This window comes from Alosa pseudoharengus, unplaced genomic scaffold (assembly GCF_046254945.1).
Source record: "Alosa pseudoharengus isolate Yale_2024_CS ecotype anadromous, Long Island Sound unplaced genomic scaffold, YU_APseudo_1.1 YU_APseudo_1.1_scf_2, whole genome shotgun sequence".
NCBI lineage: Eukaryota > Metazoa > Chordata > Actinopteri > Clupeiformes > Clupeidae > Alosa > Alosa pseudoharengus.
The window spans coordinates 40,660,883-40,732,971 of NW_027468663.1; the positions used below are offsets into that span (position 1 = coordinate 40,660,883).

At 43.5% G+C, this 72,089-nt stretch overlaps 1 protein-coding gene and 1 long non-coding RNA gene across 3 annotated transcripts; one reads left to right on the plus strand and one right to left on the minus strand.

Annotated features, from left to right (window-relative positions):
- Positions 1 to 8,842: 8,842 nt before the first annotated feature.
- mtnr1aa (melatonin receptor 1A a) lies at positions 8,843 to 57,004 on the minus strand. Its single transcript, XM_076295006.1, has 2 exons — positions 56,723 to 57,004; positions 8,843 to 9,829 (listed from the first exon to the last, which is right to left on the minus strand). Exons 1-2 carry the CDS (start codon positions 56,904 to 56,906, stop codon positions 8,961 to 8,963), a joined length of 1,053 nt encoding a protein of 350 aa, XP_076151121.1. The 5' UTR covers positions 56,907 to 57,004; the 3' UTR covers positions 8,843 to 8,960.
- Positions 33,190 to 35,015, plus strand: LOC143134546 (uncharacterized). 2 transcript variants are annotated; one of them, XR_012988681.1, is made up of 4 exons: positions 33,190 to 33,547; positions 34,188 to 34,255; positions 34,500 to 34,610; positions 34,741 to 35,015. It is a non-coding gene; the product is annotated as an uncharacterized LOC143134546 (long non-coding RNA). The 2 variants fall into 2 exon arrangements; XR_012988682.1 differs by having other exon boundaries at positions 34,188 to 34,220.
- Positions 57,005 to 72,089: the final 15,085 nt, after the last annotated feature.

The following is a 72,089-nucleotide window of genomic DNA, read 5'->3' on the forward strand; positions in this document are numbered from 1 at the left end:
GAGGGCAGTTTTTGTGTGTGTGTGTGTGTGTGTGTGTGGGGGGGGGGGGGGGGGGCTGCAACCATGATGTAGGAGGGCAAAGTTGATCATGATGGTAGTCATTAAAAGTTCAGCCATCATCACAGCGCTGGGCCGTGGGATCATCCCCAAGCGGAAGCGGCGTTCTGACAGCGTGTGAGTCACACACCGCCCCGGCCACCCTGCCCACCCCCCCCCCCCCCCAACCAAACTATTTGTGGTCAAACCCGAACGTAATGGAAGATTAAATAATTGTGTAATGCCAATGATTACTGTTCAGAAAAGATGTGCGAGATAAGGGGAAAAATACCCCCATTATGAATCTGTCCACAAAAATCTCTCTTCTACTTTGAGGTTTCTCTCACTTACAAATGAATACACCATTAACAGAGTCTAGACTACCCATATAAATGGAGAGGTATTGGCTTAATGGCTCAGCAGTGTCACTCCACTCTCATAATAAGTGGCCATATTGAATCATTAGACTGTGCTAGCAAGGCTTCTGTCATATTATCCAACCTCTGTCTATTTGCCATGTGTGACGTTCAGAAGTACTGTGTAAGTTATATTACCAAGTCAAGGGATAGTCTTAGATGATAGTAATGACATGGAGGATTTGCACATTATGCACATAATCAGTATCCTGTCCTTCACAGACAGTGTAAAGCTGTCATGTGATGTTACTGTAATGTGTTGCTGATAGAACTTCCTCACAATGAAATAACATGCTGTCTGATAGCAGTAGCAGATAGATTTGTCTGTGTTCCCATGATCCTTTGCTCTCGTGCTCTTTTTCCCTCTCTCATTGCTGAACAGATGGAGAGATTTCCAGTCAGGGTGATGTCAGGAACCTGCCCCCCCAGGGGAAGATGCATTATCTCATGCAGCAGCTCGCTTTCACGCTCCTGCACGATGCCCCTGAAGCCTGAAATGACTCACTGTGGCTTTTGGTCCAGTACAAGCCGTCATGTGGAACGTATAGAATGGGGTACATGTGGTGTCTTGGTGTGTTTTCTTTGTGTGTCTGCAATCAGTACTGTTATTCCATAATTGGAATGTGTATGTAATAGAGTTGAATCTGTGTGGCAGCCTGCCTACAGACTGTGTGTGTGTGTGTGTGTGTGTGTGTATGTGTGTGTCTTTCTGTGTGTTTGTGTATGTGTGTGTGTGTGCGTGTGCGTGCGTGTGTGTGTGTGTTTGGTGTTTGTGTGTGTGTGTGTGTGTTTGTGTGTGTGTTGGGGATTGAATACCACCCCACAATTGCTTACAGTACGTGTTTGGAGGAAACAATGAGAAACATAAGCAGACTAATCTGTACTGCATGTAGACACAGGAAGAGAGGAAAAGGGTGATGGCAGCCTACTGGTGCTGGTGATGCTGAAGGAGGGGTGAGTGTGAGAGAGAGGTGAGGGGGGTGGGGGGGGGGGATTAGGAAAAATGAATTACCTGAATGGCCATTTTCCCAAGCGTTTTCAGCGCGCACCTGGAGTGCGGCTGCAAGAAGATTGCCTGGCGTCTGCGGTGGATTGAAAGCTTACGCATGCAGGTAGATTGCGTCTTCAAGGTCAAGGTGATTGCAAGGACTCTCTCACTGTCTCGGTGAGCCTGCCGGTAGCCTGCCGGTGGTGTCTGATGCACAAGTGGCCACTCACAAGCCTGTGTTTGAGTAGTGTAGCATAGAGAGGTGCTTTAGTGTTTCAGTGTGTGTAAGTACGCATTTTAGACGTTTTAAACCGAACACACATGCCGGCAGCCATAACAACAACAGTAAATAGAATATAGGTCAATCACCCATACCATATATGGCCATACATCACCAGGCCCACCATGCATTCCATCACTTGATCTCATGTTATTTTTGTCCTCTCTGTCAGCCTCCACCCCACTCCCTCCATCAATTCCCTTCTAGATATATTTGTAATATTTGATTAATGGGGCTACATGCATTCCCGAGGATTAATATCCCCTACACCCAAGATTCTCTAATCCTAATCTATATGCAGGACGTTATGTCTGCTGGCACCCTCATTTGATTTCCACCCCATGATGGATGATCCACTGTCCTGCACAGTGTTATTTATGGCAGTCAAATAGCCTGTGTGTGTGTGTGTGTGGTGGTGGTGGTGGTGATGGAGGGAGGGGGGGGGGTGTTTAGGGGTTAAACCTGAAAACGGAAGAACTCAAGGGATGAGTTTCCATTATTCATGTCTCTTCCCATGTTGCATTTCAAGTGTGCCCTGGGCATTAATCCCTGCCCTGTGCCCTGTCCAACTTTTGAGTTGACCGTGGCGTTGACTGGGGTGGCTGAAATATTTATTCAGATGCAAATGTTTGTTTAGAAGTCTGCATTTCAGGGCCCAGACTCGGACGTGTCTGCTGCACTGGTCCTCACGAGATGGCTCTCTTTTTGCTTTTTGCGACTGCGGAGGCCTAACGTAATCTCACTGCAGATCGTGGCCACGGACGGAAGAGCCCCTCTGCAGTCCACTGGGCTTATCCTGCATGTCTATATGCATTTGGGAGGTGGGGAGGGTTTTGTGTATGAGTAAATGTTTGGATTTGTGTTTGAAGTGATTTTAAGGAGTGATAGATATGTTTGTGTGTGTGTGTGTGTGTGTGTGTGTGTGTGTGTGTGTGTGTGTTAAATATGTATGTTCATATAGTACTAGTGGGAATACAATGTTGTGTGTGTGTGTGTGTTTGAGTGTTTTTATGTATATGTACATGTTTCTATGATGCATAGTGGGTTGTGTGTGTGTGTGTGTGTGTGTAAGAAAGAGACAGAAGGCACAGAAGAAATGGAAAAAGTTTGAATGTCAAAGCGAACACCTTAATTATGCTGCCAAGTCGCTTAACTTGACAGGAACGGTGAAGGTAGGCTGAGATTGCTCCTAGAGACACCTTAAAAGCATTTTTTTTTTCCCAAAAAGAAAATCTCACAAATGGATCTTTGTGTGAGAAACCTGTTCTCCAGGCTTTTATCTGTAAGCCAGGGAATATCACTGGATACCTTACGCATTTCATATACATTAATCATTTGTTTCTGTTTCTGTGTAGGAGGATATCTTTTTTGGTTTCTCTTTCCCTCTGTGAGTGTGTGTGTGTGTGTGTGTGTGTGTGTGTGTGTGTGTGTGTGTGTGTGCATGCCCATGAGTTCAGGTGTGTGTTTGGACATGATAAGGGTTGGGCAGTAGCTCTTGTCTCCTGTGAATGCATGAACACGTTCCATGCCAACTGGTGCCGTTTGGGAAAAGATAAGAGGACCAATACACAGGTCAGGACAGCATGAGTGACCACAGCCCAACCATGCAGTTTTATCAGAGGTGACCCATGCACAAACACCTGGACATACATACACACACATACACACACACACACGCACTCACACACACACACACACACACACACACACACACACACACACACACACACACACACACACACACACACACACACACACACACACACACACACACACACACACATACACACACATACACACCCACACACACACACACCACCCATCAGACTGTTGTTCATCCTCTCCTCACTGTATTCTATTCCCCCTCTCCCTCTCTCCTCCAGTCTGATTTGGATTGGTCTTCCTCCCGTTAGCATAGCCTAGTGTGTGTGCAAACCTGTGAGCATCTGCTCCCAGAGGGGGAAAGAAAGGGAATTACAGCCATCTTTGTGTCCTGGCGTCTCTGACACGGGGGCATGAAGAGGCTGTAGAGGAGGAGAATGCAAGGATAGAAAATGAAACGGTTGAAAGGAAACATTGCTCTTAGCGTCAATAGTGTCAGCTACTGTAGATAAATCGCCAGTTGGCAACTTGTGGCTCCCCCTCCTGTATGATTCTCTCTCTCTTTTTGAGTTTTGCACTTTCGTGTAGTTATATAGATATATAGATATATAGACTTTATTTTTGCACTGTTGCACTGTTTGACTGTTTGACTTACTCATTTGCACCATCACCATGACACTCATTCACACAGAGCACCTTACCTTACCTTACCTTACCTTATGCACAGAGAATCACAGGCTCAGTTCCTGCCTCAGTCATTGCAAGCGCATCTTGATTGATTAATCACCCACTATGTGGATACTGTTTTTTTTAGAATTGATTTAGATTAAGTGTTATTTAGTATAATTTGTATTTTAGTATATTTATAGTATTTAGTATATATTTATCTTCTACTGTCCTTATTGCTTAGTTATGTTTTTTTTTATATTATATACTTTTAATTACTTTCTGCTTTTAGTGAATGTGTGTGTGTGTTGTCTGTATGCTACTGTGACCTTGAATTTCCCCTGGGGATCAATAAAGTATCTATCTATCTATCTATCTATCTATCTATCTATCTATCTATCTCTCTCGCTCTCTCTCTCTCTCTCATGGGCTTTGGTGATTTGGCAATGGGGGCACTCACATGACTGGGGTGGACAGGAGGCTGTGGATCAGGACCCAGCCCTGGACCAAAGGACTGTACATGTCATAAGTGCTGCTGGGATGCGGGTGAAGCGCTGCATCCGAAATCTTGAAATCCGCTGCCTTGGTGAACACACACACATAAGAGAAGGGCTGGTCCTGATCAGATATAGTTGAGTTGGGAAATGTTGAGCAACCGGCAACAGATATTTGCCTAAAACTGTATTGTCGCAGCAGATGTGTCTCACATTAATGACTGACAAAGCGGCAAGCTGATGGAAGCAGAGTGCTGTTTTTTTCTGGGTGAGTGCTTCCATAGCAAGCCTTTTACTGTCATTTCTCTGTGGACTCCTGAAGCTAATGCAATTTGAACAGGACAACACACACAGACAAAAATCACAGAATATGCAAAAACACTCCACATCTCTCTTTCTCTCTCCCTCTCTCTCTCCCTCTCTCTCTCTTACTCTCTTTCACACACTCATATATACATGTTAATTTTTCATGTATGAACAAAATGGAATGGAATTCACCAGTGAAGGTAGTTCCTACGCATACAGAGCCATAGCTTTGTCCCATAGGGATATATACACATACATACACACACACACACACAAACATACACACATACATACACACGCACGCATGAACGCACACTCACACTCACACACACACACACACACACACACACACACACACACACACACACAGAGAGAGAGAGAGAGAGAGAGAGAGAGATAGATAGAGAGACCAGCAGTAACTGTGGTCTGGCTTACCCTTCCTGGGGTCAGCCTAGGGCTGGCATGAGCAGTGGTGTCCTGGCAGGCTGCGCCATGCTGCCGTCCCTGGGGGTGCGGGAGGCTGGCGTTTGTTCTGTGCCCAGGTGCCTCGTGGTTGGCAGGCCCACTGCGGCTCAGCCCTGTGGGCTCCATTCTGCTCACGCTGGCCAGCTTCAGCAACGCCTCACGCTCCGGTCAGGATGGTCCGAGCAAACAGCCATTGTCCTTCCTGTCATGCAATGCAGAGGTGTATGTGTGCGTGCGTGCATGCAGGCGTGCGTTCACGGGTGCATGTGTGCGTGCGTGCCTGTGTGTGTTTGTGTGTGTATATGTGTGCACCCAAGTGGATGAAGACTGGAATGGGCAGTGGGGTGTGTGCCAAAACGAAAGGGTCAGAGGATGCTGCCAAAGTCCCTTGCATGCCTGCTTGGTGCTTGCCAAAGCTCACGCTAGCTGTCTCTAACTCTGTGTCCTAATCCGTTCACAAGCCCATGTGTCCATCATCACATAACTGTACACAGCCGCATGCACAAACGCATGCACACACACACGCACACACGCACACACGCACACACACACATTCATATGTGTATCTCTCACCAGTGTTTGAAAGTTTTACAACACACAACTGTCTTTGAAGTTTTATGGTGGACATTCTGAGACATTCTGCAGCAGTATGTTAAACTCTTGACCTAGGGTCAGATCGATATTTAGACCAGATGAGGTTACAAAAATGGAACAGGCAGCCATATGCAGTGGTTCTATAAAGCATTTCAAAGGCATTGTGCACACACAGCACCTGTGTGTGAGTGTGTGTGTGTGTGTGTGTGTGTGTTTCCTCTCTGATGTGCAGGTGTAAATTAACCTTATCTGCTTACATGAGACAAACACATAAACAGCACCCTTTATGGCATGTTATAAAGCTAGTGGGTGTTTTTTCGTGATTGTGTGAGTTGTGTGTGTATTCAGATGTGTGTGTGTAAGTGGATGTTTGTGTGTGATGAGAGCAAGAGAGCCTCGGCGAGGAACAGATTAGCACATAATTCTGTTTGAGGACTGTGTAAATCCTGTGCTGTTTTTTTATATGTGTCCCTCCGCCGGGGACCACACCCTCTCTTTCACCGTGGGCAGATTAAAAAGAGGACGAGAAGGGGTGGGATGACATGGGCGAAAAGAAAAGCTCTTGACCATTCATTCACTCTTTTCTCTCTCTCTCTCTCTCTCTCTCTCTCTCTGCTGAGCCCTTTCAGTGAGGCGGTGGGTGATCTGTGTTGCGTAAACACTTGAGTTGCTAAAAACACCCACTTACTCCCACTCATACGCATGCGCGCACACATACACACACACACACACACACTTTCATAATAACACACACACACACACACACACACACACAACCCCCACTGTGAGGAGTTAGCCTTTGTCTGTGCCACTAACCCTGTTGTCCAGCAGAGTTAGGTAATGACAGGCCATGCACTGAAGCTTGCACACTATCAGCCAGCAATGCGTTCCTCTGAGGAATAAACCTCTTCATGGTTTTATATTGTGCATGTGTGTGTGTGTGTGCATCACAGCATGTATGTGACTGTAGGTCTGTGTGTGTCTCCCTATGTGTTTGTGTTGTGTCCACGTTTGTCATACTGGCCCATCACTCATCCAGTATATGGATATGGTGAATCGTTTAGGACAGGGACTCAAAACATGTGGAAGACAAATGAGGAGAGTCATTTTCATGGAGTGAGCATTTATTTAACCCCACCGTGCAGCTGGCTAAAATGCCATCACAGATCTCAGCCCACCTTTAGTCGGGAGGACAGGGCTTCTAAATCACAGATCTCAGTCCACCCTTAGCCCAATGGACAGGGCTTCTAAATCACAGATCTCAGTCCACCCTTAGCCCAATGGACAGAGCTTCTGAATCACAGATCTCAGTCCACCCTTAGCCCAATGGACAGGGCTTCTAAATCACAGATCTCAGTCCACCCTTAGCCCAATGGACAGAGCTTCTGAATCACAGATCTCAGCCCACCTTTAGTCGGGAGGACAGGGCTTCTAAATCACAGATCTCAGTCCACCCTTAGCCTAATGGACAGGGAGAGGGCTTCAGGGTCTGGGTACCTTTCAACCATGCTGCCTCGGAGGTAGAGGAACTAATCTCAGCTAGAGTGAGCACCGGCCAAGAGCTGAGGGCATAAATCAGCAGCTCGTGTCGATAGCTAAGCCCACACTCAGGGGGCTGTTGACTTGAGAATGAACTCTCACAACCAGTATCTTAAAAGGTGTGTTTGCCAGTCACAGTGAATGTCAAAATTTTTTCATTTTTTGCAGCCATGATTAACACTGACAACATCATGGGAAGCGGGTGGACAGAGTGAAAGTGATCATTACGTAGAATATTGTGTGTGTGTTCATCACATGTGTGGATGTACAGGAAGTCCATAAAATGTGGTAAAAAAGTGGCAATCTTTGTGCAAGTTTTTTTATGAGATCTTTTTTGTATGCCTATGTGTTTTTTTGTATGTGTGTGTGTCTGGGCAGAGAGCGTGAACCTGTTTGTGTTTGCATGTGCATGTGTGCAAGTACATGTATGTATGTATGTATGTATGTATGTTCAGATATGCGTGTCTAGTCTGCACTGTCACCTTGTGCTTTGTCAGTATGAAATGCAGTAAGTTGCAGTGCACACACTGCTCTGTCTAGTCTGCAAACAGGTTTCCTTTTTATTTCATCTTTTATTTTGCATATGAACGAGTCGTCAGTTCCATGCACATGAGACGCTGAAAAACTGATGAGGTGGAGAGAGAGAGAAAAAGGTGACAGAGGAGGGGTGGGAGAGGATGGGGGAAGAAAAATGAAAGAAACAAGACGAGAGAGATAGAGAAAGAGAGAGAGAAAGAGAGAGAGAGATAGAGAGAGAGGAGAGACATTTCCTGTATAGGCAGACGTGTCTTCCACAGTGTTGGGGACAGTTTTTGCAGGGTGTGGACAGGGTAGAGACTTGGACGTATTGCTTCCTCCGTGGGCAGTGGCAGTGTCCACCGCTTGAGGTTGTTTCTTCGAAACTGTTTACAGCTTCAGAGCAAATCTCTTTTGGTTATATGGTATATGGTTCTGACCAGGCATTTGTAGAAAGTAGCTGGGTTTTTTCATGGCATTGGACTAATAAAGGTTTTTCATCTTCACCCTCCATTGAATAGTCACAGCAAGTGAAATTACATTTTTCTTTTCATAGATATATATCATATTTATATATTCTTATGTTGATCTATACATACTTAATATAAAATAAATACATAATACCACTTACATAGACTTTATATATATATATATATATATATACATATATATAATCACTGTAAACACTGAAGCAAAAAATACATCATACAACTTAATGAAAACTAAAAATTAATATATATATATTATATATATATATATATTTATAAGCAACAGACAAAATGAAAGTGCTTGGTAAATGATGTGATTCATTCCCCCTGTTTTATCATTGATTGTATAGAGGCATAGAGAGCACAGTAAGAGTGGAAGCTGCTTGTTTTCTGTCAGTTTGTTCAGTTTTGTGTGTATTTGGTATGCATCATCTACATCCTTTGCTTGTTTGTTTGCTCAGGTCTATTTTTTCTTGTTTCTTGATGAACCATCTTTTGTCCGTACTGCACTTTTGTTTCTCTTAACTCTCCCCACCCCGTTGTCCATTTTGTTTTCCTCGTTTAGTTCCCTCAGACCGAGTCCACTTTGACCTGGTTGTTGTTGGTCATGAGGGGTGAGGGTTTGCTCTTGAGCCTCTCGGCCGCGTCGTTGGAACTGTCCTGGAAGAAGATGCGCGCCGTGCACACCGATACCACGATGCGCTTGTACTCGCGTCGGAAATTCTGGTTGAGCACGCCGTAGACAATGGCGTTAAGGCAGCTGTTGAAGTAGGCCATGAAGTAGCTGGCAACGAAGAGCCACTCGGGAATAAGCGGCACCACAGTGACCGGGTCGATGGCCACCGCCAGGCCGATGAAGTTGAGCGGTGCCCAGCAGACAGCGAACAGTACAAACACCACAAACATGGTGATGAAGTTACGCACGTCATGCGGCGTCAGCTTGGGCCGGTTGTCAGGCTTGACGCGCCGCCGCACCTGAATGACCAGGATCCAGATCCGCAGGTAGCAGTAGGACACGATCATGATGGGCAGGATGAAGTGGAAGAAGACCACGGCGATGGTGTACGCCGAGCTGGCCGACTGCTCGAAGGTGCATGAGTAGACGCGCGGGTCGTACTGCAGCGAGCCCACAAACAGGTTGGGCACGATGGCCACCACCGTCAGTGCCCAGATGAGCAGCACGTAGCACACAGAGTTCTTGTCGCTGTACAGCTTGTCGTACTTGAGGCTGTGGCAGATGTAGCAGTAGCGGTTGATGGCGATGCCGGTGATGTTGAAGATGGAGCCGATGACGCTCACGCCCATCAGGAAGCCACTGATCTGGCAGTGCATGTAGCCCAGGTTCCATCCGTTGTGGAAGATAGACGTCAGCACCAGTGGGTAGGGGTAGATGGCCACCACAAGGTCTGCCACTGCCAGGCTCACCACAAAGATGTTACCTGAGAGAGAGAACAGGGGGAAAAGACAGAGGGCAAAGAAAGAGGAAAAAAGATACAGTATTACTGCATTGTGTTATTATCGAGAGCTCTACTGGGCCTTAGTTATTGCATCTGGAAACATGGGACATGACTCAGGCTATGTGTGTGTGTGTGTGTGTGTGTGTGTGTCTGTGCGGCGCATTAATAGTATTAGCAGCATGTGGGATTGCCTTAACCCTCCTGTTATCCTTGGGGTCAATTTGACCCCAAGCAACGTTTAACATCATAAAATATATGGTTCACTTTTTTTTTTTTGCTTCATGTTTCATGACTTTTCCTCAATTGACAACAGAGTTAGCATGAAATTTTCCTCAATTGACAACAGAGTTAGCATGAAATTTGTTCAATAATATGTTTTCAATGTCCTGTACAAATATTTTGTACATTGATGTTCCTTGGGGTCAGTTTGACCCCAGCTGTATGAAACATAAGATACATGAATATTTGACACATTATGGATATTATTATTTGAATAGTATGGAAACATATTGTTATTATCATTATTACATACACAAGTACTTATTACATATAAGTCATTTTGGCAGGACTGTAAAAGTCAAAAGGGGAAGCAACAGCAAGCCTTTGGGCTGCTGACACTGGATGGGCAATATTGCCAGCCAGGGTTCCAAGGTTCATAAAGGGGTGTGGGGGGATGGGATTGTTTTGTAGGGCTTTTGATGGTGGTTATCACACTCTTGTTAAGTACCTGTCACAAAAAAACTGGGTAACAATATGAATTATAATCATTTTCTGAGGGTTTATTTAGCTGGGGTCAAATTGACCCCAACGATAAAGAGTGTCGGTAAGATTTGAGGATAACACAAGGGTTAAGCCAATTGCCAAAGCCTTTAACCTATGCAGATCTAAGCTGATGTGGGAAAGACAATACCCATGTGTGAGTTTGTGACTGCATGTGGGGGAATATCCGTGTGTGTGTGTGTGTGTGTGTGTGTGTGTGTGTGTGTGTGTGTGTGTGTGTGTGTGTGTGTGTGTGTGTGCGCGTGCGTATGCATCTCTACATGTGCATTTTTCATGTATACATTTGATTATGTTAATGTGGGCTTCTGCATGTATTAGGAAAGCACCCCTGGGTCAGTGCTGTATGTGGTGCTTCAGCCCAGGACTGCTGACAGAGGATTAGGTGGAAAATGGGTCTAGGTCCTGATTTAATTAATGTGCATTTATAATTGGCAATGAGGTGAAGGACTGGTCATTGGACATTGTGAACAGAGCCAAGTGATTATCTAACACTCTAATTAAGGCTAAATGCCATTGTGGCAAGCGCTAGACTCTACTCTCAGCTGAGCTGAGCCATGTCAAAGCTGAGGTGACGTGTGATTCCGCCCTATGTCACCTTGCTGAAAGTGTGCACCCGTGCACACGTACACATTCACGTTCACACACACATTCACACTCTCTCGCAAAGGCATTGTCAAAAGTGACACGCTCAGAGTTTCACATAGTAACAGATTCCCAGATTCTCTCTCAGAGCCTGTACTTGACAAACATGCAAACTCACCAAACTTGCTTACACAGCTATTTGGGGAAAGAAATTGTTCGCACATTTTGTTTGGAGGACACATTCTACAGCACATAGCTCTTCCCAGGAACCAGGCAATCAGTGATGCCACGAGTCTTGTCTCATTACCGCACGCCACACCAGGTCCATTGATGGGGGACTTGGCATACGTTTTGCTTCCCTGTGCAGTCAAGACAATGATGAGGAGGAATTCTCATGAGAGAGGGAGAAAGGGAGGAGAAAGATAGAGAGAGCAGCAGCACTTGAGGCAAACACACTTCTGTGGCGGTGATAAGAAGGTGGCATAATGCCATCCCATTTCTCAACAAGCCAGAGTTTGTCCCCCCCCCACTAGTGTAAATGTCGCAGCACTGCTGTATACCAGCAAATAGGGAGAGAATTTAGGGAGGAAGGACCGGTAAAAATATCAGCCATGCAGCGCTGCCTGGACCGAGCGCTGAGGCGCCCGCGGCTACTCTGCCAATCAGAGCAACGCCACTGCCAGTGGCATGGAATCCAACTCAGCAGCTCGGCGCTTCTGTGCCGCTCCTGTCCTTCTTCTCCTTCTTCTTCTCACTGAGTGCCAGGCACTCTTTGGGGGGGAAGGGGACCTTGAAGGTTATTAATTAAGAGGGGGCCTCGGGGTATCTGTCAGTGCCCGCGTCCCTGAAAGCAGAGGAGGGATAAAGAGCACCTGCGATCGTGGTGAGGGAAGCCTGTGCCCGCGCTCCCCCGGCACCAGCAACACCCTAGAACGATGCCACGCTGTCCCCTCGGTTGCCCTGCCGTGGCATTTGTGGCAGTGCTCAACAGAGCTGATGTGAGGTGACGGCAGGATCAGCGAGGTCATTTCCTATTCCCCACGGTGACAAGGCCTCTGCGGGTGTCTGACAAGAAGTGTGGGGGTGGGGGGTGTGCGCCGGGAGACTGGGAGGGCTGACCGTTAGTCTGTGAGCCCTATGAGAAACCTCAGCCCTGGCCCTGCCAATGGATTAATTCTCTGACCACATACACACACATACATACACACACACACACAAACTGCAGGGGCAGGCATGCAGGCCACCTTTATAAGAGTTATTTTTCCCATGCGGTTGCAATAGCTAATAGCTTGTCCCTCAATGACCTCATCTGGATTATGGTGAGATAAGGACTTTAGGCCGGATGTGTTTTCCTGATCTTTTTCCCCCGTTCTCTGCATTTTGTTGCATAGCACAGGGAGAAAAGCCTAGGAGCGCCCTGAAGTCACTAATGTATAACGTTTCTCTGGCCCAGTTTGATGTAACCTAAAGCACATAGACTTGACCTCCAAACTGCACCTGATGAACTATCCATGACAAGTCCTTCCAGGAACAAATGAAGCGTGAGGTGCTTCTGCAGAGGCACGCAAGCGAACGTGAGTGCATCTCACATGACCCAATGTGCCGGCGGCTCCCTGTGAGCTTGGCATGACAAAGGTGACCGGTGTGAGAAAGGTCAGTTTAAACCGAAGTATGACTTCTTTTGTGCAGTTTAGTATGATGATAATGATAAGCACATCACATGAAGTTTATTCTTGCCTTAAACACCATACGATTTTCAAGCGATTTCACATTCAGAGACTAAATTTCCAAAAGTCGCAATCAAATCATAAGAGCTTTACTGGAGTCGCGGTGTGCTTCCATTATCTAGATTATTTAATGTTAGGTGGCAATCCTAGTTTTTTTAAGTCAGTCTGAGTCAGTCTATTTCTCGTCTTGACGTTACGACAATATCAAAAGTGTTTGATATTATTGCAGGTCTTTCAGTCTTTAGTCTATGTAAATAGTGACATGAACTATATAGACCCTTTCAACAATAAAAACAAAAACAATGCTTGAACGTTCTATTTGCTTCCCAATCTACTTCCTCTGCATTAAGATAACATATGGAATGTTAAAACGGAAGCCTTGTGGGGCTACTATGATGCTGATAATGGAACTTTCTTGAAAGGGTCTATAAAAACCAATAGTGAGCTTTCTCCAGCACCTAACAGGAATGGGCGAAGTGGATAGGTTATAGCCATAGCCTATATGATTATTTGTTATTTCGTTTTTTATAAATTATTAGTATTCCACGTGACGGAAACAACTCTACAGCCCAACGTCCTGCCCGAAAACACTTCACCTACACTGATGCTGATCTAAACACTGCATATGGAAATGTAACATGATCTAATTTGATGCTGTTATATATGCATAACACTGCAGGTTGTTGATGTCACACATGAAACAATGCTGCAGAAAATATGACTTTGAGTAGGCTTTATGGGTCATTTATACAAGCCTCGTTGATTTCCTGTTAATATCTAGTGTATGATAATTAAATAATTAAAAGGAATCTAGTTGCAGTTTTGTAAATAGTGACCCTGAAAGTCCCTCCTAGTCATTGCAAAATCATACTCTGTGACTATAAATGAAGAACTAACTCAAGAACTAACTAAAGAACTAACTGAAGAACTGAAATACTGTCTATCTGACACTGTGATCAGCAGCACCGGAGCGCCACAGGGAACTGTGCTCTCTCCAGTCCTGTTCACCTTGTACACATCTGACTTCCGCTACAACACTGAGTCATGCCACATGCAGAAGTTTTCTGACGACACTGCAATTGTGGGGTGTATCAGGAACGGGCAGGAGGAGGAGTATAGGAGCCTGGTGGAGGACTTTGTGCAAGTGTGCAAACTCAATCATCTCCAACTCAACACTTCAAAGACCAAGGAGATGGTGGTGGATTTCAGCAGATCTAAGCCCACTCTGCTACCAGTCTCTATTGATGGGGTCAATGTCGAGGTGGTAAGCACCTACAAGTACCTGGGTCTCCACCTGGACAATAAACTGGACTGGTCAGCCAACACTGACACACTCTACAAGAAAGGGCAGAGCAGGCTGTACTTCCTGAGGAGGCTGCGCTCCTTCAATGTGTGCAGCAAGCTCCTCAGGATGTTCTACCAGTCTGTTGTTGCCAGCGTCCTCTTCTATGCAGTGGTATGTTGGGGAGGAAGCACAAAGAAGAAGGATGCGGGGCGACTTGACAGGCTGGTAAGGAAAGCTGGCTCTGTATTGGGAGCTGAACTGGAGTGCATCACTTAAATATCTGACAAAAGGACCCTGAACAAACTGATCAACATCTTGGACAATGACTGTCATCCACTCCACAGAACTATTGTTAAGCAGAAGAGCCTGATCAGCTGGAGACTTCGCTCACTGCCTTGCACAACAGACAGACTTAGGAAGTCATTCATCCCCAGGGCCATTGAACTGTTCAATGCATCACTTAAGGGAAGAGGAGAAATAGACTTCTCCGCATAGTCTGTCTAGCTCTTCACCACCTCCAATGTCTTGAACTGTCTGTCCACTAGTCACTTTACATTTGTCTTCTGCCTCACTGTTGGCGTGCTGTATTAGCACATATGCACAACCCCTCCCTCCATGCCACATACCTTTCTTAATATAGTTATTTATATATAGATATATAGACTTTATTCTTGCACTGTTGCACTGTTTGACTTACTCATTTGCACCATCACCATGACACTCATTCACACAGAGCACCTTACCTTACCTTATGCACTGAGAACCACAGGCTCAGTCCCTTCTTCAGTCATTGCAAGCGCACCTAATTGATTATTCACCCACTATGTGGATACTGTTTTTTAGAATTGATTTTGATTAAGTTTTATTTAGTATAATTTGTATTTTGTATATTTAGTATATTCTTTATCTTCTACAGTCCTTATTGCTTAGTTGTGTTTTTTATATTATATACTTTTAATTACTTTTTCTGCTGTTATTGAATGTGTGTGTGTGTTGTCTGTATGCTACTGTGACCTTGAATTTCCCCTAGGGATCAATAAAGTATATATATCTATAAAACCTGTGACTTATCTCCAGGCGTGAGTGGGTGTGAGACTGTGGTCTTTAAAAAATCTTTTCAAAGCCTTCTAATGTATGGGTTACATAACTTAATAATAAAGTTCCTAGGACAGCAATCATAATGATAACTTCTTCATTCAGTGGTCAAAGTGTGTAGGCCTATAGCAAGTAAAAAGAGCCGAGAGGACAAAATAGGGTGAGCCCTGGTGTGTGTATGTTTGTGTGTGGAAATCCAGGTTGAACACGGAGTGGCAGCCAAGGTAGATAATTATCCCCAGGCAAGGTCACAGTGCAGAATAAGGTCATTTGTAAAGAGAGAAAAGTCAGAAAGGTCACATGAGGCCTCACTGCAGTCACCCCCGCACCCTGACCCCCTCTGGGCCCCTGGATTATGCATAACCTTCGCCATAATGTATGTTAATGTATGGTAAATGCCACAGGGATGTGAACTCATTTCAATATGTCAAGACACGTGCTGCTCCCTGACACGCAAAAGCAGGGCTGGAGGGGCCGGTAGAGGGACCTGAGGAGGGTTATACTGTAATTGCACATTTTTCTCTTTCTGCCTTTCTCTCTCTTTCTCTGCATTCTCTCAATCCTTCTTTCATTCCGCATCTCACTCTCACGCCTTTTCCTGACACTACAGTGTAGGCAATTAGCTTTCTACGCGCCCCCCCCCCCCCCCCCCAATGATGATTTATGTATTTGTCCCTCATGCTTGTACATTTGCATAAGTGTCAATAATTCAGCTCATTCAGCTCATCTGTGATCGAGAGGACAGGGGTGCCAGGAGAGGCCGACGGGCCGAGCTGCCGTGTGGGCTCTCAAACGGGCAGGCAGGCAGGCGCCATCCGGCACCAGTGGGCAAACCCTGCTCTTTTACACTGACTCATCTGCATGCGAGCTGCAGGGTGTGCCCACTGGCGACAGGCTCAGGAAAATGGAGAATGAAAATAATCTGTGTTTTCCCCATAAATACCCCTAACACACACACACACACACACTCACGCGCCCGCACACACGCACGCACACACGCACACACACACACACACACACACACACACACACACACACACACACACTCATACTCACACTCACATACACACACTCACATACACATACTCACACACGCACACATCCCAACTGGTGGAAACAAAAAACCTCTCACATTAAGCCCAAAGGATATTTGATTGACACCACAGATTATGTGAAAGTGCATGTTTGTGTGTGTACTGTTTGCAAGCGAGAGTTATGTCTTCAGGCGAGTATGTGATCTGCGTTTGTGAGAGAACATTTTTAAATATGTTTCTGTGTACTGCACAGAGTTGACAGAGGTTGGTGCATAATTTAGAAACCTTTGATAGAGGCATACCAGGCAGTGAGGCAGCGTCATTAGGTTTTATTGGATTTATACATTTGCTTGTGAATGAAACTAAAGCAGTCCTTGCAGGAGATAGAAGGCTGCTGTTGAGAAACTCTTCTATGTATATACAGTATCTCCTTCTCCTTCTTTCTCTTTCATATTGCTCATTTTCTCTACTCAACTCTCCCTCTGCATGTCTATTTCTCTTCTGTCTTTGAGCATCTTTCTCTTTAGGGAAACTTCCTCTCCACCTTGTCAACATCTCTCTCTCTCTCTCTCTCATTCTCTGGGTCTCTTTCTATCTTTCTCTTACTCTGACAGGCCATTTCCAGAAGCTCACCAGAATAATAATGAATACACACACACACACACACACACAAACAGAGAAGCATATGCAGCAGATAAATATGGGCAAAAATAAAATATGCCTGCTTGTGCTGGAGATGGAGATGGTGCCAGCCAAGTTTATTTCTGCGTTCGGCAGAGAATCAAGCAGAGGACCAAATTTTTGCCAAAAAATAACTATTAGGCCAAAAGAAAGACAAAACTAGATGTACCTCAAAGCGGTACAAAATATGACAGCCCCTCAGTCCTGTGCATTCTCTCTGCAAAAATAAATCACACTTGTCAATTTGTCTCCATCTCCTACTCCATCCCCTACTCTTGCAACTTTTGTGTATGTAAATGAGTGTGTGCATGTGTGCGTTTGCTTTTGTATATATGTGTGATTCCGAGTGTGTTCGCGTGTGAGTGTTTATGTGGGGGTAATGGTGTGTGTGCATGTGTATGGCTGTGTTTGTGCCTACTTGCCAGCATGTATGTTTTTTATGTGTGTGTGTGTATTTATCTGTGTGTGTGTGTGTGTTTATGTGTGTGTGTTTGCATGCACGTGCATGTGTGTGTTTATGTGTGTGCGTACCTGTGTGTGTGTGTGCGTGTGCACATGTACTGTGTGTGTGTGCCTGTGTCTCGTGTGTGTGTGTGTGTGTGTGCGTGCCTGTGTGTAAGTGTGTGTGTGTGTAGCTGTTATGGCCCCCCATGAATGGAATTCCACGAAACTTGGCATGCATTCAGAGGGTGTCAATGATCCTACACTTCAAATTTTGTGCAGTTTTGAACCTGTCAGCCAGAGATACCTGCAGAGATATTCACAGAAAACTGTATCCGGCCTACCCTCCTTTCAGGGAGCCCAGCTAAAAACAATGGTTCCGTGTCATCCTTGTGGGGCAACATGCCCACCAAGTTTCGTGCTATCCGGCCTTTCAGTGTCCCGGGAATCATTGACCCAAAATTAATGAAGAAAAAAAAAAAAGAAATCCGGAAGAAAAAAAAAAGACTAAACTTGCATGACTGCTACGCTAGCGGTGATCATAATAAAGATAAATGTAGTCTACCACAGAGCAGAACATACTATTACTGCAGCTGGATATTGCCACTTATTATGCCGTGGGCTAGCCGTGGCCTAGTGGGGCAGCCGTGGCCTACTGGTTAGCACTTCGGACCTGTTACCGGAGGGTTGCCGGTTCGAACCCCAACCAGTAGGCACGGCTGAAGTGCTATCCAGGTGGCGCAGATACAGAGTCAGATTCTGTAGCTGTGTAGTAGTGGTTTTGAAAGTTTTTCTCTCACCAGAAAACATCATCCTCATCTGAACTTGGCAGGCAAATACACGGTGGGAGAAAGGAATCATCAGCCCTCACTTTATTCATGATAACTAAACAACAGAAAACACAAATCAAATTATTTACGGACTCTTCGGGAAGCTTCCTGGGATCTGACTTTGTTCTCCATGGTGCATTCTCTCCTTGTTTCACAAAACAAATATATTTCTCCTGGAGGTTTCTGCCTCAGGCAAGCAACAGGCAAGTGATGGATTTGTTTTTTGTCGTCTTTCTCTCTCCCTGCTATTCACACTGAACCTTTTTACAAAAAACGCATTGATGCCTTTCTCTCTTCTCTTCCCATATTCCTGCTTTCTGTTAAAAGTCCTTGTGAGATGTTGCTGTGGGTCAGAAAAGCCACACACACACACAAAAACAAACATGTAATGGAAATGGGGGGGGGGGGGGGGGGGGGGAGTCTGAGAGGCGCCGTGCTTCTCTCACATGCACCACTCCTTCCTAGGCACCAGGCCCTGAGCTCCAGGAATCAATAGATGAGAAGAGGAAAACAAGCTCTGATTATATTCTCCGCACTCCAGCTTGAACGAAAAAAAAGAAAAGTTGAACTAAAAACAAACAAAGCGTCAATGGGTCTCCATCAAGGCGAGGTAACAGATGAGACCAGCACTAGCATTCGGATGGCCCAGGTCAGGCCCAGTTGTGCTGCCTACTCGGCTGTGATGTGATGTGGGATGTGAGGGGCTGCGGTGGCATTTACCCCCCATTTGGGCCTGGTGTGGAGACGCCTGTCAGCCCCGCTCAGCGTCTCTCTGGAGGGATCCGACCTGACAATGTGCCACAGGTGCCATTACACTCTGCATCTGGCCAGGTTTCTGTGAGTGAAGCTTTGTGTGTTTGACAATGAGTTAGTGTGTGTGTGTGTGTGTGTGTGTGTGTGTGTGTGTGTGTGTGTGTGTGTATGTGAGTGAGTAGGTGTGCGTGTGTTTGTTTCTTTCTGTGTAGCTGACGGAGGAGGTGAAGCTTACTGACAGCCTCCTGAGCCAGAGGCCAGCTGCCAACATGTCCACTGTCTCGATGAAAGAACTCCTGATCAAGCCGAGTCCCAAGCCACCCACCCGTCCCCACCTGAGAGTGTCTGTCCCCTGCCTTCCAAACCGGTCTGTCTGCTCCTCAATCCACAGCACTACCTGTCTGATGTTTTGACATCCAGTTTCAGCAAGAGTCACTTATTCTATGCCCAACTACAAGCAACCAAGACATTTGTCTATTGAGTGCCATTCAAAGTGTGCAAACAAATAGCAATCCCCGTATCATTAAACAAAATAACAAAACAAAATCACCAAATAGATGCAAAACAAGTCCTTGTAATGGCGGTGAGTGGCATGAGTGGATGACCTTGCAGCTGTGTCCCCTTTAGGAGCTCCATGGTAATGGCACAGCTGGGGGTAGTTCCACAGCTGGAGAAGCAGACTGTCAACTATTAGCCGACCTCACTCAGCTTATGTTGAACAAGTGAGCGACTGGATATGTATGTGTGTGTTTGAGGGGGTGGAGGCGGGGGAGGAAGCCTGTGTACAGTGTGTGTGTGTGCATGTGTGTGAGTGTATTAATATCAGGCTGAGTTTGTGTACAGTGTGTATGCATCAGTGAATGTTTTACTATGCATGCATGTGTGTGCGTGTGTGTGTGTGTATGTGTGTGTTTACTCGAGTGTATACTGGGGCAGATAGAGAACTGTACTCTCAGGCCCTAGGCACAAATCCCTGAATTGAATATAACTATGAATATGGCCGCATTCCCAACTGCACACACACACACACTCACACAGATCCCTCCAGCGGTACAGCACTTTACCTCAGCTGCTTTACAGGACCTCCTCTCTCACACATGGGGTTCTGACTCTCTTCCATGGGTGCACACACACACACACTCACACTCACACACACACACGTACGCAAACACACACACACACCAACGCACTCACTGATGTTTTTAGGTCTGAGTGGCCCTAATCAGGAAGAGTGTGAGCTGTTCCCGCAGCAGTGGACCCAGCGGACAGAGAGCTCCCCTTCAGCTGCGTTCCGCCTAATCAGGACATTTGCATGTGTGTGCCGTCACCGTGCGGACTGTAACAAACTGCCCATTCTGGCCCCTTAACTAATCACAATGGTAGCGTCTCACTGTGACCCATCTTAACGCTCTCCAGAGACTGACCATGATGCAGGGCCGCATTGCAGAGGCCTTCTGCCTCCTCTTCCACTCCTCCTCCTAGCTGGACAGAGCTGGCTAAAGGACGCCACTGTAGAGTTTGAAGAGGGCTTATGTCAGCCGATGTTAATGAGAGCGAAAGGTGAGTTGTCAGGCCCAGGGTCTCAAATGAGACTCCTTGGCCAAATAGACCCCCCTTTCCGAGAGTGATGCTCAAGACTGGGCAGAAATTGAGGTAGACAAGGAGAGCAAGAGAGAAGTGAAAGAGAGAGAGGTGGCTAAGGGGGTAGGGGAGTGGGACTGAACAGAACTGAAGGACGCAAACGAGGTGTGGAAGCCTGGCCAAGCTAGAGAGGAAGAGAGAGAAGGGATGTGGTGGATAGGGAAAAAAAGGGGATATGGTCTCGGTAAGACCGTTCCAAATCATGTCTATTTTAGGGTCTGGGATTGAATGGCGTCCATGTTGCAGCGAGTGCGTCAGAGGTCCGCATGCGGCTAGAAACTGAATGAGCGAGGGAGCGTGAGGGATTTTTTTGGCGTGCCGCCGCTCTGATAACCGACAGGGCGGACGCAGGCCAGAGCTCAGTGGGGGCCTGGCACACCGAACCAGCACAAGAGACAGCCCAAGAGTTCAGCCAAAACACGAGTGTGTGTGTGTGTGGGGGGGGGGGGGGAGTGGAGGAGAGAAGTGAGGGATGAGAAGTGAAGGATGAGATGAGAAGAGGGGATTAGAAAAGAGAAACACAGAACAGGGGGGGGGGTGAGGGGCAGACACTGTGCAATGATGAACTTTCAGCCCACTAGCCCCTGTGTAACCTCTCCCTCAGTTTGGATGGAAGGGGCAGCCCACCGACAAGCTCAATATGGCTCCAACGTGTCTGCTCCAAACGTGACCGCTGTGCAATGCTTAGTTTTGTTTCCACTGGAGTTAGATGACACAATGGCAACTACTGGAGTTAGATGACACAATGGCAACTACTGGAGTTAGATGACACAATGGGAACTACTGGAGTTAGATGACACAATGGCAACTACTGGTGCTATCTCTGTTCATGCCACTGGCCCTCAAAGGGATGTAGAAGGAGTCTCAGGAAGCTTTAGAAGTCCTCGAGCTAGAATTAAAACATCACTGAAAGTGTAATAAACATTGCCTATTATTCCCCGTACATACATACAGTATTCAGAATGAACATCCTTAGTATACGGATCATTTTCGACCTGTTGGGCACTGCCAGCAATCGACACCAAAGAATGAGTTTGTTAAAGAATCATTTCATCAACAGGTGGGTGACAACTGTGAGTTACATAGTGAGTCATGAATGGTTTAATTAAGCACTCCAAAAATATATCACCAGAACAAATACATTCTCCTGAAACTCCATCTCTCTCTCTCTCAAATTCAAATTCAAAAAGAGCTTTATTGGCATGACCATGTGGTATAGTGTTGCCAAAGCAGACACACAAACAAAAACAACACCAACTAAGAAAAGTAAACTTATGACTGCTAAACTTCAACAATAAGACTTCATTTTTTTGTCCTTTCTTTCTTTTTTTCACAGAGGAAGGAAGTTTATCTATAAACATATTTTTTTTAAATTAATAAATAAATTCATACATAAAATGAAACTATTCACCATATTTTTGGTAATATCAAAATGAAAAGGAAATATAAATTGTTATTTTAGAATTGAGCTCTCTCTCTCTCTGGCATAGAACATGGGGACTCTTGTCACAGGACGAGTGGATGGGCCTTAGGTCTCAGCCTGGAACCTGGGGAAAGGTGGTGCCTTAGGGTGCCACAGCATAAGACTGGCTTCCATGAAGAGAACCTTTTGAGCCTGGCACAGTATAAAACACAACCCACTACCCTTGTGACCAGAGAAATACTATTTATATTTTCTGAGACAAAATGACAAATGATAATGGAGATGCCTTGGTAATATGTGGATGCAAATTCATTTTTGTTTGATAAATACAGTGTGTTATCTAAATATGTTTCAAAGACAACCTGAAGTCAAGACGGTGGGGATGAAGTAAAGGCTTTCATCAAAGCACAGGAGCCTAGCCTATGGTTATGAACATAGGAGACATGCAGTTTGCCCAGAGGATAAATCCGATTACATAAATGCCCGTAAAGGGCACTGATGGATAGAAAGAGCCTTTGTCTGCAGTTCCGATGGAAATCCCACAGTGGTTTGAGCATTGCTACCAACGTCACAACGCTGAGGTCTTCACCCAGATGTGTTGTGGCATGGACCTTTGGGGACGAGAGCAGCTCTGTCTGCTGGTTCTGGTACGATGGGTCCCAGTGCACTTGCTCCACATAGTGCCGATGGGAGATGGGTTTTCAGTACAACTGGCAATCCTGTTGTTTTCGGTTGTTAGGTGGATGGTTTTCCCATTGGTAGCAATCAAATCCCATTACTGTAGCCATGCACTCACAATGAGTAATACATACACAGACACACACACACGCACACGCACGCACACAAACACACACATACACACACACACACTTGGACAAGAAACAGGGCTCTTTAATGTAAATGAAAAAGAGGATTTTCTTCCCACCCCTTTTACAGCGCACAAAACCAATTACGGAAAACTTGGCTTCCAGTTTGCAATTACCAGTGGAATTAATGCAGGATAAAGATTGAATTGATCTCGTTTATGTTGTTTAGCTTTCAAGCTATCCATATAGCAAGTGCTTCATAAAGAACCACTCACAGTCCTTTAGAAATGACTTCATGCAGTGCAGCAGCAATCCCCTTTAATGGAGGGAAATGTTTTTTACATTTCTGTCACATTTGGCAACGGCTAAACTCATTAAGGCTGCGCTGAAAGAGCTCGAAGCCAGCCGGACACGTTTTTTTACGAATCAGAAACGGATGGTTAGAGGCGCAAAGTTTATAGACATTAAAGGCGTGGCCAGTCCACAATCACTAATTTAATGGCGTGATTTTGTGATGAAACGCTAGGCGCAAAAGGGTTGTTCTTATGTTTCTTAATCAGTAATGGGTGTGTTTTGGGGCATAACATCCTTTAAACCGAAAGAATGACATCTGTCATTCCCTTTAACTTCAGTATTTTGATAGTCAGCGGCGCATTTGAAGGAATCTGCTTGCACGTGAGACCTTATGGAACAAGGATTCCACTAAACCTTGCTTTACTAAAACCTGTTTGTGACTAGCAGAGTATAGCCTATATGCACTCGCCTATTTTTTTTAACTCATAGGCAAAGGGATTTTGCAAAATTTCTTCAGCTATGAGGTTAATTAATACACGGGGGCAGTTAATATGGTATTAATATTGTTTTGTTTCCTTTAACTTGCATAAAACACTGTCCTGCGGCTTACTGTATACACAATGCGGCTAATACACAGGAAATTACTGTAGTCAACGACAAAACAGCTCTACACAGTTAATTACTTTCACTATTGACTGAGGGGTTACCATCGAAAACAGAGCCTGAAAAAACCAACACTTAACCCAATAATGTTCGAATGACTGAATACAAATGCTAATGTTCGAATGACTGAATACAAATGCTAAGGATATTTATCCTGCAGAGGAGTTGCTGCTGCATCTCGTGACAGTGCATCTTAAGCTGTTCTTAATATGCGCCTTTGGCTATAGATCACTTTTTTCTTGGTCAGAGGCATAATGATTTTTAGAGGGGGTAAGATTTTTGGATCATGTGCCAGACCACACTTTATGTCATTAATTGCCACACCCCCTGGGCCCAAGGTTTAATAAAAGTGGAGCGCATGGAGAAAAGTTCCTCACTTTATTGAGTGTAAGATAAGAATAAGCCTTGTGTCACACTTTGCGCCACCTTGTGTCGGGTGCACGAAAGGGCCCTAAGCCATTGATAAAGCAGGTGCAGAGCAGCTAGACTGAAAAAATGAACTAAGTAGGAGGGAAACTCTGAGAGTGTACCAGGAGCTGCAGGAAGAGCTGATGAACTTAGTCATTAAAACACACATACTCCAAAAAGACAGAGAGAGGCAGAGAGAGGTGTACTGTTGCAGTGAGAAAATCTGCTATGTTATGTGCAGAGCCAACAGCAGTTGTTATAAATAGCTTGAGGGGAGGACTAAATAGGCCTGCAGTTGGATTCAACTGTGTGGCCTTTTAATCTCCTAGAAAATGATCCACATTTGGCAACGGCTAAACTCATTAAGGCTGCGCTGAAAGAGCTCGAAGCCAGCCGGACACGTTTATTTACGAATCGCTGCCACTGTCAGGGTTACAATATCTCGAGAAATCGTCAAGAGAGGCAAGAGAGAAAGCGAACCTCGCTGCTTTTCGTTTCATTTGCCCTTCCACCCTCCCCTCTGTTTTTCGCTAAATCTCCAGCGCTTGTTTGAACTCCATCCTACTTAAGCGAACTTTAGCACCGCAGCATGTCAGCTTACGAGATGCGGGTCTCAGACCAATCCTCAGGCAGACCCAGTGGGTCAGGAGACAGTCAGAGGTCTATACGTGGGGTTTAGTGTCTGCATTGTGCTTCCCCAATTTTTGGTCAAAGTGATGGTTTTCCGGAATCTTTTTTTGTTGCCGCTCCCCTCCCCTAAAGCAGATGCTCGCGTCCCGGGTGACCCTGCAAGCTCTGATTAATCTGCTTAGGGCTGAAAATGTGTTGCATAAAAGTCACTCACACTTACATTATTTATTTACTCTATTTATTTATTTATTTATCAACATTCTGAAACAAATACTTTCAGTATAACTATTTGTGAGTATTTCCCCTCTGATGAATGATGAAAGATTTGACTTCTTGAACTTTTGGATGTCCTTTTCATTTCATTTGTGGGTTAGAGTTAGATAACAAGCAAGACACACCTGCCTGCCCAATCCCACCCCTAATCACCCCCCAACCCCCCCCCCCCACACACACACACACACACACACACAGACACACACATCCCAGTTTATGCAAAGCGTCACTGTAATCGGAAGCAGGACTGTGGGGTTCTGGTGTTGTCACTTTTTCCATTAATCTCCATATTAAAAAGCCCACTCCCATCAACTTTCCTATCAGCCAAAATGAATCCTATTTTCCACAACAGTAGCCCGAATTAACCTCCTACCCAACACCCCCACCTCCAGCCAAACCAATGGCAGACACACAGACACATACTTCTAATTCCGTTCAGTGACCTCCTCTAATGACACTCCTCACTAAGCATGCCAGCTCCCTAAAACGCACACACATGTACGACACCACATGCCAAAAGTCACATAAAAAACGCACACACATGCACACTTCATGCTGGGTTGATTCAACATTGGTGCTATTACAGGGGTCATTTCCCCCCAGTCTGACAACACTAGCGAGATGAGCCGAGGAGAGGAGAGGAGAAGACAGGAGAAGAGAGGAGAGAGGGAAATGAAAGGAAAGGAGAAGAGAGGACAGGAGAGGAGAGGAGAGAGGGGAAAATGAGAAGAGAGGACAGGAGAGGAGAATGGGGGAATGATCAGAGGAGAGGAGAGAATGAGCAGAGGAGAGGAGAGCAGAGGAGATGAGAGGAGATGGGAGGAGAGGAGAAGAGAGGAGAGCAGAGAAGAGGAGATGGGATGAGAGGAGAAGAGAGGAGAGCAGAGAAGAGGAGATGAGGAGAGCAGAGAACAGGAGATGGGATGAGAGGAGAAGAGAGGAGATGAGAAGAGAGGAGAGCAGAGAAGAGGAGATGAGAGGAGAGCAGCTAAGAGGAGATGAGATGAGAGGAGATGAGAGGAGAGAAAGTGCTAATGCTGCACTGTGAACCGTCAAATTTTGTCATTATTCTATAGGGTCTTGTGTGTCGGTGTCCAAGTCTTAGGGCCAATCTCAATTCTCTGTTTTACCCCTTCCCCTTCCCCTATCCCTTCATCTTACTCCTAGTCCTTGTCCCTCGAAACCGAGTGGCAAGACATAGGGGTGAAGAATATTCCCCTTGGAAATGAGATACCACTAGCCAACCATAAGGGAGAGCTGGATGATTGAAACACTTGAATTAACGTAATTTACAGAGATCGTACCACACTGAAAGCTAATATTTTGTCACTAGCAACCTGTCTTCTGTAAAATAGGCTATCATTGCATTTTCAGCTCGGAATAGTTTTTCGGAATATGAATAATATTTCAGCTGCGGTCCTTCAATGTGTGCAGTAAGCTCCTCAGGATGTTCTACCAGTCTGTTGTGGCCAGCGTCCTCTTCTATGCAGTGGTATGCTGGGGAGGAAGCACAAAGAAGAAGGATGCTGGGCGACTTGACAGGCTGGTAAGGAAGGCTGGCTCTGTAGTGGGAGCTGAACTGGAGTGCATCACTTCAATATCTGACAAATGGACCCTGAACAAACTGACATCAACATCTTGGACAATGAATGTCATCCACTCTACAGCACTATTAAAAAGCAAAAGAGCTTGATCAGAGATAGAGACTTCGCTCACTGCCATGCACAACTGAAAGGCTGAGGAAGTAATTTGTCCCCAGGGCCATTGAACTGTTCAATGCCTCACTAAAGGGAAGAGGAGAGATAGACTTCTCTGCTTAGTCTGTCTGTCTCTCCACCCTCTCCATGTTTGAGTACTGACTGCCCACTACTGCTTTACTACTGTTTTACTAATGTCCACAGCCTAATGTTTTCACTACTGTTTTACTGCTACACTGTTTTTCATGCTATATTAGCACACATGATCAATGGCTGCGGTCAGGCTTCTGCTACAATGCTGAATGGCTACAACCCTATTACCTCAACCTGTTCTTGCACTGACATAGTTTTTTATATTACCTTGTCTACATTATACTTTACTCTCCTATTTGTCCATATTATTTATGCTGGTCTCTAGACCTTATTCTTGCACTGTTGCACTGTTGGACTAATCAGACCTCTCAAGTCTCACGCATTGAGCGTGACACACGCATTTCAATGACTTCACACGCCACACATGGCATTTCTCACTCCGAGAAATTATTAACTTGCCCGCACAGAAATTTCTAAGGGCTATATTTTACAAATGTGTCACACAACGTTGCTGTCTGTGCGCTCTTTCAGCTCAGAGAGCTGCTGTTCAGTTACTAACCTATCGGCCAATCAGAAAATAGGATTTCTCAACCAATCAGGAAATAGTTTTGTTTTGATGTGGGTCCGCAACGTGGAGACTGCTGGTCCGCGGAGTCGTGGAGTGAAATTAGGCCCGGTGCTTCGTCTGATAATTTGCTGCGCAGTTGATCAAGATACCGCGGACCGACAAAAAAAGAAAACAAACGTTTCTGCTATCGATGTCATTAAACATGGAGCCATACAATAAAGTGGTGGTATGAGCGTTCATTCAATGCAGGCGTCTGCGCGAGAGAAACTGAAACTAATCGATAACGTTGGTATCAAAGCTCCGCTTCAACCTGTTGAATGCTATTTAATTGTTTAACGACACTTAATAGAACAACGTTGATTTTTGGAACTTCCATAGAAACAGAGCAGAGACTGTATAATACACTTTATTACACGGCCACGGCTCCGCTGCGCGTCGGTGTCCGGTTCGCCCTGTCGGGACTTATTTTCCCAGTAATGACCGGCGTTCTATACATTATCCCTTACGTATAGCACTGAGTAGGCCTATTAAATTTGAATATAACGTGGCCTCTTTCTATCTGTTAAAGATCAACAAATCAGTGATTTACGCCTATCTGCTCGCCAAAAAAGATGGTATTATGTTTCCTGAATCCTTACATTCAGGCATTCAAATTAAACTTCATTAAAAAACAGGTATTTTTTTTCTCCATTTTCTACCAATGTATGATGCTTGCATGATGGAAACATCCCAAAACAATAGCACCCATATAATTGTTGCTGTTTTGAGAAGTATTCTTCTTATGCAAGCATCATGCAACCATGCAAAAGCAATGAAACTAATTATATCTTACATTAGTAAAGCAGTCCTCTGATGTGCATGTCACAAAACATTTAAGTCAAAGTGCATGTAAAACAATATAGGCATAATAATGATTGTGATAATGATAATGACAATTTGATTTGGAGGGAGTGGGGTTGGGTACGTGTAGATGAGCCCTATGACCCCAAAGTCTGCCATGGGCCTCAGGTCAAAGAAGTTTGATGCGTTATTATTATTATGACCGCCGCGCAGCGAAGCGGCGGTCATATAGGTTTAGTCAGATTTGTTTTTTTTTTCTATGTTTTTTTTCTTTTTCGCATGTCCAAATTTCCGTCAAGGATTCCTGGGACACTGTAAGACCGGGGTACACGAAACTTGGTGGGCATGTAACCCCACATGGATAGCATGGAACCTCCTGTTTTTGTTTTGATCTGTAGCTCCCCCGCTAGGGGTGGGCGATATGGATAAAAAAAAATATCTTGATATTTTTTGTGATTTTGACGATAACGATAATTCGTCGATATCCTTTAAAAAATTGTTTTTGTTAAAGTCTGAGTTACTTTACAGCTCATTATTTATGAATAGCATCATTACAATAATAACCAATAACCTAACCTGTGACTTTTTAACCAAATCAACCAATGCATTGTCACTCTGACACATTTCCAATTCTGCCCCCACTTGTGTGTGTGGCAATGACATGGTCTAGCCAGCTACATTAGAGAAGATGCATAGGCCTAACAGTTTCCCAAGAGAAAGTCTGAAGCTGAAGTTCCTTTCAAACCTTTACATAGGATTCAATGTAAAACTAAGAGCAGACCAACAGAGTAGCCTACATCTCAGTTATTTCCTTCTATGTTTTGTTTTAGAGCAATCGCATAGGCTAGCATTCCAAGTTACAGAATAGAAACTAATGCGTTAGCTTATGGCTAATGTAAATGAGAAATCCCATAGAGATGCTAACGGTTAGCATAATCGGTAAACGTAGATATTTAGAGCGAACTTCAGTCCATTTACAAAAGAGTTACATGAGAATAGTTATTTGTTTACATCTGACTATTACAATACTCAAAGGCTAATGTTTTCTCTACATATAATACCGTGTAGGAAAAAATGTGACTGTCTTATCAATGCTACTTGAACAGAAGTAGCCGCATAAAATCCCAAGTAGGCTACCCTTGCTGCACAAAATAAACATTAGGCTGTGTGGGACAACGTTGTGACCCACTAGTGATCACGTGACACTTACTCTGCTGCACTTCTCCCGCATAGCCTACCTCCTGGGAATGTATGAGTCTTCAGTGCGTGATTTCGAGTGTTTTTTTCCCCATAAGTAATTTAAATACTCGATAATGTCAATTTGCACATCGTTAAAACAACAATCACGATATTATCGCAGACGATATATATATCGCCCACCCCTACCCCCCCCCCCCCCCCCCCCCCCCCCCCCGCTGGACTGGAGGGTAGGGCAGACACAGTTTTCTGTGAATATCTCGAGAACCGTAGGGTTTAGGACCATTTTTTTTGTATGTTGATCTCAAAGGGCCATGTCAACCCATTCCATAACCACTCATTTCATGTATAGCGGCACCTAGTTAAACACAAAAAAGTAAAAATGAGGTGTTGTAATCGCAGGTATCTGTGACCTAACATAGTCAAAACCACAAAATTGGAAGTGTAGGATCATTATGACACCCTCTGAATGCACGCCAAGTTTCGTGGAATTCCGTTCATGGGGGGCCACACAATAAATTAATTTATGTTACTATACACCAACTGGCCTGTAGGTGGCCGAAGACAGTTTTCTGTGAATATCTCGAGAACCGTAGGGCCTAGGAGGTCCACCTTTTTTTTGTATGTTGGTCTTAAGGGGGCATGTCAACCTATCCCATTACCACTTATTTCATGTATAGCGCCACCTAGTTAAAAATTAAAAAGCAAAACATTAGGTGTTTTCATCACAATATCTCTGGCTGACATGGTCAAAACTGCACAAAATTGAAAGTGTAGGATCATTATGACACCCTCCGAATGCATGCCAAGTTTCGTTCATGGGGGGCCTTACAATAAAATAATTTATGTGTACATTTAGTGACCGTACACCAACAAGGATTCCCGGGACACTGAAAGACCGGGGTACACGAAACTTGGTGGGCATGTAACCCCACATGGATAGCATGGAACCATCGCTTTTCGTTTTGATCTGTAGCCCCCCCGCTGGACTGGACCCCCCAAAAGGAGGGTAGGGCAGACACAGTTTTCTGTGAATATCTTGAGAACCGTAGGGTCTAGGATGACCAATTTGTTGCATATGTTTGCCTCCAGGGGTCATGTAAACCTATTCCATATGCACACATGTGCATAAACAGATACACACGCACACACATACATTCACAGTAATCCTACGTATGACACACTCACACAGTAGACATATATACGCATGCATGCACATGCACACACACAGGCACATAAACAGGCAAACACACACATGCACGCACACATACCCACCCACACACACATAAACATAAACATGTACACGCACACATGCACACAATTCAAGAATTTCTCAGAATTATGAACAGGCAAGATGGGGGTGGGGTTGTATAAAATGTATATTACATGTGAAATCTATGAACTAATCATGTTTTGGTACTTGTTGTCTAGCAGATACCAGTGAGAATTGAGTGTGCATAATGCAATTCAGTGAGACAGTTAGAATCATATATGCCTTTCAGCGTGACTTATTTTTGTGGAAAACATGTGCTGGACTGGGCGGCGGTCATATTTTGTACCGCTCTGCGGTACATCTAGTTTATTATTATTTAGGGTTCTAGAATAAATAAAACAGTGTGTTTGAAATAATGGAATTTGTGCTCTCTCATGATGCTGGGTTGATGGGACATGGGGAGGGTGGGTCTGTTGATCGGGGGGAGGGGGTGTGGCGCCACGAGTAGTTCAAGCAGACGTAGGACTTTCATGTACTTCGATCAGGGGGGAGGGGGCGTGGCCCCCAGAAACAAAGTCTCACTCCTTGCAAACTTCAAAACTTGAGAGCCCTTGACTAATGTTGGACTACCTTTTGCACCTTCACCATGACACTCACTCTCTTGAGCACCTTACCATGCACACATAACTAAAGGACTATGGTTGGACTACTTTTTGCACCTTCACCATGACACTCCCTTGAGCACCTTACCAGTCCCGGCCCTGTCACTACAATGTCACTACAGTGTATGTTGGGTATTTCTCTTACCCCTCGGTTTCAAGTAAGCTCCCGATCTTGCTTGGTTTTAAGGGGTATCTACCCCTTGCCCTTATCCCTACCCCTCGATCGAAATGAGAATTGAGATAGCCCTTCGACTCACGTGCACGCGCAAAACTAAGGGGAAGGGGAAGGGGTAAAATAGAGAATTGAGATTGGCCCTTAGTCTTTCATTTTAAACCACTGCCAAGCCAGCCTGGAGGTTAGGCAGCACATAGGCACTGCAGTGTGGCAGGCCTGGCTTCCCCTCTGACTTCCAGCAAAGCCCAGTCAAAGTATATGACCCCACCCTCCTCTCTGCCCTCTGTATATTACAACATACTACATCACCTATACACCCTTACAACAAGGTCACCATGGAGGGTTGTGTCCATTCAAGAAAGCTTACCTGTGCTACTGGAAATGGATGCTGATTTGCTATCACATTTATAGCCTTTGTCAGTAGGGTATAATCCGTTAAAAAGAAAACATTGGCTTCTTTTGATGGTTAGTCATGTTTTGTGGTGAATATGGAGCTTTTGATGACACCCATAAAGATATTTTATTGACGTTGTTAATTCACCTGCGATGCAGGCTTTGGTGCTATCATCGCAACATAGCCAGCTAAGCTTCGAACACAGCAGGCATAGTACTCCCTACAGTGGCACGTCGGCCGTTACTGTAATTAAGAAATACTGCTGTCATTCACAATCCATGCCTTTCTGCCCATATCTGTCAGACGGCCGAGCCAGCAGCTCATTTGTGAGCTAATGGGGGAGATATGCGCTGATAGCTTCACACTCCGCACTCCATCGGTCTCTGGCTCGCTCGCCGTCTCCGCCTGGACAGGCTGTCTGGGTTGGCCAGAAGCCATTAGGGACCAGCGGGATGTTTTGAAGCCGGAGAGGGACCTGCTGAAACTCGATAGCCAAGAGTGACGGGCGTGGACTAGGTGAGACCGAGGCCACACTCGGAGCCAAAAGCTTATCTTTTATTTATTTGCTCTGCCACACTGATTTCCACCTCTGTGGGATGGCTTCACAGTTCCCACACACACTCCTACACACACACACACACACACACACACACACACACACAAATACACACACAGACACAGAGACAAATACGCCCAACACAGAGATAATGAACACCGACCAAATCTCCAAAACTGTGTTTGCACACAGGTACAACCAAACGTGACCAAATACTAACCTGTCATCTTGCTGCCATGTGCTATGCACACACAGAACATGTGAATAAGCACACACACTTGTGAGACAAGGTGCATGTGTACACACACTTGCAAGGCAACTCAGACATTCACACGCGTAGCTCCTTTAAAATGGGGCTTTCCAGAGAGGATAGAAAAATGCACTAGGAAGGCCCTGGTGAGGCCAAACAATGTGTTTTCACCGATGTGTCATTTGTTCCCTAATGATAAAATCCAAAAGGAAGCATTACACAAAGCCGCCTTCAAATAAACTTTGAATAGCCAATACAAATAAACATTACATAATCAGAAATAACCCAAAACACACTTTCCCAATAACATGGCTCACAGATAAATCGGGCATGGCCATGCTACACTCTCAAAAATAGGGGTACGGTTGGGGTACATTTTTGTTCTTTTAGGTACAACTTTTGACCCTGTACCTTAAAGGGAACAAAATTGAGCCCCTAAAGTACTAATATGTACCGTTCCTGGATCATTAATGTACCTTTTCGCAAAGGGACCATATTTGTACCTAAGGGTACAAAAAGTACATGGCTGGTCACTCAAAAGTTGTTGGGGGAGGAGATTCGGGACGGGAGCAACCGTTATTTTCCCCCTCAACTTTGTTCATCTCACTCACCAAGAAATGGAGCAACTTTCAGTGAGGAGCTTGGTGTGAGAAAACACATGTGCAGGATGGAATAATCTTTGTGGAAGAGGAGGCAAAGCTATTCAGAGGTAAGGTGTAGTTGCAATTTATCGAAATTTGGTTTGTACATTGTAAATAGCCTACTGTTACAGTAATGGAGTCAGATTGTTGGCTTAAAGGCTAACATTAGCATTCGCTAGCAACTTAGCCTAGGTTAGCTATGAATTCAGATATTTTTAAATGGAGTTCAAACTCCTTCAATAATGCATGACTATCGTGATAAATGGTAAGGAAATGATTTGTGTGTGTGTTTTATCTACTATTTCCCATGTCAATGTTAAGTTTTTGTGGAAGCCATTAAAGCCAACTTTCACTAGCAATCATTATCCTAACTAGCTTAGCCCATAGATATATGAGCATATCCTAGCACTGTTAGCCATACATACTTGCTAACTTCCCTGAAAGGCTGGTTTAATATCAACGGTAGTGCAGGTGAAAGAAGCCTGGTAAGTGCATACATGCAGTAAGCATGATCACTCTCAACACTGTCATTTTGTTTAGGTGAAAATTAATTAGTTGAGTTGCCTATGTTCACCAGAACATCCTGGTTGTCATTGCTTATCTAGTTAGAAGCTAGAGGGAGCAACTCAGAACCATTCTATAATGTTATAAAGTTACTCAGAGCTTGATAATGGTCTAAAGTAAATCTAACGTTAATCCTTCTCACAGATACCCACCAAGGCAGAACATGGCCACTTGGAAGTAAGATTACCTTTCCTAAAGGATCTAATGGCTACGTAAGTTACCCAACTTGGTGTTTTTTTTGTAATGGTATTTTTCTTATTGATGTTAAATACATATAGAAAAGTATTGCATAATAAATTATGCAAATTATAATAATACAGACAACTTTTTGATTTTTTTTTTTGTCCAATAGCAATTTATATATTGGTTAAGATTATCTTTGTGCTATTTCATTGTTGTGTCATTTTGTTTAATTATATTATTCTATTGCATGGCATTTGTCTCTCAAACACATAGTGGAGCAGGCAGCTTTTGTTCATGAAGATACGGTGAAAAGGAGTAAGGAGAAGTTTGGGAGAGTCAGCCGGTCCATGGAACTTGTAATGAATCAACGCTGATCTATGCCAGGTGAGCAGATTCATATAGTTACATACATGTATTAGACAAGGTATTTTACACAATCTGTCTGAGGCTATTTATTTGTGTGGTTGAAAAAAATCTTATTCTGAGGTTTGTGTTTGCATTTTGCTTCCAACAGATGTAAAACCCCTGCTGTCATTGGTGAGGCTACCACTGCTATTGAAAATATGTGAACGTCCTGTAGATCAAGTAAGGTTCCAGTCTAAGTCAAAGTGGATATATGCAGAGGAACAGAAGTTGAAGAGGGGGAAAACAGCAGCCTCTACTGCTGTTGACCTTTACTTAGCACACTCTCCTGAAGAATATGTTGGATTTCTGCCAGTTTTTGAAATTGAACTTTGGTGCATTTTGAGACTCTTGCCTTTTTAGTGGCTCGCCTCATGATTGGAAGGATTGGAGTGTGTTTTCTGATTGATTGATTTATTGGTGAGGTAATGAACATTGTAACAATATATTGTACATTTTTACAGGCTTGCTAATATTTCCCAAAGGCTTGCACATTGTTTTCTGAGATACTACTCTAAAATGTCGCTATATGACTCATTACATCACACATATCGTTCACTCAATTCTATGGTGTATGCACTGTGAATGAGATCTAAGATCATAGCTACTAAGTTACTGCAAGGACTTTGTTAATTTTGCAACGTGTAATGGTTATGGCAAGCAGATACTGTATTTTCATCACTGTCACATACACGAGTATTAACATGAACTTGAAAGCATACAAGGTTTGTTGGAGTAATTACTAGCTCAAATATTGGTATTTTATAGATCATATAAAGGTGTTATTAGTGCTATCGTGCAAATTAATATATTTTTTTCCTTCTGCGTATAAACACAATGTGGCTATTCAGGCAAAATATTGTAAACCAAAGTGTTTTATTATTTACACTTACATTAAGAGTCATAACATGTTTTACGTGAATATGTATATTGATATGGATATAAGATATTTTGATGTTTGGATATGAATGTGTTTTTAATATGAACATGTTAACATTTATTGTACCTGTATTCATGTGAAGTATTGTGTGTAATATCCCCCCAGAATAAACATTTAAATGTACTTATTGGTTGTGCATATATTTTAGTTATACCACCTTACATTTTCACTGGGGTTGTACCCTTGAAGTACAGAATAGTACCTTTTAAGGGTACTATGTGATAATGATATATACAGGTACATTTTAGTCATTGCAGGTACACAAGTGTACCTTGATGGGTACAGATGGCTAGGGTACACAAATGTACCTGCATTCATAGGTACAGTATTGTACTTCAAAAGGGTACTGCCCCAGCGACAAGCATTTGTACCGACTTAGGTACACACTGGTACTTCCATTTCTTAGAGTGTAGATTGTCTCAAGATGAGCTTTTCACAGACTAAAACATTATGTTCCTGTCAAATTACGAAAGGTGCCTGCAAGTGACATAGCGAAATTGGGATAAGTTAAGCCAATGGCGGTGGAACAATGGTATTTTCCTTCACTGTCTTCCAAAACATCGCCCCCACCTCCTCCACCCGCCTCTTCCATTCCAACCCCCCCTCCACCCGCCTCTTCCATTCCAACCCCCCCCCCCCCACCCCACCCCTGTCTCCTGCCGTCTGTCGGCTCATTCTGCACATGTCAAAAAGAAAGGCAGGGAAAAGTGGGGCGTCTCAGTGAGTTGCCACGGTGAGGCTGACCTGTCTGATTTGGCATTTGATACAGTGTTTCTCACCAAATGGAGGCCACACCATTTCCCTTGGAGAACAACGCCACTGAACCATGCACAAACTGTCATCTCGAGGAGCTGCAACGCACCACGCACCACACAAAGAGATGTCCACACAAATATACACACCCCTACGCTCGCACACACACACATGATTTTTTCTTCTCATCTCTCACACACATACACACACACACACACACACACCTAATTTCTCACTACATTCATCCTACTCATCTCTAGTCTTTATATATCTTACATTGTTCACATTCTTGTACACCAATACCAATTCACTTGCCTGTTTCTCTCCCATACATACTCCCCTCCAAAACACACACACACACACACACACAGTTGCAAACAAATTCTTTGTTAGATTGTCATGCACAGATGTATGGACTCCCTCACCACTATCTGATGAGCTTACAACTCAAGCGGCACAAATGCATTGCTAATCAATTATTGAACCAACATGATTAACCTGATTCTGTGCGAGTATAAGATCACAATGTTTATAACAACCTCCCTGGACCTGCTGTCTGTAGGCCTACACATTCCACCCGCTGCAGCATCACCGGGCGACGGCAGCCTCCTGAGGGAGCGCTGGGGACGCGCTGGGCCTGACAGTGGAGCCAGGGCCGGTTTATCAGATCAAGCATGTTATTTCCCCCTGGATGTCTTCCTATTACTCTTGGCCAGGTGCCAGCCCCACGCGGACCCAGAGACGGGCGCCTCCGAGAAGCCTCCGGATTACAGGCTGCTGGTGCATGAATCAAGCCACTCAATTCTGCTGTTTATGAGGCTATTAATGAGAGTCTAGTATCATCTGCCACTCCTTGTGTGTGTACACACACACACACACACACACACACACACACACACACACAAATGCAAACACACACACAGACACACACACACACACACACAAATGCAAACACACACACAGACACACACACACACACACACACACACACAAATGCAAACACACACACAGACACACACACTCTCTCTGTCTCGCTCTCTCCCTTTGATACAGAGATGAACACAACCCCTCCAGGTGAAATAGTATAATCCCTTTTTAATGTGCTTCTCTGGACCCAGACCAAAATGTGGACAATCCAGAACAAAAATGCCTACCCCCTCACTAAACCGCTTATGTACTGTGCACAAGGGGAGAGGAAATGGTGATTGAATGGGTCATTAGGAAATGTAGCAAAGTAAAAAAGAATACACTTTGGATCTGATGACAGCCAATGGATTGTCCACATGGGTCCAGGACATACAGTGATATTTCTGAGGTAGTGTTGGGCATGGAGAGAGACTCAATAGTGTCTTATCTTTTATATGATCAGACTTTACACAGATGAGTGAGATGAGACAACGAAAAAAGAAGAGGGGGTTAACAATATTTGGTATTGATATGGAACGGTGATTTAACTTTTCCACCAGAAATACTTCACAGGTGTCCCCGATATACAGAAGTATATTGTATTATATTGTCTCCGGAAATTATCAAGTTTAAACACATCAAATTGTATTTTCTATCATTTATTTTGATCTTTGCTCATTCATCATCAAACCCCCAAAATAATTCCAATCTTAGTCTTGGCGTCTCTTGTTGCCAAGCAACACCCATTTGCTTGTCTATACATCACATACTAAACTGAACGTTCACCCTACTGCATTTTGTCCATTTTCTCACTTACTAACTCTCAAATATGACGTTATAAAATTGCTTTGAATTGATGGAGCGTTGGAGTGATTACTAGCTGTAAACAGTCCAAGTGGGGATGTCTTAAGATATCTCCTTTCTGGAATGCCTCTTTTCAATCAGAAATAAATAAATAGTTCAACCAAACCTCAATTCTCAAACTGTTGTAGAATACAAAATATGAATTGTGCAAATAAAATCATAACATATTTGTAAAATAATATGAAAATAAATAAATGTCATAGAACGTTGCCTTTCTTGTTATTTCTCAGTTGACAAAATATCTGTGTGTGTGTGTGTGTGTGTGTTGGGTAGCAAGCTTTCACTCACACCCCATATCTCTGACAATTTGGGGGCTGGGGCATTCTTATTGAATGGACACACCAGTCCAACCAATCCATTTCTCTCTTAGTAGTGTCCAACACAACAAAATCAGCCACCAGGAACATGGTGAAAAAGAGGAAGAACTAGTGAAAGTAAAAAACAGAGCTGTTAATATACTGCCGAGCTAGTTAAAAGGTAAAAGGAAAAAGGTTTATGACCCATTGTGGTGCACTGTTGGATACCAAGTGCTTTATAGATTGTGAAATATAACCACCCCAACACACACACACACCCCACACACACACACACACATCACACATGGCCCAATGTGTCTGTCTCATGTATCTGTCCCTCAGAGCTTTATGGTTGGCTTTACCACAAGTACATGTACAACTGTGGACCACAACAACACACACACACTTTTTGCTAAATACACAGACTGTGATAATGTGTTAATGTGACATCATCACATAAACACACACACACACACACACACACACACACACACACACACACACACACACACACACACACACACATTTACTATTAGATGTCCTCTGGATCGCAAAATGGAAAACACCTTTTCCATCTATTACCTAATAATCACATAAGGGGTTTTCTGTGCACTCTGTTTTTGGTTTATGCCTTTTGAAGAGAAAAAAAAGACTTAATTCATGACGATACTAGACCAGACTGCTGTTGGTTAGGCAAAGCACTCCTCAGTCTCACTCAGGGTAGGACACAGTCTTCACCAAGGTCTAAGTATATGCTTTGATATCAGCAATGGACTCTAGCCTCTCAGCCCTGATCCAAAGGGTCCAAATGCCCTAAAGAACATTTCAACTCGTACTGACATCAAGCAGTCTGAAGCTATAGTGTGATGAAACTACTATACCGTGGTAAGGGCTGCTTACACAAAGGTAAGTAATATTTGTCTTACTGTCAACAGCTTCAAAATTCAATAGTTTCCTCAAAACACTCCCTGAGCTGCCACTGAAGACCTTGGAATCACCTCAGCATCCCACACCGGCAGACTAGAAATTATCAAAAAAAAAAAAAAAATTCCCACCATCACAAAAACATATCTTTCAACTTTGCTCTTCCCTCAGTTGATATTCACTCAGTGTTGTATTTACATGACAAACACATGCTTCACTTCAGCGCCATTGCTGATTGGTATTCCTTCAGCATGGCCCATCATTTAATCTCAACATCAGCTCCTACAGTCCTGGCCAAATGCTTTGTCAGTGACACAACTTTTGTGGCTCGCAAACTTTGCTGCATACTGAAGCAGCAAAGTTTGTGCTAATTATATGATTGTACTGAAATGATGCTAGCTGGTCATTGTACAAAATACAAATACAACTTTTTATGTTTTATGTTAAATTTCCAATGAATTACTGGTACGCATCTGATCACTCTGCACAATATTCTAGAAACAATGGGTATCGCTACCACACAAACTGAAGCAGCAAAGTTTGTGAAGCACAACATTTTTGTCACTGCCCAAACTTGGCCAGACTAGGTTGGTGGAGCCAGGCCACTGGTTTGCAACTGCCTCCTCTCCACTCCATCACCAGCTCCTTTTGGATGGTTGTTGTACCCTTCCCCCCATATTCCTCTCTTCCCTGTCAGAGTCAGACTCAATTCCCGCCAACCTTCAGTACGACTAGGCGTCTGTTGCCCTAGCACAGTTTTTAAATTCAAACACCTGTTCTCTCACTGTTTCTATTTCCCACTTCCTCAATCCTCACACCTCTTACAGGGTTGCCAACTTTGGGTGTTTGGCTGGAGTGAGATTTTGTGAAGTCATAGTGCGTGTGCGTTAAATTTTTCCCTAAACCTAATTTTAAAAATGTCTGTCCCCTGACTTTTTTGCTATGTACAGTATAACCCCTGATGTATGTTTAAAAAAAAAAAAACTAATAGAATAGAAAAGTTTCTTCAAAATGTACAATTAAATTATTGATTGCACTTGAAAACAAGACCAGTGTTTTAACCCCGTGGCATGGAAGGATTAGGAGCCACTGGGCCCAGACATGAAAACGGCCCCCCTGCCCACCTGAAAAAGTTAGTAGCTAAGTAGAAAAAATTGAAAAATAACCCCTTAAATGATGACTTCTGGCGAGTTTTGTGGAAAGAAATGAACAGATTGAGACTTATGAATGTGTGTATGAGTGTACGTATGTATCAGGGATGGAAATAGCCTAAAATATTTTTTTCCACCTACCATTGTGGCTGGTGGATTCCAAAGTCTACCAGCCACTAGAGATACAGTATGAACATTTGATGAAAAATCATGACCAAAATGATCACGGTTATTGGTATTATTGCAATATGATTAAAATGTGCTGACTTTTTTTCTAAACCTACCATCAATGTTGGACAGAACTCATAATTGGCCTGCCATTCATGCCCAGTAGCAACAAATATAAAGGTCAACAGAACAGCTATAGTGTCATAAAAGTGGTGTGGCTCCTTTAAGACCCAATCCACTAACCCAACTTTATCTAACTCTACACTATCCTACATCATCTGATTTTAATATTATGTCTAGGCTATATTTAACATTTAACATTTATTTTCATTATACATATAACATTTATTTGACCTGTTATGAAATTATGCATTGACCAATATAAGCTCTTTTTTAAGACACTTAAATAGCCTACATGCATGCTTAGCATTTTGTGAAAACAAATCATTATGGCTACATCACAAAATCTTAGCCATGAGCTGTATATTCTCTGATTTTAATATTTACACATATGTAGGTATTTAAGCACAGCTCAGTTTTAAGACACTTAAAGCCCAAAATTGGAGACAGAAATTTGCTACAATTTCAAAACCGGATTACTCTGGAACGGCTTATTGTACAGGGGATTGCATTACACCTTTGTGTTCGGTAAGGTCTGCTGTTTATTCTGGTTTATGGTTTGTCATGTGTGGAACGAAAAGTTTGTGAGATATTCCACCTATATGAATTGAAATGAGCGCAGAGCTATAGTAGCCTAATATGATTATTTCTTGAAAGTCAATTTTCTCGCGAACCGTTTATTGCAGCAAATAGGCTATAGCACCTTATAAAAGATGAGAACAAGTTATTTCATGTGATGTCTGTGAGGCTACTTCGCGAGTAGTTCCTAGAAAAGAATGGGCGGCCACACTTTGTGTCGGTCTGCCTCATGTCTATAGCAGCGTGTTCCGTGAAGGTGTCGCGGACCGGATTAAAATAGCCTAGTCAGCGAATCAACAATCAGAGAAAACTGCGCTGAGAACGTTGTAGGCGGATATTAGACCTACCTGCTGTTGGTCTAGACATATGTATGCCTTAAACTCGTATCCTGTCATTTAGAAACAATGCTGTGGTCTAGTCTAGTCATCAACAAAAAATGAACGGATTGAAAAAAAAAAAGAATGGATTTGGCGTGACATTTCTTGCGTGTGCGTGAGAGCGTGAGATTGGTGCTGAAAGCGTGAGTGTCACGCCAGATGCGTGAGAGTTGGCAACCCTGCTCTTAAAGCCCTCCTGACCCTGGTCCTCAACCCTCTTCGCTTTCCTGCCTAGTCAGGAGTCTAGTCATGTTGCCCTTGTCTCTCTTCAAATCCTGTTGCTTATTACAGTGCATGAAAATGCACTGTACTGTTCTTCCTAGGCTTCTTATTATTATTACGCTTACCACTTTTTCCATACGCAATTTCTCTTGAACAGTTTAACTTAGAAACTTCATTCAAACTTTGCTAAGTAGCATGGTTAGCATAGTTACTATTGTTAGCATGTTTACAAAACTGCTAGAAAATGTTAGCTAAGTTAGCTAAGTAGCATGGTTAGCATGTTAGCATTGCTAGCACTGCTATAAAACATTAGCTAAGTAGCATGGTTAGCATAGTTAAAAATCTTAGCATAACTGCTAGCAAACATTAGAGCCATTCCAACTTTCAGTTATCGTCAAATATCTACCTATACACAGCCATTAAACTATTTGAATATCAACATTCATTAAACTTCCAGTCTGTCAACAACTTTTAAACTATTTACCTTCAACTTTTAAACGGTCTACTTTTAAACTATCATTAAACTATCTATTAAACTAGCTGTCTATCAACAACTTTTAAACTACACAGACAGCACACATACATCTGCCCGACGTCGGTTTCAGATCAGCATGGAATCCTCCCATATAATAATGTCGCAGGGGTATCGGCCTGAAGTCGCTTCCATGTATGTTGGCTTTTGATCGTTCCTACTACCCAAAGCAGATCCCGCTATCTGTTTTTTTTTTTACCCCAGCCTCCATGTATGTTGGCTTTTGATCGTTCCTACTACCCAAAGCAGATCCCTATCTGTTTTTTTTTTACCCCAGCTTCCATGTATGTTGGCTTTTGATCGTTCCTACTACCCAACGCAGATCCCGCTCTATCTGTTCTTTTTTTGCGTGTGTAGAAGGCAGCCAGGCACGTCAGATCAGCCTCCTGGAGCAGCGATTTTCAGGTTGGTAAATTCACTCATGTAAATCGTCAGAAAATAGGCATTGTGTCAATTGTATGACTGTTTATATATTTGCCTGCTAGGCTAAGCCATAACTTGGTGTACATTACTTTATAAAGAGCTGTTTTGGGGTAATTACAACTTTGTTGTGAACTAATTCACGTTAGCTAGTTGAGCTAACACTGGAAAATATGTTAAACCTAGCTAGCGGCTATGGCGAAATGTTAACACTACAGCATCCATGATTACCGGTACAAGGACAGCAATATGCTTGGGTGTAAGAATAGCAAGTTATTATTTGACCGTGAGACTTCACCCAGGAAAGGCTGTCGTTTTTGTATGGAGAGGAGTGGGAGCTAGGCTAACGTTACTGTCTTGGCTGAGCTAACCTGCTGGTCGTGTCATCATAACGCCTTTGCACAGAGGAAATGCACAGATATATGCATCAGCCGAAGTTCCCAAAGCAAATGTAGGCTACGTTTCAGTCCCAACTTCCAGAGTTCGTGTTTTGGCCGGCGTTAGCGCACTAGCCAAGTAACGGCATTAGCTCGCCTCTGCTTGATTGAAATATCAGCTGAGGTAATGCTAATGGGTTTGAAATCTATTTCTCCGAGCTCGGTAATGTTAGTGGTTCTCTGCATCTATAAAAATGCATTAACAGCAATCGGTAAGGGTAGACATTAAAGATGAAAGTGTTGCAGTGAATTAATTCTTGTTTTTGTCTCTTGCAGGAGAAGAACCTGATTTTTGGGGGAACATTTTCTAACAGCATTTTTTCCAGCATTCAGACTTTTTTAAACATTCAATAAAATGAATTGAAAATATTTCTGGCATCTTTCTTGTGTCTTTATAGATCTAATAATGTATAGCCTAGTGTAAAATGTGCAATCTCAAGTTCCGACCTAAATAAATAAAGGTCGTATAAGCCAGGTAGGCATAGCTTTGATGAGTCGTTGAAACATTGGCTCATTGTCGTTTTCGATTATTTGCCGACATCCCGGCGATGTCTTGCCAATGAGCAAACGATGAGTCGTTGAAACATTGGCTCATTGTCGTTTTCGATTATTTGCCGACATCCCGGCGATGTCTTGCCAATGAGCAAACGATGAGTCGTTGAAACATTGGCTCATTGTCGTTTTCGATGATTTGCCGACATCTCGGCGATGTCTTGCCAATGAGCAAACGCTTCATATGCGATGTCTTCTAGACTATAACAGCATTCATCGGCCCGACATCGGTAAGATTTATGTGTTTTCTGGGTATCTACTGTCTATCAACAACTTGCACTGGTAATTCCTTGGAATTGCATTTCTAGTTCATGCATGTTTTCATGTCCAGTATTTTTTACATGTTTTTTGTCAAAAATGCCCTTGAGCCTGAAGTCATTTAATCAATAAAGAAGAATCTAACAAAGACAGTGTGTACAGTCTCCTCTCTCTATCTTTTCTCCTTCCCCCTTTCAGTCACTCCTTCCGAGACATCTGTATCTCATCTAAGAAGCACTGAGGCCAAATTAAGACTACCCGTCTAACAAGCAGCAAAGCTCTGCTCTGTGTCTCAGATGAAAGGGACATCGTGTCCATAAGAGCTGTGGTCCACTGATGTGTTTTATCACATAATGCCATCTTATGTAACCCAGCTTGAGTGACTGACTGTCCCCTCGGCTGAGAAAATTGAGCATGATTTTTCCTGCCTCTGCACTGACATGTGTTTCTGTCTGCCTTCATCTTATTGTCGTACCCTCATTTTGCTCTCTTTTTTATCTCTCTACCCCCCCACTCTCTCAGTCTTCCTCTCTCTCCCAACTGTCTGTATCTCTCTCTCATTTAATGTTCTATATTTCTCCCTCTGTTTAGTTGGTATAGACCTCTGAAGTTCGCCTACAAAGAAGCTGCCATCTTTGACAGGGTCTCTGATCGTGGTGGTGGTCTAATTACAGTGTTTAAGAACAGTTTTAAATGTAGAATTGTACCAACTGATCTGTTTTCTACTTTTGAACTACAGCTGTATAAGATCAATGCATCTGTACTTTGTGCCTTAGTCTACCGTCCACTAAAAATTAATTGTAATTTCACTCAAGAATTTGCTGAACTTCTATCTTTTATGGCCTCTCGTTCTGATAAATTATTAATCTTGGGGGACTTTAACATCCACATATGCTGCCCATCTAAACCTTTGGTCAATGAGTTTTTAGGCCTTGTGGACTCTTTTAACCTTGTGCTGTCAGTTATGGCCCCAACACATCAGAAGGGTCACACACTAGACCTAGTGTTGTCCTCTGGTTTCTCAGTTTCCAATGTTAAAATAGTTGATACTGGTGTGTCTGACCATTTTATGATTTTATTTAAATCTTCACTGTTTTGTCCCCCCCCCCCCCTCCACCCCCCTCATCCTACTCCTTTGTCAGAGCTATTAATTCCACCACAGCCTCACAGTTCACTAATACTTTTATGCTCTCTCTTTCACCTGCTGTCTTAGATTCTCTTTCCACCTGCACCGACACTGCACCGATCTACTTACTCTTTTTAATACATCTTGCCTTGCCACTCTTGATTCTGTAGCTCCTTTAAAACAAAAGCGGTGTAAATCCAATAGGTCAACTACTCCTTGGCTAAATTCCACTACCTGTTCGCTCAGAAAGGCTTGTAGGAAAGCAGAGCGAAAATGGAAAAAAGATAAACTACAGGTCTCCTATGATATATTTAGAGATTATCTTAAGGCTTATCAAATCACTGTCAAAGCAGCAAAGGCAGCTTTCTATGCTGAGCTTATTCACAAAAATGCTCACAGACCAAAAGTGTTGTTTAACACAATTAATTCTATCATAAATCCTCCTACTACAATGTCCTCTCTTCCTGCTACAACAGAAACCTGTGAGATGTTTCTCAATTTCTTTATTGACAAAATTGACAACATAAAGTCTCATATCACACCCTCAATTTCTGATCCTGCTTTGTATCAGTCTGTAGTTTGCCGCCTCCAACAATTCCAACCAGTCTCTTCCTCACAGTTGTCAGACGTGGTCTCTCATATGAAGCCCTCTTCTTGCCACTCTGATATTCTTCCATCTCACCTTTTCAAAGAAGCTTTTGCGGCTATTTGCCCTTTTATCTTGAGTATCATTAATAGCTCCCTGGCTAATGGAGTAGTACCCTCTGGCTTTAAACACGCTATTGTGCAACCTCTCCTGAAAAAACCTTCCCTTGATCCCATTGATTTGAAAAATTATAGGCCCATTTCTAAACTGCCCTTTCTCTCTAAAATCTTAGAAAAAGTTGTTCTGTCACAAGTCTCTTCCTATTTAAACACCTCTAATATCAATCTGGTTTCAATCTGGTTTTAGACCACTTCATAGTACAGAGTCTGCCTTACTTAAAGGTCCATAATGATCTATTGCTCTCTGTTGACTCTGGCTCTTGTGCCCTATTGGTCCTGTTAGATCTTAGTGCTGCTTTTGACACCATTGACCACAAGATCCTTTTAAAACGCCTGGGTGTTGAAGTTGGTCTGCAAGGCACTGTATTAAATTGGTTCAGATCTTACTTAACTGATAGATCTTTTTCAGTGCATTTAGGCAATGCTTCTTCGTCATCTGCTCCCATTAAGTGTGGTGTCCCCCAGGGTTCTATTTTAGGGCCTCTATTATGATGATACCCAATTTTATATACCGGTGGCCCCTGAAAATTCCTGCTCATTGACAAACCTTTTTCTTTGTCTTAATGACATTAAGAATTGGATGGCTAACAACTTTTTTTAAAGCTAAATGACAGCAAAACAGAAGTAATCATTTTTGGACCACCAAATTCTGTCAACAATGTAAGCAAGTCTCTTGGCCCTCTGTCTGTTAACCATCACAGTGTGGTCAAGAACCTAGGTGTTTTCCTAGACTCTTCTCTGACTTTTAATAAGCAAGCCAACAGAGTTTTCAAGGGAAGTTTTTACCAACTTAGGACAATAGCAAAGCTCAAGTCTTCTCTCTCCTACAGTGATTTAGAAATCCTTATACATGCCTTTATTTCCTCTAGGCTTGATTATTGCAACTCACTGTATGTAGGTGTAAATAAATCTACTCTAAACAGACTCCAGCTGGTCCAAAATGCTGCAGCCAGATTACTGACTGGATCTAAGAAACGTGACCACATTTCACCTGTGTTGGCTAAACTGCACTGGCTTCCTGTGGAACAAAGAATTAATTTAAAAATTCTTCTGTTTGTTTTCAAAGCTTTACATGGTTTAGCACCTCAGTATTTATGTGATCTTTTAATTCCTTACTGTCCTCCTAGACCTCTTCGATCATCTTCCCAGTGTCTTCTTTGTGTTCCTTCTGCCTTTCTTAAATCCAAAGGTGACAGAGCTTTCTCTGTCTATGCTCCCCAGCTTTGGAATAGCCTTCCTGATGTTGTGAAATCCTGCCCCACTATTAGTAGTTTTAAATCCAACCTAAAGACCTACCTCTTCTCCCTAGCTTTTAACACTCCCTGACTCCCTCACCTCTCCCTTTTTTTATCTATGTTTATATGTATGTATATGTATTATTGTTATTATTATTATTTGTATTACTATTATTATCATTATTATTATCATTATTATTATTATTATTATTATTAATTTTATTATTATTATTATTTTATGTAAAGCTCTTTGGTGCAATGCTATTGCTTTGAAATGTGCTATATAAATAAATTTGACTTGACTTGACTTGACTTGACTTTGACATCCGGTATCTGGCGATTTTTCCTATGGGAAAATAACATTAGGCTTTTGAATTATCGCACCTGTTACCTCTCGCGGGGATGAAAAAGTCTGAAATGCAGACGTTTACCTAAACACACTTTTGTCCTCTGCCTTCGAGTGGATACTGTGATCTCCGGTACGTGAAGGCGGCACACTTAGATTTTTGCTACCCCAGAGCTAACTTGCAATGCAACTTGCCATAGGTAGTTAGCTTCAATTAACAACCGGATCTCCATATATGGGCAAAGATGGCCGTTTTGGATCTTTTTTCTAGGCGAACTTCAGAGGTCCATTGCGACAGCCTATAATTGTTGTGCTATGAGAACAATGAAAAGTATTACCGCATTAGTAACGCATACCGCCAGATTTTAGGGAGGTTTTAGCCACTGGCAATAAGTTTGAATGGTACAAAAAGTGCCGCTCACTCTGGCTCCATATGTCAAGTCTTTACTCAACTATGTTTCCGCCTGTAATGCCTTCGTCAGATTTTTCTATGAGAACAATGTCATGAATGCAAATATGAAGACCTGCAGTACAATTACTACAATGCTGTTTTACAGTATTTTTTTACAGACACACACTTTCACAAACTCATACTCTTCTGAAAATGTGACGCCTTGAGCAATCAACCATCAATATGCCTTATTTAAATCCTCCATACATGCACACTCCCACACACTGACATCTAGAGTATGAATAACTTCCACACGCATATGCACACACACACACGCATGCACGTGCACACACACATACACACACACAGGCAATATGTGGTCCCTGGGGTTGTGTAAGGCGCGCAGTGCTCCCGTGCACTTTGACATGAAGCACTATTGGCAGGACGGCTCCACAGGTGTGTGGTCTGACGACACGCAGGCTGCTCCAAGCGGCAGGGGGTGGCTTCACAAGTGATGTGAACAGACAGCAGTGTCATGAGGAATGAGGACACACCGGCAAAAATATGGTTGATAAAAAAGCAACACGAGAGACAGAGAGAGAGATAGAGAGAGAGAGAGAGAGAGAGAGAGAGAGAGAGAGAGAGAGATACATATGGAGAGGAAAAGTGAGGTGCGCGGGGCGCGTAAAGATGAGGCGGGACAAGGAGTAAGAAAAAGGTTAGAGTTGGAGTGAGGTGAAAAGGAGATTACAGGCAACATGATGAGTCAGGGAGCAGCATGCACTCTCTATGGAATAGATAATGGAATGGGAGAGGTGTAGAAAGACACATAAAGTGAAATGAACGGCACAGAAAAGCTGCCAAAAACCTTGAGAGGAAAAAACTTGGATTCCTAAGAAATCGACCAGTCCTGCGTAGATCCTGCTTAAGTCCCAAATTAAGAACACCTCGAAGGACCAATTAGCCCCTCGACTCTTACAGGGCGCGTGGTCAAAAGGGTTCATCAAAGGTTCATCACAGAATGTTTCTTACTTATAAGGGTTCTCCTATTGCGACAAGATCAAAATATTGTTTCTTCTGGATATTTTTCTTAATTTTCTTAAATCGACACCTGCATCTAACCTGTCTAGTCCAAACACACAAGGCCGACCTGAACTGCCTGCGTGTCTAGCAGCGTAACAGAGGACTGGACAGAGGACAAAATGGTAGAGGGAGATGAGAGGAGGGTAAAAATATAAACAAAAAAAAGCCCCTTACCCACTGCAGGTTTTATCTCTCATTCGATCACATAATTGCTTCATTAAACGAACAAGAACACTGCTCTGATTTAAGACACTAAAGTACACCAACGAAATTGAGTACAAAAGATGAGTCTGTTTTGCTAGTGCCTGTGGGAGATCATTAATTCCAAAAAGGGATTCTGTCCCCTGGCTGCTGGAAACAGTCCACCACATCAGCCTGTGACCTAGCAGCGGGGCCAAGTGTGCTCAGGAGACCAGTGGGCTAGTGGGAGATTAGAGTCACAGCGCCATAAACAAGCGCATCCACCACGGCCATGCGGGGACAGCACAGGCAGCGGAGAAAAGCACACATGTGTCACTTCACAGGGTGTGTGTGAGTTGCCTGCCTACAGGAGAGCATTAGTAAACACTGGAGGAGGTGGAGGAAAAGGAGAGAGAGTGAGAGAAAGCTGGAGAAATGGGAGTGATTGCAAACGCTGTCTGAAAGAGCAACCCAGCAACAAGCAGGGCAAGCAACAGTAATGAGAATAGCAAGGGGAAAGCGAACGCAAACAATAACCCAGACGAGTGTGTGAGTGAGCGAGTCAGCAAGAAAGCTGGAGACCCACAGAGAGAGAAAGAGAGAGAGAGAGATTGAGAAAGAATGAATGCAGATTGAAATTAAAAGGCAATGAATGAAAACTCCTAGCTGCAGTGTCAACACAGCCTAAAGCATTTCCCTGTGTGTCCACAGATGGCAAGGACTGATGCTACACTAACGCCTCTGGCTTCAACCTGCCACTGCTGTCTCACGTCACGGTGCCAGGAGGGGCAGAGTTTCAGCACTGCACCTACACCTGGCCTGGTACTGTATATGGGCTGGTAACAGAGGTACAGGCAGGCAAACAGATGTTCAAAAGAGTTCAGTATCCATCATCATTTTGCCTTTGTGGTGCTGCTGCTTCAGAGGGCTTGTGTCAAGACATGGGATGGGTTTACACATGGGCTGATATACTGCCAAGATCTTTGGCACGTCTAAAAGGTCATCACCAAGACCCAGGCCCAGCACTGATGTTAGTGACCGCTTTAACAAAGACGTCTTACTGCCAGCTCTCTTGACAGTTCGCCTGTGTACTGTAACAGCGGTTTCCCGTTCCATCCTGGAAAGTGATGGAGCATGGGGGAGCGCTCCTCCCAACCCCATAGGCTGATGATCCCATCCTGATCTGGCATGGGCCCAGGCGCCTCGCCTCCCTCTCCTCCTCCCATCTGGGATGAAGTCCTGTCCATCACTCTAGGCCGGCTTTTAAAGCTGTCTACCAGGAATCATGGGCTGAGGCTACTCCACGCTTTACCTGATTTAGGAGCCTCTGCGAACAGTGGCTGTGCTTGGCCGGCTGTCTGGCTAGCTAACAACCACTGGTTTTCGTTAACCCTCCTATTGTGTTCGTTTTATTTTTACTAGTTTTGTGTTCCCGGTCAAAAATGACCGCTACATTATAACTTGTTACAAATCCATAGTAACACACATATTATCATGTAATGTTGTGATAGACCTTTGTATCAACTTGTGTTTTATTGGATATAACCAGTGTTGTACTTCCATTTGCTATTTATGGCCTGCAGGCCTCATTGACCTGAGCTCATGGAAGTCAGAAGATTCTATTGGGGAAAGGTCTCACTGCTTATATGTCTGGGTCTGCCCCGTCCTTCTCCTCGTGTAGGGTGGCTGTTGTCTCAGTACTTTGGTTTAAGGCTGACTCATTGAACACACAAAGGGCTGTCAAGTTGGACTGATCCATAGATGCCTGGGTGAGCTTTTCAAAATGGATGCCTGTCTGGATGACTCTTTGGGTGTGCGTGTGTGTGTATGTGTGTGCGTGTGTGTGAACGAGACAGAGAGCAAACCTATGTGGGTGTTTATGTGTCATAACAGATAGCTCTGATCCCGGAGGACATCAGGTTCCACTTCATGTCGTTTCTGCTGTTTAAAGACTAAGGAGCCCTGCTGCTTCCCTCTGAGCTCATTTGGCAATTAGACGCCCTTCTGGAAAATTAGAAAAGAAAAATCACTTCCACCGCAACACGCATCAAATGAATCTCTCTCACTTTTTCTAGCTCTCCCTATGATGCTTTCTGCTTCAGCACTTGCTCAGCATGGAGTCATTTTGAAAGTGAATTTCAGGGAAACGGTTCTCCATGATGATGACTCACAAGGCAGTGTTTAAGCATTATTCAGGCATCTCGCTGCACTTCACAAACATGACCTCTAAGCAACCTGATATTTCTCTGCCTTTCTATCAATATCTATCTTTTTTCTACTTAAATGATGACAATTTCAGACCATTGTGCATCACTGCTTTCAGTCCTATTTAAACTGACAGAGTAGCAACAAACACTCAGCACTGAACTTAGCAGAACAAATGACACCCTCAGTCTGACCCCTTAAAGCCCTTCTTTTCCAAAGAGACCAACTCCTCTGGAGACTGGCCAAGATAGTTCCACACCAAAGGCTTGTCGGTCATTATCTTTTCAACGCCACAACTTATAAAAGCAGCCTTGATTGCTGGCTGTTACAGTTTAAGATAACAGGGAGATTTTCAGCCCAAGGCTTTAAAAAAAAAAAAAAAAAAAGTTTTGCTTTTAAAGGAGATATTCTGCTTCGTATGTCCTTTTAGAAACTCCAGTGTGAGTTTTCTGGGGCCCTCTGTTTACCTCACCAGAGGGAAATCCCAGAAAAGTGCACAAGCGTGTAGGGAAACATTCACAAGCCCCCTGCTACACTTCAGCATTGAGTGTCTGCAAATGTTTTCTTCACATGGAGATATGACAATAAACATCAGCCTCCTGACGAATGTGAGGGCTGTAGAAATCTCAAAAACAATACGGCCCCAGGGCTCGGAGCCAAAGAAAGCCCATGGAGGATACAGTGCCTGAATTGTGATGTAAATAATATGTGAAATCGTGGAGACAAACTGAAGCACACACTCTGGGAATCATGTGAAGCCCCATATGGAGATGCCACTATGGTGTCTATTATCCTCATGCTGCTCACATATTAACTCTATAGGGGGAATAGAGGGAATATTCCCTCTCAAATCAGAAAGAGGAAAAGATCCTGCTCATCCGTGCTGGGTCCGCCACGCCTACTTGCTTGCACTGGCTGCACCAGCTGTGCTCTTGTGTGTCTTTCCCTCTGCTGGCCTGTAGGTGGGGCTGTGTGGAACTCTCAGGTGCAGGCTGATAAGAGGAGGATACAGAGGCATATTATAAGTAAGTATAAGTATATATACTCTTTTGATCCCGTGAGGGAAATTTGGTATCCGCATTTATCCCAATCCGTGAATTAGTGAAACAAACTCAGCACACAGTGAACACACAGTGAGGTGAAGCACACACTAATCCCGGCGCAGTGAGCTGCATGCAACAGCGGCGCTCGGGGAGCAGGGAGGGGTTAGGTGCCTTGCTTCAAACCGGCAACCCTCCGGTTACAAGTCCGAAGTGCTAACCAGTAGGCCACAGCTGCTTTAAAGAAGCCTGGGCTTATGGCTGGCAGTTCTCCTTTGCTCCTTTGCCCATTGTTTTCTTACTCCTTTTGCACACCATATCCATATGCTGACATGTCACTCCACCCTTGATCCAAATGGTCCTGACAAAAGCATTATATTAATCATTAATGAATAGGACACATTCTACCGCATTTGGCAGTGTAACAATAACTGTCTGGAATTAACATCTAATGTATGCCACATGCTGAGAAGAAGTCAATGTAACAGGCATTTCTTCTTCTTTCCTGTGAGATCCTATTAAGTCAGTCAAAGACAAAGGTGTTGACATGTCTTCCCAGCCATGCCAGTGCTGCGGCTCCTCCATTAGCTGAATGTGCGGGGACAGCTGTATCCTCTGTGTCAGTCAGCGCCGTGGAGGTGGGCAGATGTGCTCATGGCGGCACGTCAGCAGCAAGTCCCCTCCTGGATGTGGGTGCTTTAGTATGGGCCACACAGCCCGTGGTGATCAGCATGACTTTCATCAAATGATGTGTGGGAGAGATCCTCTACAAATTGCACTATTCTCTCCTTTATAGCCCCTTTCTTATCCTATCATTTATATTAGCTACCTGGCACTGAACAATTCAGTTGATCAAATCCAATAATCACACGATCACTACACAATACAAATATAGTGGATTTTTTCTTTTTTTTAAGGTCAATCAGCAATGATTTCAAGCCTAAGCGATGTGCAGTGCCGTGTGTCTAAGCACATACAAATTGACCGTCGCTTTGGTCAACAGAAATGCTGACGTGAGATTGGCTTCCAGATGATCCATACTTTTAGAGCACAGAGCAATCATCAGCAGCGCTGCTCTGGTCAGCAGCAGTGGTCATATTACTGACTGCAACAAGCAGAGGCACTGAGCATCACACAGGAAGACAAGTAATTCCCTCTCCAGCTCTGACCTACAAATGCCAGCATCAGCACTGCTAAGGCCCAGAGAGAGAGAGGGAGAGAGAGAGAGTGGAAGAGGTAGAGAGACATGGGAGATGGAGGGCAAAAGGAAAGAGTGATAGAGAGAGGGATGGAAAGATATAGCCGTGTGTGTGTGTGTGTGTGTGTGTGTGTGTGTGTGTGTATGCATGCATGAGCGAGGAAGAGTGAGAGAGAGATGGACAGAGAGTGGGAGACAGCTGAGATTATGGGAGCATTGCTGCTGCTGTTGCTGAAATCAAGGCTGGCCGGAAGCGCAGAGGAGGATGTGATGTGTTAAGAGCTATGCAGCGTCAAATCCCTTCAGCCCCGGCCCACAATTCCCCTCCCCCATCCATCAAGCAGTGGTGTGTGTGTGTGTGTGTGTGTGTGTGTGTGTGTGTGTGTGTGTGTGTGTGTGTGTGTGTGCGCTGAGGGTAAGGGGGCACTATGCCAGTAACTTCAGGCAATCCTGCTCTTGAAGTGCATATATTCTATCAATGTTTTAGTCTGCTTCTGTACTGTTATTTTGCTTTCTTCATGTGGGCAAGTGGTAGTAGCGAATTAGTGGTAGTGCTGTGCAGTGGTATGTGTTTGGCCATCTTTGCTTGTTTTTTGTATCATCTGATAAATAACCAAACAACCAGGTGTATCTCACCCTGAGGGGATGAGAAACACTCTCTCTCATCCCCTCCTTCCCTCGTATGCCCCCCCCCCCCACCCACCCACCCCCATGCGCACACACCATGCACACACACTCACATGCATACACTGATAGAATGAGAGAGACAGGTTGAGAGAGAGAGAAAGAGAGAGAAATCGAGGCTCAATGAATTTTCAAGTGGCAAACTGCCAATGAGATGAAAAATCAGATAAAACGCAAAGAATGAACACATTGATTATCCTGGGCAAATCTCTATGAATGCTAACATGTAGAATTAGGTAGGGCTTGCAATAAATGTAGACTCCTGACACAGTGAAATGTTTTAACTGTCCTAAATGCAGAGGAACAGGGAGGCTACTTGTCCGGACCGTACTTATGTACTAACGCACATGTGATGAGTGCCTCACAGGTATACAGGTAACCAACTATGTAATTCGCAGCGCACCATGCAAAGCTTTACATAACCTTGTTCCTCACAATGATAACTTGCCAGTAATGTGACAAGGTGGTGAAGGCTAATCAGTGTTTCCTATCAGGGAAGAGATAAGGCAATTTTTGGTAGATTGTTACTTTTTAAGATCACCTTCTTTACACAACTGAACAGAAAATGTGTTGGAAGTTTCTTTTAATATTATTTAGAAATAATATACTGTAATTGTTAAAATGATGAAAGGCTTTTGAGAGTCTCCTCACCGTGTAACATTCATGCAGCCTTGGTTTCCAAAATCCTAATCAAGGAAAAAAGTACACAACCAAATTGTAGAGATGTATTTTTTTTTCTGCCATGCTATTTATGTAACTGTGTTGTCCCTGTATATTCGAATAAAGACCTAGATCCAGGACAGCAGTGGCTTGTTGCATAATTCTGAGTACAGTTTGGAAAAAAAAATCAGGGATTAAAATATAGTCATGAGAACAAGGAAAATGTCTCCTATGTTGGAATAAGAGGTGGAGCTTGCGGGAGGGATGAATGAGGGAGACCAGAAAATAAATCCCATTCTGGAGTTTCCCATCAATTCACAGTATCCCCGGCTAGAAATATTTGGAGGGGATGATGCGCTCAGCGCTGGGATTCTGGAAAGTTGACCAAGCAGTGACGACGTTCGTCAGATATAATCGTAGACAGAGAAATAGCCCTGTTGTGTCATGCATATGTATATTGAAGTGCATTTATGTAAAAAAAAAAATCGACCAATCTTTCATCATAGAAGTGGTGCGCGCACCATCCATTTAATGTGACTGGTGGCAGGTGCAGCTTCTCAGGAGATTAAAGCGCGATTTCAACACAGAATTAATGGAAATCGTTCCCAAACGTTACAGTAATATTAGCATGAATATTTATTTGTGTGCAGTCTGATGAACGTGTGGCCTGTAATACACGGTATAGCCTACTACTGAAAATATCCCGTCGTTGACCTAACTAAGTAACATAGACCCAACTAAAAGTGTATGAGTTGGAAAACATAATATTAATGCTTTCCACTGTCCTGTTATGAAATGTACATAGGAGCGCAAATTCCTATAGGCCACTTGAATTCCCTCAGTTAATTTCCAAGTTTAGAGACAAACCCGCGTTATATCTGAATTCCATCCGAGCAGCCCAAGGCATTGAACGTCAATCATTACCCGGCTATTCAGTCATAAAAGACCAAGGCATTGCACCGGTAAACTTACTACCGATCATAGCGGCTACTTCTTGGGTTGGAAGCAGTTGGAATACGTTGCCACAAATATTACCACTGACGTTAAATACATGATTTTTATCAAACCAAACGAAAGAATTGACAAAAATGCACACGAAACTGAGCACTCACAACGCGATTTATCACTTTCAGCAACATCAAGCATATTCGATAGTTTTCAACCGGATACCATAAATCATAACATGATGCTGAAATCGTGACACAGCACTGTAATAACCAGGACATCTCTTTGTAATAGCCATGCCAATGTGTATAAAATCGTCTCAGAAACATTAGCGCCAGCATGAAGTGCACGATAAGGACGCACATTAGCCTTTGATTATTCCAAACGTAGGAAATAGGTTACATATCTTTGACAAGCACATGACAAGATATGCCTTTGTTAGGATACATGGGTTATTTGAAGGCAATAGCACCTTTCCCAAGCAATGGAAATGACACATTAAAATCATTAGGTTAATAGGCTACCTTAACAGCGCAGAGCAACTCAGTCTGTGGAGACCGTTGACATGTGAGTGTTTTGTTTGGCGCTTTTTCTTTTGGATAGTCAAAATTTAAACCACTGCCAACGAATACAACTACAGACTAATAACAGGACGTATAAAGGTAGACTACAATGTCTCACTGGAGGTATAGCCTATAGTCACTAAAAGAGCAGTGTGTGTTGCTCGCATCACTCACCTGCGTTTCTCAGCTTCTTGTTTCTGTACACCGAGAAAATCACCAAAAGGTTCCCCAGGATATCAACCACTATCGTGAATATCAAGAAGCAGCCCAAAGTTGTAGTGACCCACGGAGGTCTATTCAGAGTTTGCTCGTTAAGGTCCTGCGAAGAACTGTTCAAATAGCTTCCATTTATAATCATTGTATATGCTCACGTAACTTTCCTCTCAGTTAATAAAATAAATGTGCACAGTCTAGTTCCATGAAGTCTAAATGTCAGCGCCGAAGCTGCCGTGAGGTTCCCTGATGCTTCTTCACCTCTCCATGGCGCTGGTATACTCCCCAGGTTGGCGACCAACTTTATCTATTTACAGTTGAAGTTGCATGTGCATGAGGCTTCACTTTTATGGGTATGTGTGCTCCATCACATTGTTGGTATGTGGCATCTAGCTGCCCTCCCCAACATGTGATTAAATTGAATGCCGTGAATCGCAAGCATGCTGCCGCGCTGTGGCTATGAAGGGAAACTGCGCTCACACGATGCCATGTACAAGCACCACTCCCCCACAAACACCCGCTAGAAGGCTCGATGCTCGCTCATTCACACCTCGCAGCCACTCGCCGTTCTTTTATTCATGTGTTCATTCATCGTTATTTAAAAAATAAAGGAAAAAATCTCTCATGCTTTATTCATTCTATGCCATATCCATTCACATATTTTGAAACAACCACATGGCAATACAATGTGACATTAATAACTGTGATAATGTATAAAATATATTATTATTATTATTATTATTATTATATGCTGCTGATGAAGGGGAAAAAGGAGGAAGATATACAGCAAAATGTACAATATTTACCACATTTACCATTCTGTACTAAAAAAATAAATACAGGGATTGCATGATGGACTACTTACCACCATTATCAAGGGGGGAAAATCCTCCCTAAACATTTGTCCTCTATCACATTCGATAAGTGCTGTTTTCTTGCTATTTTTTGGACATCATATGGGACACAACATATGGCGTGTTGTGGCTGTTGCCAGCCAATTGTTTATAGTGGTATTATGTGTCTTTTTTTATTTGTGTATTTTTTATTTGTTTACTGATTACGCATTCTGTACTGTGAATGTGTGTCTCCCGTCTCCCAGGGTCGGTAAAAAAAGTGCCTCGGAACACGAAGCGACGCCGACACCGAGTGTATGTTATGCGCTTGCGCGAGATGTAATACGTTTCCATAACAGCGTGTGATGCCAATGAAACACTCACTATTTTCTAGCTAGGTAGCAAATAAGGACTTTGATTAAACTTGTAAATTGTTGCAAACAAACCTGAAATAACATACGTTCAGCAACTTTGTGGTAGTCTACTAGTTCTAGCAAAAATATGTTAGGATAGTTTATCAAAATGGGTTCATAACTTACATACTGTAGCTGAATGCAGGGCTAATGGTCATACTAATCAGAGGTAATGTTAGGTCAAGGGCTAGCACTCCACCAATCAGATTGGTCATTGAGGCCGACAGCCACTGGCCGATTCGACATGTCAAATCGGCCAAAATGAACGCTGGCGGCTCCTCCGAGAGGGTCCCAGATATAGCCTGCTGTGTGTACAGTAGCTGTCTTGATCCAGTTGTGCTACTGGATCCATACCTAATCTCATCAACCCCACACCTGATCAGGGTCACCCCCAAACACACCCCACATGGGTACTCCCTCCTCTTACACACACACACACCTTTACAGCCCCACACCCACACACACACAACAGTACACCCCCCCCCCCCAGACACACACACACACACACACACACACACACACTCTCACACACCATTGCACCATACCCCCCAAACACTCACACCATAACCCCCCCCCCCCCACACACACACACACACACACACACATACCATTTCATTTCATAAACTTGAACTTGGCTTCTGCGTTACACGTTATGTTGCTCAACACCTGCATTCTTGACTGGTGGTGTTCCCCAGGGGTCGATCTTGGGGTCACTACATTCAATCTTTCTATGCTCCCACTTACTTAGCCCTGTTGAATAATGACTATGGTCCCCTTGAATCTCTTTGTCATTTGACCAAACTAACAACTGATGTCTCTAATTTACATTGATCTAAAAAAAACCACATGGAAGCAATAACTAATTCAGCTTTTTACCACCACAAAACCATCGGCAAACTTAGTCATCTTAAAGGCGCTGTCAGGGATTTCGCAGGAAGTCGCGTTTGTTTGTGTTTATGTTTATTTTTAAATTTATTAGCAGACACTTTGGTTAAAAAAAAAACGTACATTATATTTTAACCGAGGACCAAAAGAAACATAGCAGAGAGATAGCTCACCCCTACCTTCAGTATGCCGAGAGAAGTTCCATGCAGGGTTTTATTTTTGTTTGAGGGAAAGGCTGCCCCTACTTTGTTTGTTTCCAGTTTTTTTTTTTTTACAGTGAACTGAATGGGCAGCTAGCGGTCGTGAGAAGATGATTGCTGAATGAGACAAAAAATATTATGGGCTTGACTTTGCGTAAAATCCCTGACTGCACCTTTACTGTAAGTTAAAACATAATTTAGAAAAAGTCATGAATACATTTGTCACGAATACAATCTTCAGCAGGGTTGATTACTGCTGTGGGCTTTTCACGGGCTTTCCTAACAATACCATCAAACAGCTTCAAGTGATACAAAATGCAGCCCCTTAAAAACTGACCACATTACTGCAAAACTTAGGTCCCTGCACTGGCTTCCAGTAAGGCAGTAAGGTAGTAAAGTAATTGACAGCACACACCTTCAGACCTCTCAGGTCTCAGGAGAAATACTTGTTGGTAAAAATCATAGAACTAAACATTGTGAAGCAGCTTTTAGCTGCTATGCAGTTCAGCTTTGGAACCAACATCCAGATGACATAAAAAATGCCCCAACTGTTGCCAGCTTTCTGATCTAGTCTTAAGATTATTCTATTTTATGTATTTTACTTCTAAATCTGTTCTTTAAACTTTTGCCCTTTATGATTTTATTTATGGTTATTTACTATTCTTTGCTTTTGTTTATGTAAAGCACATGGAATTACCACAGTGTATAAATAAACATTTATTTGTATGAATGTAAATAAACTTGCCTTGCCTTGCGCCATGTTGTATAATGCTAATTAGGATTGGTTGTTGATCAACCTCTATGGGAACTCCCCAACCAATAGCACAGGGAGCTTAATATATTTCCTATAAGCAGACTTTCTAACTAGATGTACCGCAGAGCGGTACAAAATATGACCGCCGCCCAGTCCAGCACATTTTTTCCAGAAAAATAAGTCACGCTTGTCAAATTGTGTTTTGACTACTTTGACTACTTTGACTACTTTGTTCCTTTTTTGTGTGTTTGTAATTGAGTGTGTGCAGAGTGTGTGGTTGTTTTTGTGTATGTGTTTTGTTTGTGTTTTTTTGTGTGTGAGTGTGTGTGTGTGTTTGTATATGTAGGTGTGTGTGCATGTGTAGTGTGTGTGTGTGTGTGTGTGTGTTTGTGTGTGTGTATGTGTGTGTGTGTATGTGTGTGTGTGTGTGTCTTTATGTATGTGTACATAAATAAAGCAAATCTGGGAACTACCTACTCTTTGCGATAAGTGCCATGGGATCTTTAACAACCATGGTGAGTCAGGACCTCAATTTAACATTCATGCAAAGGAAAACATCTCCTGCAGTACAGTGTCCCTGTCACTGCAATAGGACATTGGGATTGATATTTGTTTGGTGGCTTTTGGCCACAGGGAAAAGTGCCACCTACTGGCCAGCCACCAACACCGCTTCCAGCAGGAACCTACTCTTCCAAGGAGGTTTCTTATCCAAGTACTAACTAAGCCTGCTTAGCTTCAGTAATTCAGCAAAGTCAGGGTATCTGCTGGTCTGGCTGCTGGCTAAAACAAAAGGTGAAAGGCATATAGGATTCTAACTGTCTCACTGAATTGCATTATGCACACTCAATTCTTACTAATACTGTATCTGCTAGACAACAAGTACCAAAACATGATTAGTTCATAGATTTCACATGTAAAATAGATTTTATACAACCACATCCCCATCTTGCCTGTTCATAATTCTGAGACATTCTTGAATTGTGTGCATGTGTGCGTGTACGTGTTTATGTTTGTGTGTGTGTGTGTGTGTGTGTGTGTGTGTGTGTGTGTGTGTGTGCGTGTGCATGTGCTTGTGGGTGTGCCTGTGTGTGTGCATGTGCATGCATGCATACATATGTCTACTGTGTGTGTATGTGTCATACGTATGATTACTGTGAATGTATGTGTGTGTGTGTGTGTGTGTGTGTGTGAATATCTGTTTATGCACATGTGTGCATAAGAAATGGGTTAACATGACCCCTGGAGGCAAACATACGCAAAAAATTGGTCATCCTAGGCCCTACGGTTCTCAAGATATTCACAGAAAACTCTGTTGGTGTACGGTCACTAAATGTACACATAAATTAATTTATTGTATGGCCCAAGTCCACGAAACTTGGCTTGCATTCGGAGGGTGTCATAATGAGCCTACACTTTCCATTTAGTGCAGTTTTGACCATGTCAGCCAGAGATATTGTGATTACAACGCCTAATTTTTTGCTTTTTAATTTTAAACCAGGTGGCGCTATACATGAAATGAGTGGTAATGGGATGGGTTGACATGGCCCCTTAAGACCAACATACAAAAAAAGGTGGTCCTCCTAGGCCCTACGGTTCTCGAGATATTCACAGAAAACTGTGTCCGGCCTCCTACAGGCCAGTTGGTGTACAGTAACATAAATCAATTTATTGTATGGCTTGGCGTGCATTCAGAGGGTGTCATAATGATCATACACTTCCAATTTCGTGCAGTTTTGACCATGTTAGGTCACAGATACCTGCAATTACAACACCTCATTTTTACTTTTTTGTTTTTAACTAGGTGGTGCTATACATGAAATGAGTGGTTATGGAATGGGTTGACATGGCCCCTTAAGATCAACATACAAAAAAAATGGTCCTCCTAAACCCTCCTATCTCAAGATATTCACAGAAAACTGTGTCTGCCCTACCCTCCTTTCGGGGGGTCCAGTCCAGCGAGGGGGCTACAGATCAAAACGAAAAACAATGGTTCCATGCTATTCATGTGGGGCTACATGTCCAACAAGTTTTGTGTACCCCAGTCTTTCAGTGTCCTGGGAATCCTTGATGGAAAATTGGCCATGCGAATGACTAAACCTAAACCTGACTAAACCTGACTAAACCTATATGACCGCCGCTTCGCTGCGCGGCGGTCATAATTAGGAGACATAGCACTCAAAAAATCCTCCATAGAAATGCAAGGGGTATGGCAATATAGCAATTGTCTACACATATCCCACCACTTCCGCGGCAAAAAAGTCGACATGTGAATACATTGTGCCAATCATGTGGTGTGTTGTGAATACATCTAGTCAATCATGTGTTGTGATCTCGCCGCTGGAGCAAGGTTGGTGTCATGAAGCCTTGCGCACGCACATTTCTGCCCGAATAGATGCCGATAAGTGCCCAAAAACGTTGCAACATGGCCGCCGAGTATAGGGTCTTGCTAAAAGGACTTTGGTATAAGTGAAAAAAGAAAATAGACCTAGTCTGGTTGTGCAAGCTAGCCAGAAAGTTTAATACAATTAGTCATAGCACTTTTTTTTCTGATCAAGTGATAAATTGATAGCTACACAACACTTCCATAATCTAAATGTGGAGCTGATATCATGTCCGTTTATATTTTAAGTTTAGGTTGGTGCAGGAGATGTTCAATAAAACTATAGGCCTAGTAAATTACCACTGAAAGTGAATCCAAATGATCTTAACTAGATGTGTCATACTGTAGGTCTGTGTCAGGTGTCTGTGATAGTGGTGTGCGAGTCAACAGTGCATAGCTTATTTAATAGAATATTAAATTGCTTCAATTGGCCATCAGATAAGCACTTTGGGCACTGAAACGCATCCAAGGGCATATGAAAATCGTTTAGAGTCAGTGAGAAAAGAAGCAAGGATAGAGTAAGTTAGGCTATTTTGAGATCTATAAAGAAAAAATATAACCCTGTCGAAATAAAGCAGTATCCTGTGAGCAATATGCGGGTGGAGACGGCCTATAGACTACTGCTACATGAAAGTTTTAAAATTATGTGATCCTGGTAGTTTGATCTTAGTGAAACCAAACCTCAATGCATGTTTCAGCATACTGCCTTACCACATACTGCCTTACCACAATGCAATAGCAACCTTGATACACCAAAGTGCCATAATTGCTCTCAGGACCTGGTATAGACCTTAATTTTGCCTTTGGTCATAGTTTGGACTCAACAGTGCTAAACATAGCACAGGGGAGAAAGCCCAATAAGGACATGTGACTGTCTTGCTATCGCACTCTTCCAAACATACACATGTACTCTTATACAATCTCTCTCACTGAACCAGCCACATATGGGTGTACAAGAACACACTCTCTCTCTTCCTCCCACTTACATCCACAGACAGACACACACACTGCCCAGTCCCAGCGGAGCTGTGCATCGTTCTCTCAGACATTGAGAATGGTTTTCAGTGAGCCTTTCACAAAGAGACCCTGCTGCTTTATTGCAACTTTGATGTGGATCCAAGTCACTAATGGGCACGGTGTGGTGAAAACAGCTTACTTGGGATATTAGCCTGGGTCCTCGCCATCCTGAATCTCTCTTTACTCTTGTGTCTCTCTCTCCTCCTTTGGTTGCTCTCCTCACGACTCAAATTGTACTATAGTATAATAAGAACATATTATGTTCTTCCTCACCTCACCGGCTTGCTTTTCTATTTCTGGCAGTAACACGTACAATATTATGGTGCAACTGTGCACTTTTGACATTTTGTCATTTGAATTTGATGGTCAAAACATGACATATTGAAAGTTGCTGTGTATTTGTGAGTTGCTATGTTTTTGGTCACACAGAATGCTCTGAGATTTCAAATGATCCCATGTTTATTTCAGTCTACAGAGCCTAAATGAGCTTTTTGAATGTAAAAGCAATGGGTGCTCCTGTGGTCTCAGTTACACTACAGTGCTCTCTATAATCATCTGCTTGATAAATGTCCCTTTTCCTGGATTACATACAGTAGGGTATTTTTTATTTTTTACATCAGAACATAAAAAGATGCAGTCCTTGTCTTGTGATAGTGCACCCCTCACTTGATAGCACACATAATCACTTCAAACAGAAAAACCAGGTAATAGCTGGAAATTGTTAATTGCAAAAGTAGGTAATTGTTTATTGTGCAATAGTTAATATATAATCATCATTTTGACAACAGTAACAAGTGTGAGCTTGTCTACTTATTTATATGTACTGTAAATATGCGTCTGTGTTCACTGATTCAGTAATGATACATAGAATAGATATAAGTATAAGTATAAGTATAAGTATATACTCTTTTGATCCTGTGAGGGAAATTTGGTCTCTGCATTTATCCCAATCCGTGAATTAGTGAAACACAGTGAGGTGAAGCACACACTAATCCCAGCGCAGTGAGCTGCCTGCAACAACAGCGGCGCTCGGGGAGCAGTGAGGGGTTAGGTGCCTTGCTCAAGAGCACTTCAGCCGTGCCTACTGGTCGGGGTTCGAACCGGCAACCCTCCGGTTACAAGTCCGAAGCGCTAACCAGTTGGCCACGGCTGCCGAGGGAACAGACCTTGAAATGCACAAGCTGGTATTAAGGAAGTCTAAAATGACTCAGAAGAGACCGGGGCAACAATTCCCTGCAATACGCTAAAATTATGCATACCCACCATAGCTAAAAGCAAAGTCATGTTTTCAAGGAGAGTGACAGAACTTATGTATGCTCTAATTTAGTTTCGATGGCTGCAGTCTTTTTGTAAAGGACAATTGCATTTTTAGAGGGCTTTAGAGACAACAAAGCGTGGGAAGAGAAGGATGGAGGCAGAAGGGGAGAGAATGAGAGAGAGAGAGAGAGAGAGAGAGAGACTGCAAGTCTGTAGGCTGTCTGAACAGGAGACCACTAGACAGGCACGTGGTATCATGCTCCAAGCACTAAAACTGCAGCGGCTTGTGTGTGTGTGTGTGTGTGTGTGTGTGTGTGTATGTGTGTGTGTGTGTGTGTGTGTGTGTGTGTGTGTGTGTGTGTGTGTGTGTGTGTGTGAGTATAAACATGCTGGATGCAGGGAATTGACAGAGGACATCACTGACAGGACACGATTCTCTTCAGGCAAAGTCTTATCTGACTTCTGTTGGAGATTAGCGACTGACTTCCAAACCTGTCACTCAGAATGTCTGTATAGATATAGAGCCTCCTGTTGGTTGGGGAGGGATGGAGTGTAAAATAAGAAAACAAGCATCTAGATAATTGATGAGTAATTTGTTCCCACATTTTGCAAATACAAGTTGCACTGCACCAGTTTATATAAACATCAACCAAACCCAGCATGCTGATCTCGATTCGTTTTCCATTTTTTTGGCATCAGTCTTTGCTGCCCAGCACCTGTGCATTGGATATGCGTGCACTCCTTCTCTACTAAGACATGACTATCCCACACATATACATCTTCTAATTAGAGGCTGCCTGCAACAGACATGTGGTCATGACCTTGTTAAGTGGTCCATTGACCTTCAGATAACTTGATTCAGTTCCACTTTATTTATGTATTGTTATAGCACCATTAACAACTGAAATTGTCTGAAGGTGCTTTACAGAGCCCAGAGCCCTAACCCCTAGAGCAAGCCCTAGGACAACGGTGGGATGGAAGATCTCCTTTTAAACGGGAGGAAACCTTGCACAGAACCCAGCTCATGGAGATATGACCCATCTGCTTGATGGAGATATGGAGGGAGTGGGCATAATACACAGCCTCTGTTATAGCCTTTTGTTGTGGCGGCGCTTAAAGGCATGACAAGATATAAACATGGAAGGAGCCAGGAGTCTTCACTGGCCTTAGTTTGACCTGAGAATGCCGATTACTGCTTCCATGTTTGATCAGTGGAGTTGTTTTGAAAGGAGAAAGGGCCAGATAGTGGCGTGGTAACACTGATTGGGACATTACATTCTGTCTGAGTAGCACCCAAGAAGCAATAACACACCAAAACCAACACCAAAAATGTACTGTAAAAACATTATATTCTTCGGTTTGGTTTTGCTGATTGAATGTTGACTTTTGGACTTGTGATTAATGTTGCTTTCTTATGTGGGTATGCACTCAAAATTTGGTCTGTTGATGGTGTGAGGTAGGCTATTCCACATGGATTAGTTCCAACACATAGACACTCAAGTGATCACACACACACACACAGACACACACACACACACACACACACACACACACACACACACACACACACACACACACTCACACATACATACACCTTTATTTTGGTGTCACTCAGTCCACTCTATCCCGACTTCAGATGGTGCAAAATGCAGCTGCAAGGCTGCTCACCAAGTCTAAAAAGACACAACATATTTCTCCAGTTTTGAAGTCTCTGCAGTTCTCAGATGTACACCAACTATTGGTGCTTTTAAAGCCAAGTTAAAAGAACATATGCTATCAATGGCTTTTAAATGAATTGTGGAATGTAATTATAGGCTATATATAGGAACATATTATTTTAGTTTTATTTTCCTGTTGTGTTTTTTGAGCACTTTGGTCAACCACATTGTGCTAAATAAATTAACTTGACTATGACTATGACTAAATACATGGTGTCAGGCGACCAAATAATTTAAAGCCTTTGATGTGAAACCGTCTCATTATTAATCTCAAACAAGAGGTCCAATCATTGGGAAAAAAAACTCCAACAGCACTATTTTTTGATGATTAACGGCTGACAGCACAAAACTGCCTGTGTGTGTATCACAGAGGGGGAAATCAGACCGAGCTGCTGAAATCCTGTCGACATCCAGTAATGCTGGTTGGCACAAGTCCACCAATGGCTACAGAGCTGGCACTGCTCTTGCTTTTCACAAATCCATAAAGCAAAATAAAAAAAAAGAAATAAGGAAAGAGAAACAAACAAACAGCAAAGACAAAAGTAAAAACTACAACTGGGAAATGGAGCACAAGATTAAGTAGAGATGCCATTTCTCTTTTGACAGGGAGTCCTGGTGAAGATGGGCAGCAATGTAAAAAAAACTGGAGCTAGAGCAAGAGAAAAAAAATCAGGTTGAAAAGAAGACAGAAAATTAAGAGACAGGTAGGACAGAAAAAAAGAAAGAGTGCAAAAGATGGAGGGAATAAGATGACAGACCGTGAAACAGAGATGGAGAGAGGAACAAACGATGGAAAGAGAGACAGCGTGAGATAAAGGGGCGAGCAGCTCCACTGACACGGAGCCGGCCCTGTCAGCAGACAGTAGACAGATCAAACTTTGACGAGTGTGGAGCGTGGAAGTGGCAGTGGCTGCAGGATACGTCTGCTCTCTGTTTTTCAGTGCGCTTGTTAAACAGCAGCCGGCGCGGTGGCAACGAACGCGTGTGCCCGCCACAGAGAGCCTCAGGGCTTCGCTCCTCCGCCGCAGCAGACTAATGATGACGATTTAAAAACACATAGAGAGGGAGAGCAGAGATGGCAGCCAGGCGGAGGTGCCCCGCCATGGCAACTTGATAAGTGCCTTTGAGCATGTTATTTCACACACATTTACTTTCAATTTACTTGTTAGAAAAGATGGGGTGTTCGAACCTTTTCTAAGACAATTTCAAAGAAAATGAGCACATGTGAGAGAAAATAGGAAAATGGAAACATTACGTGTCAGGAAGAAGGGCAGCGAAAGTAAATTAAGAAAAAGAAATATTGAAAGGTGAAATGGTTTTCTAATGAGGAAATAGTGTGTGTTACAGGGAGATGAGAGAACGAAGGAAGGAGGGACACAGATGAAAAAGAAACAGCCAGATAGAGAGAAAGAGTGAGAGGAAGGGGGGGGGGGTTCTTTACATCATCAAAGAGCATACAGCTAACCAGAGAGCAGGTATCTCATCTCATCCTCCTGACCTCAACTGACCTCATTAACACTCACATCATATAAGTCACAATTTAGGGTCTGTCCCCAGGCCTACCTACTCTCCCACACAGAGTGGATGTTATGAATGAAATGTATCCACTTCGCATCGGGGCCATTTTACAACCTCGACAGACCACCGTGTCGTCCATTATCCCTTACATCCATGTAGTTCAATGTTGCTGAATGAAACAGATACAGTAAATGGAGCAGTCCATGAAGTGTGGACAGGTTTTTGCAGGAAAGCCAACAAGTCTGAACACCTGTGAGGTCATCATTTAAGTCCCTCACCCTGTTCATAATCCAATGTTAGCCCATCACCATAGCAACAACTAGCACAACACACACAACTGCTTCCACAACCACTGTCACAAATACCACTTGAGAACAAAAAATAACAGAACAAAGTATAGCAGCTTGTGAGGTACAGCATAGTAATGCACACTTACACTATAGTAGTTTACACTTATTTACTGAAGATTTTCATCACTGTCACATGACATTGCCAAGCTACTCTATCACAACTACAATAGTGGCTTTTCAGCACCAGTTCTGTACATTATTTCTGAGAGTACATTGCACTCTCACCTACACCAGGAGACTGTGACATATGGAACTCCAGTCTAGCTGCATGCTTGTCTATAAGGCCTACCACAATGATCATGGGCCACTGATTCACAGAGGTCATCATGGCAGACCTGTGCTCTGAAGATGGTTTGGACCCCTGTGATTTCCCATCTCTTGTGTTAAGTGGGACACCTATTGAAAATCACAGGAAATGTGACTCAGTGTCCACCTGGTTCTGGCGCGCTTCGTGCCTGGAGGGCCGATGATGCAGTGAAAAGGCCTCGGTAAGCCATCAGTGGGACGCTTGGCGCTTGACGCTCCACTTGGCGGCCCCCTGTGGATCCATTTGTTTCTGTCTGCCTGGACATCAAAGGCTAAGCAGCTGGCCATGATGGCCGGCGTGTTATCCTGGTGAGCCGCTGCACATATCGGTGGATCAGCGGCGTCCCCACGGTCCACTGTGCTCAGAGCCAGTGCTGTATCACTGCCATCTCCTTGCCTCGTCTCGCTCCTGCACAACAGCACACAAGACATCTCCGGCTGTTTGTCTTCTATGTGACTGGCAGACAGCTGTGAGAGCAGGCAATGGAGAGATGACTAAACGGAAAGAGACAGACAGACAGACAGAAACTAAAAATGATAGGCTAGAAGAGATAGACAAAGAAAATGGAAAAGAGGGAGATAACTACAACATTGAGAAGAGGAGAGAGAATAATTGGGGATGGATGGGAGCTTGGGCTGAGAGATTGGAAAGGTGGTGAGAGACAAGAAAAAAATACAGAGAGGCAGAGATGAGATATTGCCTCAGTTGCAGTGTCGGAAATTGAAGATATTTATAGCTCCACGCGAGCACTGAGAAACCCCCACCCTCCCCTTCCCACCTGAGACAGGAGCCACTCAGGACGGAGTTCCTCTGCCAGCCAGCCAATCAGAGGCTCAAACGTGAGCCACTCGACTCAGCAAGTCCTGCCCCCGCTCGATTTGGCACTCAGTCAAAGCTGGAGCACGTGGGGCCAAAAATAGCGCAGCGGCTCGATATTATTTTTATCATCACTACCCAGAGGCTCCGGGCAGAATCTCCTCTCTGCGGAGATACGCTACGTGCACAGATACTCTTTTAGCCAACCGTGCAGGCTTGTGACACCGACCCGCAACCCAGCACTGCCATCTCCAAACACTGCAGCTTATTGACAGTGGGTGCACATCCCATAATAGCCTTCCCCTTGGGATGCCCGCTGCCAGTCGAAGAGTTGCTCTGAAAGGTTCTATTGTCATGCGGCCAAGGCCTAAGTTTTCTCCTTTGTGCATGAGAGCATCACAGACAGCTAGGGCTTTCAGACATACTGTACATGTAAGACCGGAGGTTCTGCGGATGTTAAACGGTTGGGCTGTATATCTATCTGTATATCATCTAACATAAACGGTCATATGGAAGTCCGAACTTAGCCGGTTGTTCTACTGCTCCCTTCCTAGTATTTCCTCTGGACATAATGTAAATGTGCTGTGTCTGAACAAAGCTTAGAACATGCGGTTAAAATTCACACCTAGTGAGAGGGCGTGTCGATGACGTTTCTTGCGTGGGTCCATGTGGTGGGGGCACTTAAATCTGACTTAAATGCCAGTGCCATGACAGGGGGCATAGTGCTGTCCAGAAAATCTCCGACCTGGAATGTCACAGACATCACAGAGCTAGGCCTACTGTCCATGAGGGCAGACAGCATTGTGACTGAACACATTAAGGGGACGGCAAGAGACACGTTGATGTAGGCCTACAACCTCATCGCAAGGCCAATGGAATTCAAAAGACCAAATAGAGAGACTCAGAGCAAAATAGAATAAGAAAGAGATAGTATATAAGAGGAAGAAGCAGAGAGAGAGAAAGAGAGAGAGAAAATAACATGGGAAAGATGGAGAGTGGGAATGAGTGATGAAGGAGAGAAGGAGGGAAGGAGAGAGGGAGGGATGGTGAAAGGGGGGTGAGTGAGGCAGAGGGAAACGTGCTGAGGGGAAGGTGCTGTCTCAGAGGCGGAGTCAGCCACCCATGGCAATGTAGATTGGCCAGACAAGCATGACAGGCTGATTTTCTCCAGGTGCAGCCTATTTTATCAGCCCATCACAGAGTGGGGACAGCGCTGCCAAAAATCACCCCCACCCCACCCCACCCAAATCTCTCTCTCCTCCTCATGAACCTTTCCTCTAGGCTCCATCTCTACTATTCAAATAACTAGCCAGCAGACAACTAGTCATGGACAAAATGGCTAAAGGCTAAAGGGAATACGTGGAAGTTGTTCACTAGATCTGAGACCTGTTCCACAGTGGCATGTACGTTATGTAAAGCTGTATTAAGACTACAATAAGAACACATCTGCTAGGGATAACCACCTGAACACCCGCTGCCACCCGCTACCACTAGCCGTAATGGAGTCATCCCTATGTTCCCAGGGTCCTATGATCCCAAGGCCCTATCTATGCCCCCAGGGTCCTATGTTCCCCAGATTAACATGGCAGATAATGGGAACATGAAAAAGGGTCCTACAGTATGTTCCCCAGATTAGCATGGCAGATAATGGCAACATGAAAAAGGGTCCTATATTCCCAGGGTCCTATGTTCCCCAGATTAGCATGGCAGATAATGGCAACATGAAAAAGGGACTATATTCCCAGGGTCCTATGTTCCCCAGCTTTATAAAGCACATGCTGGGTTTATGTTCTTTGTGCTTGTTTCACTGCTGGCTTTCATGTCAATTCCATAATAATTAACACCTTCCTATCAGACACATTTCTGTTATTGTGCAGGCACATTTACGGTATATGCCAATGATGTTTTTTTTTAAATTGTTTTTCAGATACATAAAGATGAACACAACTGTATGTGTATTGTAAGTATTTTATTTGACCAAGAACCCCAAAGATGCACTTCACAATTTCACAGGGGGACAGCCCTACACCCTCACAAACTTAGCGGGCATACCCAACAAAGTCTGTAAGTCGTTGAGGGGGGAGGTGTGGCATAGAGGGGGCAGCCACTGTGTGTCAATAGAAAATTGGGTAACACTTTATTTTAAGGTTCACATGTTAGCCACTAATACATACCTAATTAATAGCTGTATTAGTGACTTGTAAGGCATGTGTTAGGCAACATTAGCCATTTGTTAGGTGTGTATTCACAAATTTCTTGTTCATGACGAATTAGGCCTTTATTATTGATATAATCTTAATAATGACCTTGTAAGCCTTGATCTCTACATACTAATTAGTAGTAAGTACCAAAATAGAATATGCATAACCTACTTGTATGCTGTCTGAATAAATCCCAAATAGTAGGAGAACAGTTGTAGAATAAGCAAGTGTATGGCTCAACCTCATTGCAGCATTTCACTGCCCAGGTTGCTGTGTGAAATAGCACTTAATAACTGGGAGATTGGCTCCCATTCTAAAGTGGAAACTGGTTCCTTGGTAGCAAGCACATTATCATCAATAATACCTCTGCAGAATGTACTTATTATGACCGCCGCGCAGCGAAGCGGCGGTCATATAGGTTTAGTCAGATTTTTTTTTTCTTTTTTTTCCTTCTTTTTCGCATGTCCAAATTTCCGTCAAGGATTCCCGGGACACTGTAAGACCGGGGTACACGAAACTTGGTGGGCTGGACTGGACTCCCCGAAAGGAGGGTAGGGCAGACACAGCTTTCTGTGAATATCTTGAGAACCGTAGGGCCTAGGATGAGCAATTTTTTGCGTATGTTTGCCTCCAGGGGTCATGTAAACCCATTTCATATGCACACATGTGCATAAACAGA

Bases quoted from the DNA above. Each gene is read 5' to 3' on its own strand.
- mtnr1aa (XM_076295006.1), bottom strand. From the start codon at position 56,906: ATGATTATAAATGGAAGCTATTTGAACAGTTCTTCGCAGGACCTTAAC. The intron at 9,830-56,722 runs GTGAGTGATGCG...TCTCTCTCTCAG, and splicing joins CAAGAAGCTGAGAAACGCAG to GTAACATCTTTGTGGTGAGC.